This window comes from Argentina anserina, chromosome 3 (genome assembly GCF_933775445.1).
Source record: "Argentina anserina chromosome 3, drPotAnse1.1, whole genome shotgun sequence".
Lineage (NCBI taxonomy): Eukaryota > Viridiplantae > Streptophyta > Magnoliopsida > Rosales > Rosaceae > Argentina > Argentina anserina.
In genome coordinates, this window is record NC_065874.1 from 7,809,590 (window position 1) to 7,880,767 (window position 71,178).

The 71,178-nt window shown below is 38.7% G+C and overlaps 9 protein-coding genes and 1 pseudogene across 9 annotated transcripts; 5 read left to right on the plus strand and 5 right to left on the minus strand.

Annotated features, from left to right (window-relative positions):
- Positions 1-878: 878 nt before the first annotated feature.
- On the minus strand, positions 879-3,386 carry LOC126788638 (uncharacterized). Its single transcript, XM_050514647.1, has 4 exons — positions 2,637-3,386; positions 2,468-2,525; positions 2,141-2,360; positions 879-1,784 (listed from the first exon to the last, which is right to left on the minus strand). The coding sequence occupies exons 1-4, from the start codon at positions 3,298-3,300 to the stop codon at positions 1,446-1,448; spliced, it is 1,281 nt and encodes a 426-aa protein (XP_050370604.1). The 5' UTR covers positions 3,301-3,386; the 3' UTR covers positions 879-1,445.
- Positions 3,387-12,459: 9,073 nt separating this feature from the next.
- Positions 12,460-13,173, plus strand: LOC126788644 (18.1 kDa class I heat shock protein-like). Its single transcript, XM_050514652.1, has 2 exons — positions 12,460-12,948; positions 13,051-13,173. Exon 1 carries the CDS (start codon positions 12,460-12,462, stop codon positions 12,913-12,915), a length of 456 nt encoding a protein of 151 aa, XP_050370609.1. The 3' UTR covers positions 12,916-12,948; positions 13,051-13,173.
- Positions 13,174-16,399: 3,226 nt separating this feature from the next.
- On the plus strand, positions 16,400-17,704 carry LOC126788642 (peroxidase 7-like). The gene is made up of 2 exons (XM_050514651.1): positions 16,400-16,651; positions 16,952-17,704. The coding sequence occupies exons 1-2, from the start codon at positions 16,400-16,402 to the stop codon at positions 17,702-17,704; spliced, it is 1,005 nt and encodes a 334-aa protein (XP_050370608.1).
- Positions 17,705-19,322: 1,618 nt separating this feature from the next.
- LOC126786949 (metacaspase-4-like) lies at positions 19,323-20,476 on the plus strand (annotated as a pseudogene).
- Positions 20,477-24,214: 3,738 nt separating this feature from the next.
- On the plus strand, positions 24,215-26,024 carry LOC126788639 (metacaspase-4). Its single transcript, XM_050514648.1, has 2 exons — positions 24,215-24,607; positions 24,992-26,024. Exons 1-2 carry the CDS (start codon positions 24,262-24,264, stop codon positions 25,885-25,887), a joined length of 1,242 nt encoding a protein of 413 aa, XP_050370605.1. The 5' UTR covers positions 24,215-24,261; the 3' UTR covers positions 25,888-26,024.
- An 11-nt stretch (positions 26,025-26,035) lies between these two features.
- On the minus strand, positions 26,036-38,184 carry LOC126788636 (protein FORGETTER 1). Its single transcript, XM_050514644.1, has 32 exons — positions 37,660-38,184; positions 36,977-37,042; positions 36,689-36,862; positions 36,476-36,606; positions 36,288-36,364; positions 35,841-36,022; positions 35,612-35,689; positions 34,788-34,920; positions 34,003-34,063; positions 33,655-33,736; positions 32,725-32,853; positions 32,470-32,613; positions 32,263-32,362; positions 32,051-32,182; positions 31,626-31,696; positions 31,376-31,548; positions 31,186-31,279; positions 30,786-30,883; positions 30,574-30,709; positions 30,385-30,491; positions 30,170-30,265; positions 29,999-30,086; positions 29,782-29,893; positions 29,132-29,237; positions 28,920-29,043; positions 28,634-28,711; positions 28,425-28,543; positions 27,600-27,653; positions 27,415-27,517; positions 26,940-27,068; positions 26,633-26,744; positions 26,036-26,438 (listed from the first exon to the last, which is right to left on the minus strand). Exons 1-32 carry the CDS (start codon positions 38,092-38,094, stop codon positions 26,401-26,403), a joined length of 3,762 nt encoding a protein of 1,253 aa, XP_050370601.1. The 5' UTR covers positions 38,095-38,184; the 3' UTR covers positions 26,036-26,400.
- Positions 38,185-40,837: 2,653 nt separating this feature from the next.
- LOC126786950 (pentatricopeptide repeat-containing protein At3g46790, chloroplastic-like) lies at positions 40,838-42,693 on the minus strand. The gene has a single exon (XM_050512902.1). The coding sequence runs from the start codon at positions 42,401-42,403 to the stop codon at positions 40,838-40,840; it is 1,566 nt and encodes a 521-aa protein (XP_050368859.1). The 5' UTR covers positions 42,404-42,693.
- A 438-nt stretch (positions 42,694-43,131) lies between these two features.
- On the minus strand, positions 43,132-44,589 carry LOC126788645 (uncharacterized). Its single transcript, XM_050514653.1, has 2 exons — positions 44,358-44,589; positions 43,132-43,613 (listed from the first exon to the last, which is right to left on the minus strand). Exons 1-2 carry the CDS (start codon positions 44,553-44,555, stop codon positions 43,431-43,433), a joined length of 381 nt encoding a protein of 126 aa, XP_050370610.1. The 5' UTR covers positions 44,556-44,589; the 3' UTR covers positions 43,132-43,430.
- A 17,332-nt stretch (positions 44,590-61,921) lies between these two features.
- LOC126788640 (NAC domain-containing protein 54) lies at positions 61,922-64,818 on the plus strand. The gene is made up of 4 exons (XM_050514649.1): positions 61,922-62,078; positions 62,174-62,454; positions 63,076-63,441; positions 64,466-64,818. Exons 1-4 carry the CDS (start codon positions 61,922-61,924, stop codon positions 64,706-64,708), a joined length of 1,047 nt encoding a protein of 348 aa, XP_050370606.1. The 3' UTR covers positions 64,709-64,818.
- A 691-nt stretch (positions 64,819-65,509) lies between these two features.
- Positions 65,510-67,094, minus strand: LOC126788641 (transcription factor MYB86-like). The gene is made up of 3 exons (XM_050514650.1): positions 66,965-67,094; positions 66,746-66,875; positions 65,510-66,398 (listed from the first exon to the last, which is right to left on the minus strand). Exons 1-3 carry the CDS (start codon positions 67,092-67,094, stop codon positions 65,642-65,644), a joined length of 1,017 nt encoding a protein of 338 aa, XP_050370607.1. The 3' UTR covers positions 65,510-65,641.
- Between the last annotated feature and the right edge of the window lie 4,084 nt (positions 67,095-71,178).

The window sequence follows — 71,178 nt, forward strand, 5'->3', positions numbered from 1 at the left end:
ACTAGGCTTTGATCAAATATTGTGATGGCGGATTTGGGTTTGATCGAATCATGCAGTGGCGAAATTAAGCTCTAAAAAGGAGAAAATTATTATATATGCCTGTTACATATCCTATGTGGCATACTCACTTAAAGTTGTTGGTTCATTTTTTACTGTAATTGTTTATGATTGATTTTTATATGTAAATAAACTTTTTCTATTTTCACTGCGTGCATGTTAATTATATCATGATGTATGATAATTAGTTGAGTACATCACATGACAGTGTCATGTAGTGTGACGGGTACACAAAATAATTACTCATTGCATTGTGGTCAAATCAGATCACGATTAGATTAGATAATGATGAAAGTAAGGAGAAGAAATCAAAAACTTATGAACCGCCTATAGATTACCTTCCTTCTTGATACATTGCTTCCATTCACCTGTCATCGACTTCCAGACTTCCCCATCATATTGCAAAGTTAAGTACCATTATAGAGGGACTCACCATTATGGAGAGACTGTGGTAAAACTTATGAACATTAAGCATATTTTAAACAATTTCTTATGGTCTTAAAGTTTTGTCGGACATAACTAATACTCATGACCTCATCCCATTACTCTTCTCAGTTTTGTAACAACAATTTCATGTGAGGCCCTATGCTCTGTTTAGGCATATGTATGTTCTATCCTCCTCTCAATTATTGTCCTTTATCATCAAATTAAATCCCTTGAAGCACTCCTTTATGGAGTTGACATGTATGAGATGCAGAAAAAGAAAGTATACAAGTGATCACATGGAGAAGATGCCCAATCTTAATTTGGTCAAGCATTTCAAAAGTAAGTATTATTAGTAGTTAGCCAAAGTGCCAAACAGCAGGGAAGCACATGCCAAGTGATCCAAACAGCACTCAATTAATCCCACATCCAAATCCAAGATACAATGGGGTATAAATATTCCCCCAAAGCAAATTAATTAACAAAGAAACAATTAAAGAGAGAAACTAAGATGGCCTCAAGGCCAAGGGAAGAAGAAGAATGATGATGAAGGTTTTGGTCCTACAATCCCCCTCTTTCCACAATTTCCTACACAGCTTGCTAAAGGGTCTTCATATAATGCAAAACTTGATGATGGGTCACATGCAATACAACGCAAACTGACACATCCACACATGCCCTGCCACCCAAATTCATATGCCACATGATGTCTGTCTTCTTTGAGCTCCACTCCACCCCAAACCTTTTGCTTTCTTCATCTCCAATTATCAAATCCCAACTATCTATTTCAAACCAATTAAAAATCTCACAGCACATCACTAATTTAGTCACAATCCTTCTTCTCTAATCTAATATTATACACACAGACAGCAAAACTAGGGGATCAAAACTAGTTAGCAAACTATGCACTCTCTACCATATTAAAATCATGCTTTGAAGAGTTTTTTTTTCTTTTTCTTGAGTGATTAGCTTTGTCCATGAATTTTCTCTTCTGGGGTGGTCAATGATTCTATAGAGCTTGTTCCAAGGACCAATGTGATAGGATGGGCTGCCAATAAGGTGCACTGAAGGTGCCTGTGGCAGGTGGTCAAATGGTCATTTGTGAGGCCTGAGGCTTGCATGAAGGAATGAACAACTGTTGGACCAACAAACCTAAACCCCCTCCTAACCATGTCTTTGCTTATGCTCTCTGATTTTGATGTCTTCACTGGGATTTTGTAGCCTTGCTTGTATTGAGGGCAGATTGGCTTGTGATTCACAAACCCCCATATGTATCGGTGAAAGGACCCAAATTCTCTCTTTACCTGCAATTTAATTAGTAGAAACAGGCAAGCATTAGTATAATATACAATTCAATTAGAAAATTATGCAGAACAGGTGGAGTTCATCATGTGGAAAAGCTTTTCACCAAATAAGAAGGAAGGAATCATAGTAGATTAACAATAGATTAAGGTGTTAATGATGGTCAATTCAAAACAGTCTAGTCTGTCTTAATCTTGCATTATTTTAGTAGACTTCTTAAACTAAAGTGGTTTTTTTTAGTAACAAGTCTATAATCAGAGAAAAGATGGTTCCTTAAAAACAGGGGACAGAAGAGATGGAAAAGATTGGTAGTGTTAGAGGAAAACAAAAGATTGCAGAATTTGATGCTTGGTATTACCTCAAGAATTCTGTTAGAGTTGTCTACTACTCCTCTGACTCTGCTTATATCGATGCCATATTCTGAACAAATTGAAATCATTTGCTTGTCAGTGAGCTTGGCCACAGCTTCAGCATCAAACCCAGAAAATGCATCCCTAAAATCTTGGCGTTTCTTTAAAATAGAAGTCCAATCTGATCCAACTTGAGCTCCACTTAGAACAAGCAGTTCAAATAGCATGCTGAATAAGATGTTAAAAAAAGAGAGTAAAACTTCTGAATAAGATGTACTGTAATGTACGAGCTTCATTTACAAATTTTACATCATGGAGAGGCTAATTGAACTTACTTGTCATCATGAACAGGAACTCCCCATTCTTGATCATGGTAAGCAACATAAATGGGATCTGACGACAAGAAAATAAAAATGAAACAATTAGTAACCATTCATCATTTCACGTCCAAAAAAGTTTTACTTAATGCTAACAGAAGCATTTTGTAGCTATATATTTCCATACCTGAATTAGCTGTGATGAAGCTGCATCTTTTGTGATCTTCTTCACTAGCTTTGGCTTCCAATATGTCAACCCTTTCAAAATTTGCAGACTTTGATCTTCCATAATGAGCAATCTTCATTTTTCTCTGTGCATGTTGAAGAGCCATCTGTTCCCTCCTCCCAGCAGCAATGCTTCCTGGTGCCTCGGTGATGAGAGAAGATGAATAGCTCAACGAAGCTTCAATCGAAGCAGAAGAAAGTCTACCATGGTCATGAGCATTATCAGCACCAACACCAAGCTTGAAACTCTTTGATTTCTTCCTCTCCAAAACCTTAGCTCTTATGGTACCTCCTGGTGTTACAACTTTCTCGGAACTGGAGTTCAAGCCATTAGGGTCATTACCTGATCTCTTTACGGCAGGTGGCCTCGGAGATTTTGACTTGGGAGAAACTGGTGGTGTTGTCAATGAAGCCTTGGTACTATTTCTAGGACTAGTGCTGGTAGAAGAAGAAGTTGATAATGGTAGAGGTGGTGGTGGAGGAGTTGATAGCTTCTTAAGGGAATTACGTCGGTCTAGGCTAGGAACTCGGTTACATGTAGGCTGAAGGACTGGTCTGCCATTGATTCTAGAAAGAAGGGGGGTGATCTCAATCCCCATGGTCACCTTGGCTTTAGAGCTGCACATAATGTCTATTGTGTATGTGTTTCTGTTGAGTCAAAGTATCAAGGGAAGAAGACTTGGCAAAAGGAAGCAATATGGCTCAAAGATGGAATGAAGAAGATGATATGGGAGTGAAGGAGAGGGAAAGAGAGGGAATGGGGTTTTTATAAAAGGAGGGAAAGTGAGGACAGGTAAAGGGGAAGTTGTGGAACATGGGGAGGTTGGGGCCTGCCTCACTTACTTGGCCATTTGGGTTTGTTTCCTATTAATTATTGTTAGTATTATAATTGTCAATTAGAGCTGTTATTGAATGGAGCGAGAGGGAAAATCAACGGGAGATTAAAATGGTGATTTGTTGGGTGGGATTATATGGGATTTTGTGTTCCAAGCCACCATGTTTTTCACTTGGGACTTCCCCTTCTTCACACTTTACAGAAGATATTTGGATGTATGCTTCTGATATTACACACTTAAAGCTAGAGTGGTGGATAAGGAAGGTTACAAGGCAAGTAAAAGACCAATTATTGATACTCTCTTTTTAGCTGGAGGGAATCTCTCAAGTACTCTCTCAAATTTTTTTTGGTAATGCAGGCGCTCTGGTTTGTTTTATAATCATAAACCTAATGGCCCTTTTTGAGGTTAAGCACAAACTATAAGGCTTTTGAGGTTGAACTTTGGTTAGGATTCAGTTGTTGATCAACTGACCAATAAAAGATATTAGAAGGCCATACAAGACCTTTCTGAAATCAAATACTTATTACTTCTTAATTAATTGACATCTTTATGTCACTAAGCTTCTGATCACACTGACTTTCCAGATAAACTGGGCTGCATTTGTTCTCCACAAGATGGGTTACAGCTTCCATTTTTGTTTCTTTTACCTTTTTCTTTTCCTCCTATCTGTAATTACATCTTACAACCTGGAATATGGGCTTCTGAACATCATGCATATGCATGGCATGTCAAAATTTACACCATATTAGTGATTAGGGAATTCTATAAATCAGAAGGGTGGGATGAAAGAAAGGAATTATTATTGTTCTTATAGGCCGGCAGGTGCTATGTAAACATCAAAGAGTACTTGATGAAATGCATAGCTTATAGTTATATACCAACTGTACCCAATTTACTGAGAAATCAATTTTTCAATTCAGCCATGATATCTTTCAACCATTTTAGGTATACTATTTATTTCCTGAATGTGATGCCAGTGCAAACAGTTATTGAAGCTATTCTATACACATCCAAGCTAGCCTTTAAGATTCAGATATGGTGATGTCATTGGTAGCAGTTGTTATCAATTGCTTGTTTAAGGTGCAGATGAACTGTCCCCAGTCCCCTTGGCCTCTATAAATTTGATACCTTGTATTTGAGACTTGGGAGGATGACTCTTGTAGCTTCTAGTACATTTATTACTGTTGCATGAAGACATCTGAAAACGAGTCATAGGGCCTCAGACTTGGAGATTAATGGAGATTCATGCATTGCTAGTGAACCCTTTACAAAACTCTGCTTCTCATACTTTCAGAAAGTCACATAGGGCCTCAGAGAATTAGAAACCTTGCTTCCAAGTTAGAGTAGCTAGAAATTGGCCAGAGCAAAAACAAAAACAAAACAAATCATAGAGAAAGAAAAAAGAGAAAAATAATAATAAAGCTGATAATAAATCCCAATCAGAATTCATGAGTTGAAACTCACACTTGCTGGCTTGCTGCAGAGTGCAGAAGCAGTGAAGCACTTATACTGTTATTGGTTTATTGGAACACTAATCCTTTACATATCGAATATAACTTAAAATATTCATGCATGCTTAATACGATATCAAATTCTTGATTGTCAAAGATTTTTATTGTAAAGTTCAAGCTGTTTAATTTATCAATTTTATCTCGTCTCCACATAAATATAGTGATCAATACGAGCGATAAAAAAATTGGTCTAATTTACTTTCTACGCACGATTAATTCATCAAAATCACATCAAACAATTTAGCAATTTAGTTTAGGGGTACACAAAAGCATGTCACATGGAGAAAGATAACACCAACCTACATGGGATGCTATACAACCCCCGATTCCCTGTCCTTAACATAGCAACAACCTAACTTTGTCAATCCTATCAATTTACATTCTAATTTGTGTCTGGGTTGGTGTGGACCAATCCTTTCTCTAATGTTTTTATCTGCTCTTGTATGTATATATATGATTCTTACACAGCATCGCCTACCACACGAATTTTCCACGTAGCTTGATGATGATCATGATTGAGTTGATGAACTTCAACAGGGAATATTACTAATAAGTTTTAACCAAAACCCTGAAAGATATGTGATATTCTGATTACAGAGATGAGAATAATAGAGAAGAGAGACATCCCATGTGAAAGAAAACCGACATCTTAGCAATAATTAGTTTTCTTCTTGAGACAAAGCGAAGCAAAATCATGCAACTGACTAATTCCCCATTAATTGACCAAAAAAAAAAGACTAATTCCCCATTATATATATACACAATTACAGACTACTTGGTGTTCTAGTTCATCTTTGTTTTCTTCCTTCTTCTGAGTCATTTCTTAGAGCCTTCGCTTCTGAATCAGAATCATTCAGTTTGATTGATTTGTACGTTTCTATCATTGGTTTTGAGTTTTGTACTCTAAAATTTTGATCTTTCTTGGTCATTCTTTTTCACGTGTTTTGTTCTAGTGGATATATACAATTGGCTTTCATGACTTAAGTAAACGATTGAGGGAGCAGAGAAATTTGCACATTACTTGACGAGTGTATGTATATATTTTATACGTACTTACGAGTATATCCTTGAATATTTTTTTTCCTATTTATAATCGTTGATGGCTTGATGCATGTGTCTGGAATCCATAGCTGTTAGACCGTTGCAAAAGGCAGGGGCTCGTGAATGCCTTCAGCAATTTTTGATTCATGTAGAATTCTTTTTGTCCAGAAAGCCAAAAATGAAAATAAAACAGCTCACAGTGCAAAAACTGTCGTATCTCACCCTGATAATAAACTAATTTGAGACATGCAAGACTAATTATTTTGATAAAAGAATAATGGGTTGATTATTACTCTCTTATTTGTGTCTTGAATAAATCTGATACCATATATGTCAAACTGGGCAACTCCCTGAAGGAACTTTTATACTACAAATTATTAGTACCAATCTGATAATAGAGATGAAGCCGGAGCAAAAACAAAAGTGCCTAACAGGCCAGGCACTTTCTGACACACATGACTCACAGGAACATGATTCCATGAATCAAGTACTTCCATGGTGCAGATCGATATAAGTCATATAACAATCGATTAAGAAAAGAGAGCACTCGTTTACAGCCTAATTGAACCTGCAGAGAAGCCAGTATTATTGTACGGACAAAAAATGGTGGGGAATATATATTATTGAGTTTGCAGTGAAGCATGCTCATGGGAACCGGGGTATATGCTTATATATGCTGGATCATGAGCGGACCGTCCATAAGGGGTACGTCGGCGATTTCAGCAACTGGCGACGTAGAATGTGTCAGTTGTGCTCTCCCTTTTCAGCACTTTTATCTGTGTCAGCCGGAGCTCCATCTCCGGCCCACGAATGCTAGAATTTACAAATTTCCCATAAACTTAAAATTTATGGAAATTTGCAGATTTCGACTGTCGTGGACCGGCGATGAAGCTTCGACCGGCACATACAAGAGTGCTGGGAGGGGGAGCATGCCGACACCATCCACGCCGTTGTTGCGCGTTGCCGGAATTGCTAACGTCCGCACTTGCGGACATTTGCTCTCGGTTCTCCCCGTATATATATAGATATCTGCTCCTTCCACTAAGTGATCTCTTTTTTAGGTCTTTTAAAGGGATAAGTCACTTGACTAATTTTTCGATCACATTTCAATATCTCCAACATTCAACATTTAGAGTCTAATGTGTAGATCATCTCTGTAAATTTTTAGCAAAAATGGAGGTGTTTAAGACATTCAAAACTGAGATTTAAACTTATAAGCATGAACGGTTCAGGTTTGACAGATTTAGTACTTCCATTTCTTTTACAGAGTTCGTGATACCTTAACGATAACTATTTTGACTGAAATTTTACATAAGTGATCTACACATTAGACTCTAATAGTTGAACAGTGGAGACGTGAAAATGTAATTAAAAAGTTAGTTAATGAGCTATTCTTTTAATATACCCAAAAATGGATCCCTCATTAGCAAGGCACATCCTTATGCAGTGTTGATCACCTGATTAACAGTTGAGCACTAAGTGACGCTCAACTGCTGTTCGATGTGACTGTTTAATCAAATCGGACGGCACTTGAGCGTCACCGGGTGTTCAACTACTGATCAGGTGATCAACACTCCATCCTTCTATTGTATGTTTGCTACTGCATGATAATTATCTACCATGAATTCATGATCCAAGCAAGGAGACAATAGAAATGAAGGAGAAGTACAATTCCATTATCATGAACCAATTGTACGTAAATTCTCCACGTGTTTTCTTGCTAGCTTTTGCTGAAGCTATACACCACCATTCAATCATGGTGATGATGATGTACCAGTACAGATTATTAGGTAACTTGTCTCTCATGTCAGTCATGTACTATGTTGTATTGTTGTGGTTGTTTGTTTAATGTCACTACAAATAAATTGGGCAAAGGTCACACATGTTTTGTGGGATTTGTGTCCTTTGTCCTCAGTTTTTGTGTTTTTTTTGTTGTTGAGAAAATTAGTGATAGACTCAAATTTCAAGCATTCTTTTGAGTTAAACTCATACTCAATTTCTTTTTTAATTCACACCCAATACTTTATTGCAACTTTCTTAATAGAGTTTTCTAAAATAATTAACATATTTCAATTTTTTTTCTAGTTCACATTTTTGCCATTCTAGTTGAAAAGGCAAATAAATGCATAAATATAGCTATCATAATTTCTGAAATGCAATAATCTAATTTTATATCAAACATTAATGTATGCACAAATTTTGTGTTGTTTTACTAAATTAATAGAGAAAAATTGATGTAATGGAATAGTCAAACAAATGAAAAATGCAACTTTTATTTGTCTTAATTAATGCAATTGAAAGTCTTATTTTTCTCCACCTATAAGGCTATTAAATCATGTTATTCAGTATATTCTTACTAGAGAAAATCATATATAACTTTCTTCTTCCTTAGGTATGTTAGATTTTGTTTTTTTATTATCAAATGTTGACCAATAATCTTCATAAGGTATATATGAAATTATTTTTTTGGTTTATATTCTAAGATATAGGTGTATAATTCGTCCAAATATATCCATCTTCTATAATAGAAAATGTCTGTTTTTGGCAGGTGAGTTAAATAATATCCTAAAGTTTTCATAAAACCTTGTTAGTTCTCAACCATCACTGATAATGTTCATGTAATTACTACATTTGAGAAGTGTAATAAATACTTACCACAAGAATAAACATGATATGCACACTCCTTAACAACATGTATAAACAATAGATATATTTCCTACCTTACAGGTATATCCTTCATATAGAGCCAACATGTATTAACATTAGACACATTTCACCTCACATGTATATCCTTCTTATAGAGCAGGACGAAAACCACACACACCCACCTATATGAGAGGAACACTACACTCATTCTAATAACAACCTGATACATATACATTACCTATTCCGCATAAAAAAACACTACAAGTGCATAAATTACCTATCAGATAAACCTAGCATCCTATCATAAAGGTAAAAGATTCGAATTCATAGGTAATACCAACCTGATAAATATGATTCAATCTAAAGCACATCATACATACCTATTCAGCAGAATATAAATAGGAGGCATACTTATGGCTCATAAGACACACCACAAATCCAGACCACAATACGAATAATTTTTTTTATACCTAATGATCAAGTCCAAAGTAATACATACTGAAATAAGAAGAAGTAGAAGTTGTGTAGACGATGCAATGCAAATCACTCTCTAATAAACAGATCAATTTGCATCAGTAAAAAAATGACAAATATATATATCATGATAAAAGTTGATGATTTCGAAATTGAAAATCTCCAAATCTCCTCGTATCGATTTCCATTGTTTTGATCATGGATGAGATTTGCATCAATATTGGATACTACAATCAAGGACCCAATTTTATATCAATTAATTAATGAATGAGTTTCCAAACACATAAGCTTCAATCATGGATCTGGATTTTGTATTGGTTGGGTGGCATGTTTAGTAAATATCTACAACATAAGGTTCTATTATTTAAGTATGATATATGTTATTTTAATAAATAATTAACCTCATAAATAGATTTGGGTGTAAATCTAAGAGGTGGGTGTAATCTTAAACGGGTATACATTTTTGGGTTTATATCTAAAACTCTCTTCTTTTTTTGGCTTCTTATAAAAAAGCCATTTATGATACATGAATTTATAAAAAGTCAACAAAGATTTAAAAATTAGAAAAAAGTCGCATAATAAAAAACCTTATAGTGTTGCCACATAACTTGATGATATTTACAATGTGTCACTGCTGCCTTTTTCTCCTTCTTTACATCATCGTCGGTCTCCTCTTCCTTAGACGCCGAATCCCTTCACCCCTCCTTGCCGTTAACTCCGCTCACCTCAAGGTCATCGAGCCAACGCTCAAATGCGCCTTCAAGCTCATCTCCGGCGTCCTATTCCCCGACGAGATCCACGTTGCTAGCTCAAATTTGTCTTCTTCACAATCTGAAGGCAGTGGACGATGTTGTTGCTACTGTTGATGCAACGGCGATTTGGATGTGGCGGAAATGATGGCTGGTGGACATCAACGAGAATTTGGAGGCGATGACGATGTTTCTGCTACTGCTGATGCTCGCTGACGACGGCCTGAAGGCGATGCAGATGCAAATTTGAAGACAGTACCCCCGTCGTGCTCCGCCGATGCAAATGTGAAGCCAAGGTCGTCGATATGAAGGCGTGGGATAGGGCGACGTCAGAGACGCATCACTTTTCCTCGTCGAAGAAGATCTGAGGATCTGATCGAGCATGGAAGATATTTAGGTGCCCAGAGTAATTTTTTGGGTGTCGAGGGTAATTTTGGGATTTTGTTTTATAGAAAGTTGATGTCACACTAGCTATCATACTAACTTTCTGTTATGACATGTAGTGTGATTGTTAGTGTGACAGGCAATGTGATAGACAATGTGATAGATAGTGTGATATATATTATGGCTGGGGTGTGGCATCATATTAATGTCAATATTTGGATTGTATCAGTTGATTTAATAGGTTCAAGATCACATAATAGTAAAAAAAGGTACGTTAATTCTAGTCATTCTTCTTCTTCTTGTCACAAGATAGTTACATAAAACAACGTGATAACGGGTGTGATAGTGGGTGTGATAGCAGGTGTGACAAGTAGTGTGAAAGGTTGTGTGATAGCGGGTGTGACAACAAGTGTGATAGAAAGCGTGACAGCGAATGTGACAACATGTGTGATAGAAGGTGTGACATCGGGTGTTATAGAAGGTGTGACATCGGGTGTGATAGCAGATGTGACAACATGTGTGATAAGTAGTGTGACAATGTGTGTGACCAATAGTGTGACAATGTGTGTGACCAATAGTGTGAAAGGTTGTGTGACAGCGGGTGTGATAGAATGTGTGATATCGGGTGTGAAAATAAGTGTGATAGAAGGTGTGACAGCAAATGTGACAACGGGTGTGATAGGTAGTGTGACAGCATGTGTGAGATGTGACAAAATGTGTGACAGCGTGTGTGACATGCCGTGAGAAAATGTCTAAATATACGAAATTATGTTCAAATTCAAAGGAGATTGGTATGAATATGCTCATAATGAAGAAAATAACTAGAATTAGGGAACTTTGAGCTTCGATTTCGCCGGAATTACTTGGAGTACCGCCATCAACGGCGGAAACCTGTTGCAAGGATTGATGCACCTTGTACGGTGGTCGGTTCGGAGTGGGTAGGGTATCAAATGAAAGATGTGAGAGAGATCTTTCCACCGGTACCAACCACTCTCAAATCTATCGTCGGACGACAAAGTTATGGCCCGAATTAGAAGATGAATGAAAAAGAAGATGAAAAAGAATGAAAAACGGTAAAACAGTCTAAAAAAATATTTAAAAAGTGATTTTTTTTCTAATTTTATTTCATGCTTGTTGACTATTTTATAATTTCAAGTTAATTGAGATGACTTTTTTTTTATAATTGAGAAATAAGTGGTGATTTTTTCTAATTTAAGATGAGAGATAGTATTTCTTTTTATAATTTGTCTTTTTTTTTGTAGTGCGTAAGAACTAGGAACTTAAGGTATGTCGACATATTAACAGTTGAGTTCATTTACCCTTCCAACGCCCTGTTTATGTTTTCAATTCCTTTCGGTTCTACATATACATGTGGCTGATCGAACTGGGTCGACTATCTCACTACATAAGGCTCCTGCCGGCCATGCTCTTGCGGTTTTTCATTTCCATATTTGTTACACTTGCACTGTTACTGACTTACTGTCATGACGAAACAGACTAATTACCACAAAATGAAACACTCTAATAACTAATAAACTTAATATATCAACGAAAAACAGAAGTGTGATTTTTGGATCAGTTTATACTTTAAATTTGTCCTTTTATTTTGGCCATATTGAAGGGATGCAAAGGCTGATATCATAACTGCGGGGGACTGGTGAGTGGTAATGGACTAATGGCCAACCTTCTTCCTAAACGTTAAGCCCCAGTCCACGAATAAATAGAGAGATTATTGGGCCTTTAAAATGGAGATGGAGGCAGACCGCAGACCCGAAGTCCGCAGTAGACAAAGTCCATATCGAACGTAACAGTGTAGTACGCTACAGTGACTAGACCAGTGGACCTTCAACTCTTTAAGCATCCACCAGAAAGTTCTCCAACATCGTCTTCTTATTTCTAATCTCAAAAGTCATAGCTAGCTATAAGCCATTACTGAAATGGACCCAACAGATCGAAACTCTATCCAAATCCAGAAATTTCAAGAAATCACTAGTTCTTTTCCCCTCTAATATAAATATACCATTCACCATCAGTTTTGTAGTACCAAAACAATTCCACTCAAACAACACCTAAGACGAAGCTCGATCAGATTCTCAAACCCTATACCAAATAAACAAAACCAACTAAGTCCCAGGTAATTAACAATGTCCCTCTTGCAATCACTCTTGGATTCTTTCACAATTTTCGACTCAGAATCCGGCAACACTCGCATGGATTGGAAGGAGACCTCGAGCTCCCACGTCTTCCAAATTGATCTTCCTGGCGTTACGAAAGAGGACGTGAAGCTTGAAGTGCATGAAGGCAGAGTGCTTCACGTTAGTGCAGAGAGAATGGAAGAAGAGCCTCCTGCCGGGGATCAGAAGATTAAGGAGACGTGGCACTGCAGGGAGAGGACAAGAGGCAGATTTTCGAGGCATTTCCGGTTGCCTGAGAATGCCAAGATTGATGAGATTAAGGCTGCAATGCGTGATGGGGTATTAGTCATTACAGTGCCAAAGGAGGACTTGAAGAAAAAGCCTAAACACAAAGAAGTTGAAATCTCCGGGGATGAGGAGCACGTCTCTAAAGGAATTGGTCGTTTTGTTTGCTGCAAAGCTTAGAAAGCATAACACCGTGTGACCATTTGAATCAGTGTACGTAAATGAATTAAAATCTGTCTTCTTTTTGGGTTTTTGGTGTGAGTGTGCGACTTGGGTAGAATGTGACTTTCATTTGTAATTGGTTGTCTGTTCCAGGTGTGCTGCATGTATAAGATTCCATGTCGGAGCACATCACCTGTGCCCATTTTTCATGTGCCAATTATGTGCCCCCATTCATGTTATGCCACATATTTCTTCATTTGATGCAAAATTAACGCCGTTTACAACTCTATTTTAACAAAAAACACAATCAAATAAATAAATAAATTGATTTTGTTCCCTATTCTCTCTTATAAACTGGTCATCGAAATCCATATCCCTGATTCCAACCTTCTCTGCCTGTAAAATTGAGAGAAAATTAGAGTTAAACTCAATAATTGAGCACATTTTTAAATCTAAGCCCACATCCATTTTTTCTTTCATTCTACACCAAAAATTACTTATTATTATTAATTTTTATTTTTGTATAAGTTTAATCTACCCTTCTAACATATAAAAGGTTATATTAAATAATTTTCCTAATCTTAGGTTTTAAAATCAATTTTGAATGTGAAGCTCGTCAATTATATCCATAATTATTTTTTGTATTTAATTCATATTGCTAACATCAATGTGTATATATTCATCACAAAATTCAGTTTTGCAACTTCTTGTCTTCTTCTATCAATTTCATTTTGCAAAATTTTACACCAATTATTATTTTTCAAGCAATAGGAGCTAGTCATATGAAGATTATATGAGAATGTCATATGAAGGTATATACGTTACCAAACGATCTTGATTCAGTAAGTGTTTCTTATCGTGAGGTACATATTGTTCTTGTTGAATTATCTTTTTTTCCTTCTTGTTAGGTATATTGTCACATTAATCCATTGTAAAAGGTATTAAACAATATCTTGGACAAGAATCATAGGCATATACATACACTATAACACCTAATAAAGAGGCATATTAAACTTCTCTTATATATTGTCTTCCTCAATAAAAGGTAGATTTCTATAGATGAGACATATATATCTATGAACTAGGAATTCTACATGAACCTTTTAAATAGATATGCTTCTCATTCTTATGTTGTAATTAAAGAGATACCTACTATTAGGTTAAACACTTAAAGTCCCACATACATTTAATTTAGGTTATTTAATAGGTGAATGAAACTTAAAAAATCAGAAATAAAAACTATGATATAACAAAGTTCTCCAAGTTAACAACCTGATCGAAATCTTCAATCACAAAAATATAAGTTTTACATTCATTATCTTAAGGTATTTAAATATAATCTATTGGTAATAATGATGAGTTAAAAAGAAAACTTGTGAAATCATAATCAATCTATAATTAAGGTAAAAAAAATTAATACTAAAATTAACTAATTAGAATTAAATAGTGGCAATATGTAATTTTTGTTAAAACAAAAGACAACTTAGTATCTTATTTGACAATATTTGAGTATAAATTATAATTAAATAATATGTGAGTTTATTTTAAAAATATGCACCAGGTAAAGTGGGTATGAAATGAAATACCCCAAGCTCCACCATCATATCCACCATCATAATAGCATGAGAATGAAACAAGATGGCAGAATGGATTTTGAAAAAGAATCAAAATTTAGGAATAATAGAAGTTATACTCATCCATGTGTTCTATTTTTATAGGATTAATGGTGTGATGCACTCATCCTATTCGTATCTTGAAGATTTTAAAATATGAATGATGAATGGCATGTAGATATGAAATGGGTAATACGCAGAAGAAATTGTCGTTGAGGAATGGGATCAATGAGATGTATTTTCCTCTATTCCACAAACCCAGTATAAAAAAAAAAACAACTATGGCTCTTCCATTGTTGAAGACGAACAACGACCCATCAACACAGTTCTTGCTGGATTTGAGATCTACCTCTCCTCTCTCCCACCCCGATTCTGGAGCTGCAGAGTCGAATCCTTCAAGATGATCTCTGTTTCCAAGTCTGCTTCGGCATGATCGTGTTTAACTTGCGTGACGGGTTATATTGATCCGAGTAAGAGTACTTGTTCCAGTGAAACTAGACATTTTGATAACTCAAGTTCTATAGAATTCTGAGTTCTTCACAGATGAAGAAGAAGAGGCAGAGTTCTTATTTTAGAAAAGAAGAAGACATAATTAAATTGACTTTTAAATTCTGCACCACAGACAAATCCATAATTAAACAACCATTAACAGAGTGTAGTAGTGTCAAAAGTAATGCCACATGTCAAATTTCTGTTTGTGGCACATAATTGACACAGGGGAAATGGGCACAGGTGATGTGCTCCCTTTCCATATCAATGAGTTGTTGTCTATGGTGTTTTAAACTTATAATTAGTGATCAATTAGTGACTAATTAATTGCGGGTAAAGCGATGATATGTTGCATTTCCCATACATCGATCAACTCTCTTTACCACTTCGAGAAGTCACTTCTTCACTTAAGAGACTCAGTTTAATGATTTATCGTTCGAGAATTTATATGGTAAAATCATTTTAAGGACTCATATGTTACTAATTAAGTTAGAGTAACAGTATGCATGTTATATATTATATCACACATCGTTGCCTCATTTTGCAATGGGATAAAAAGAAGAAACTTCAAATATATTTTTTAGATACTGGTGTACAAAGATAATGTAAACAGTATTTGATGACTCTGATATATATATATATATATATATATACGGGACTTTTCAGGTAAGGAGGCTCTTATCTTATCTTAATGTACGGATTTTCATTTTTGACCAACCTTTTGATTGAGTTTTCACATCTCCACCGTCCAATATCTAGGCTATAACGTATAGATCATCTCCACAAAATTTCACCCGATTCCATCACCGTTAAGGTACTCATAACTTCGATTTTCTACTCAAAATATGAACGGTTCAAGTTCGGAAAATTCAATACGTCCATTGGTTTTGATTAGTTTAATACCTTAACAATCATGAAATCGGCTGAAATTTTGTGGAGATGATCTAAACATTATAACCTATATAGGACGGTGGAAATGTGAAAACTTGATCGAAAAGTTGATAAAAAATGAAAATCCGTACCTTAGCTTAAGGTACGGAACTCCGCAACTGAAAAGCTCCGTATCTTAATTTCTACTAATATATATATATATATACTCTTTTGTTATTTGATTTGGTAGCTTCTATTTGTGCTGGAGATCTTTGGGTTGGACTCGATCTGTCAGATGGGCGGCACCACCTCACCAGGAATTAAGATTAGTATGACCGCTGGCCTCTGGAAAGAGACTAGCAGAGACAAGCAAAGCAACATGTTGGCATGTTTACTATCAGCGTTGAGAGTGCTTCTCACGTATTGTGTCACCCCACATACAACAGATCATCTCATTTATGGAGCTATATATAGAAACACAAAGGTTATTTAAGAAAATTAATCATTTACTCAGAAAATTAAACATGAAGATGGGTATTTCTTCATTATTTGCTCTCCTTGTTCTCACATTGGAGTTCATGAGCATCAATGCATCATCGGCTAAACCAGTCAAAGCAACTTCGCAGGTGCCTGCTGAGGCTCTTTTGTCTTTCCGTCATTACATGAAAACTTGCCCACAAGCAGAGGGTATCATTCAGCAAAAAGTCGTAGACTGGCTTGAGAAGGATTTCACTTTGGCTGCTGCCATAATCCGCTTGCACTTCCATGACTGTGTTGTGAGGGTAAGCAAGCATTGAACATTCATCATTACCTATTAAATTACTAAGTTCCATGCAGTTTACTGTTTTGTTCGTATTGTATGGACGCTAATTTTCAATCAGAACTATATATATTGATCATGCATGTATATTCTTGTTTGAATGTGTGATCTAGTAAAGGAGACTAAAACACTACATTATACGCCAATTTGAACTTCTTTTTTTGACCCACGTTTGAACTATATTTATATGGCGGACGAATGCATGTACTGTTAGTTTGTTAGAGTGTCGATCATCATTTTAAAAATACGTTAATTAATGTAGGGTTGTGATGCATCAATTTTGCTTAACCATCGGGGGAGCGAGAGGAGAGCTTTCGCAAGCTATACACTCAGAGGTTTCCAAGTAATGGATGATATCAAGGCGGAGCTAGAGAGACAGTGCCCTAAAACTGTTTCCTGCGCGGACATTCTAACTGCTGCAGCGAGAGACGCGACCATCATCGCGGGAGGTCCATTTTGGGAAGTCCCATTTGGACGTAGAGATGGAAAGATTTCGATTGCCAGAGAAGCAAATGAGAAGGTTCCTCAGGGCCATGAGAATGTCACAGCATTGATCCAACTATTTCACGAAAAAGGCTTGAATATGCTAGATTTGGTTACTTTATCAGGAGCACATACAATTGGTAGAAGTACATGCTTTGCCTTCAAGCAAAGGCTTGCAAGCTTCAATGGAACCAGGAAGCCTGACCCTTTACTGAATTCTATGTACTTGAACAACTTCTTAAAGAAGAAATGTCAAAAAGACTCAGACTTGGTTTTTCTTGATGCCATAACTCCAAAGACATTTGACACGCAATACTACACGAATCTTCACAAGAAGTTGGGGTTGTTATCCACGGATCAGTTGCTCAAGTCAGATGTGAGAACGGGGCCGTTTGTTGATGCATTAGGATCTCAACCTTCCCTTTTCGAGAGCCAATTTGCAGCATCCATGGTGAAGCTTGGCAATGTTCAAGTTCTTACAAGACCAAATGAAGGCGAAATCCGAGTGAACTGCAATTTTGTCAATGCTTGAAAATTTGTTCAGCATATGGTGTTTGCAAGTCCATTTCCTTTATAGGTTTGGAAGAAAATTTGATTTTAATAAGTTGTAACTTGGACTTGTATATTTACACTGAATCCTTCTTCTTGTTTAGATATTTATGTTTTGGCTGAGATATGTTCTATTAGTCTATTACCATATATATTTAAATAATTTAGAACCAATGGTGATTTAAATTTTTATTTGCAGTAAATTGCAACCAGAGACATAATGATCTAATAAACAGAAACACGGTACACACGGTATACGTACGTATACAAGCAATAGTAGCTAAGTCTTGTAGTAGTTGTTAATCATTGATCAATTTCAAATTTTAGAAGTAACAACATTCAACTCACTACAAAAAAATATCAACAAAAGACACACATCATATGTGGCACATTTGTGGCCTTTGATCATGTAGGCCCCTTCTACAAATGTGGCTTTTTACAAATGAGCCACATATGATGTGTGTGTTTTGTTGATAGTTTTTGCATGACTTGACAGAGACAAAATAATAAGTTGGATGAATCAATATTTATGTACTCATATATAAAACAATGATCCAAGTAACTACATCCATTAACCATTACGGATTTACAATTATACACTGTAATGTAATTAATAACTTTTCACACATACACCTGTGTAATATTCCCTCATTTAATTTCATACTGATTTTGATTAGTGTGAAATGTGTTTTTGCTAGTACTGAGAAAAGTATAGCTTGTGGCATGTCTTGGAAGTCCTCTGAAGTTTCAATGGAGCTTAGATGTATACGTTGATTTTTATTTAGGACAACAATATAACGGTTTTCTATTATGATTATCCTAGATTTACCCTACATAAAAAAAAAGTAAGCTTTCAGTTTCCTCAAACATTTTAGTTTTTAATCTTTACTGGTGAGCTACCAGTTTATATGAAGATCGATGTTGCTTCACTAATGCATACTACATAGTAATGCACTAACACAGATATATATTTCTCTTTATGCACACATCACATGAAATATTTCATTGTAATTGTTGGAGACTTGGAGAATCAATGAATGTGATTGTCAGATTGGACTATATTTCATGTCGATATAATGCATGATTAATTGCATGCATGCGTCGTCACAATAAACGTTACTCTTCAACTCGATCATTTCCCACGGATGGGAGAATGCTTCAATGCCCAGATAACAAAAAACAAACTTGTGAGCAATGCGTAATTCATGATTTTGGACGGGATGAACTAGTTTTGGAGTTTGATGATGATTGCAGACGTTAATGTTTAAAACTCATGAATTAGATTTAAGTGAAAGTGTGAAACAAAGTGAAACTAACTCTTCACACTACAACAAAATGGAGCAATAACAACGTTTGTGCCCACATATCATGTGTGATGTGTTGCCAATAGAGATGTAGCAATCTAAAAAAAATGTCACAAATCTCCATGTGGTTTTTTTTCACTATTATATTGGGATAAGCCACATTCGTTGACATATGTGATATTTTTTTTGGATTGCTACATTTCTATTGACAACACATGATATCTGACCATAGTGTACCTAATTACCTATTGCCCCATTTTGTTGCTGTGTCATTGTGAAATAGCTTGCCAAACCCGGATGATATCTTACCGCATGTACGCGTGCCTCACCGAGTGCATGGGCTTCGAAGAAGACAACATCAACGTTCTTATCGACGCCAACGCCGACGACTCGACCGGAGCAGCCATCCGTGATGGCGGTGATGCTATTACCGACCTCATCCAAAATGCCGAGCCCGACGTCGTGCTTTTTATTCGATCATTATAGTGGACATGGGACTCCCCTTCCCGCCGGCGGGGCGGCGACGATGCTGACACAGATATGACGAGTGCATCGTCGTCCCTACTGACATGAACCTATTACTGGTCGATCATTTCTTAATTTGGATTTAGCTTTCCCGTTTTTGTTTTTGTGTGTTGAACACTTGAACTATTGATTGTAATTAATATTTGTTCACGTACAGATGATGACTTCAGGGATCTTGTCGACGAGTTACCGGAAGGTTGCAAGCTGACTATTGTGTCGGATTCGTGCCACAGCGGAGGCCTCAATATTGATGAATCTATAGAGCAGATTGGCGAGAGCCACGTCGAGAACCAGATCGAAGGAGGGGAACAAGAGGACCAGCAAAATAATGAGGACACAGACATAAGAACAGAGACCCAGTCGAAGTTCTGATAGAGATGCTCAAGCAGAAAACCGGAAGAGGCCAACACTTTTTGACGTTTTCGGAGATGAAGTTCATTAAGGGATGATAACCAGACTCCACAACATATAAGAATGAAGAGGATGAAGAGGATGAGGAGATGGAGATGTGCATGGCTTTAGGGATTGTTAAACAAAAGATCGAAGAGGACGAAGAGTGGGCAAGGATAGCTATGGAACTATGGAAGTAGAATATGAGGACGAGCAAGAGATTTATGCCGGACAATTCCGTGGTGTCATTCCTGACGGGGGGATTCTCATCAGTACGTGGCTGCCAGACACACCAAACTTCGGCCGATGCAAATCCTACAGGAGATCCCAGCGAAGCTTTTGGAGCGCTTACTAATACAATTCTAACCATTTTTGAGGAAACAGATGGTGATATCTCATACCAAGACCTAGTATATACACAGCGACCTGGGCTATATTGCAGCAACGACTACGTCGATGCTCCCTTTTGGGCCGATGATAGCTCTTATATATCATTTTCAACTATGTTGAGTGCGCTTAGTTTGGAAAATGGATGAACAACTTCTATATAAGCTTTTGTGTTTCAGCCTAGCTACATGTATTTTTATGATATATTCGATCGTGTATTAATAGTATAAAATGATTCTTTTTTAAAGGAGTAATATTTTATCAAGATATAGTTTTAACTTGTGCCAAATACCAGTTAGTTTATGCCTAATTCCATTTAGTTTAATCTCTCTCTTACGAGTGGTCTCACATTTTCCTAGTCGGTTGGAATTTTCTCTTAGAGAGTTGAGACCATGGCTCGTACGCCCATGCTCTAATCCAATGTTCTATTGGCACCACCCCAATTAAGTTATCACAGAGACCTTCAATACGAGTATATATACGACTGATTTCAGTTGGATTTGCCGGAACATACGCGCTGAGCCACCAATGGTTTCATATCTAGGAATTCTCGTTAGCACACTCAAAAATAGAAAACAATTCTCGTTAACATTGTGAGACAGATTTTTCCATTTTTCAGTATAAATCATATGATTACAGTTTTTTTTTTAAATAAAAAGGTCAAATCAAGATAACACACTCATATGGACTGACAGAAAAAATTATCTATTGACCCTAGATAAAACTAGCTAATATGACCACGACTCACATGCGTTTTCAACACCATTTATAAGACTTAAATAATAAGCCTATACCAATATAGAAAAAAGATTAAAAGTATCAACCAGTTGTCCTCAGAATCAAAAGACCTACTCGGCATGAGGACAGATATGAGTACATATATCATGCACCTCCTCCATAGAATCACCTAACCATTGGGACTCCCACTAGCAGCAGCAACCTGTCCCACATGCTCTGATTTCGGCTTAGATGTTGGGGTCATAGTCTTCTTTTTTGCAACGTTCTTTCGAGTATAAATTTTCTTCTCGGCATCTTCGGGAGCCCCCAATTCCAACTCCCATGCAACCTTGGGTTTGTTTGTACTGCCCTTAGGACGACCAGATTTAAGTTTTGCCTTAGGAGACACCCACAACTTGCCATCCTTATGCTGCACAACAATGGTCATATTCTCTTCAACCAAAATAACACTAGATTGAATATATTTCTTCCTTGGGTGACGAAGTTCACGTGGTGAACCTCTTCAAATGATTCACTAAGGCAGGAGTTGAAGCCACCAATTTGAAAGCAGTAGGACCAATAGAATCCAAACGAAATTGAGATTCACCAAAGGGGTTTGTTTCCACCTTCTTATCACTTGACTCCGATGATGGCTTAGCACAGTACACCTCCAAAGCCAAAAACGTGCTCGGCACAGTAACAACAACAATCGCCGGTCTCGCATCCATGGCAACTGGAAGTGGCCTCATCTCCAGCCCTTCCTCCGAAGCCCTAGACCCATCCTCCTCTGATCTTAACCGAGCTGGAGAAGAACCAGAAGCAAGGGAGAGTCCAACCAGATCCATAGAAAAACCTTGAAGCAGATCTGTATGTTCATGCACAAGGAATTCATCACAACCCGATGCATCATGTTGAAAAAGCCCACAAGCTCTGCAAAAACCCTTGATCTTCTCAAACACAAGCGACAATTCAATCTTCAGAGACTCCAAAACTTCGAACAACATCCATGTACAAGTATGATCTCGCACATCAAAACAGATCTTAACACATTGATCCACCGTCCGACAATTCAAAGCAGAAAAATTCAGCTGCACCACCATCCCTAGAGATTCACCGATGCAGTACGACACCTCCTTGTAACAGAGGTTGGCCGAAAGACCATGAATTGCTACCTAGGTAACCAGTTCAAACAATGAAACTTCCTCCAACGAGGTAATACCACCATACTTATTCAGAACAAGCATGGTGTTTCTGTAGCACCGATACCGACACCAACACTACGACACCGACACGGCGCGACACCGCGATACGGCAAATCTAAAAAACATAGATTCCGACACGGCGTCGACACGGCAATTTATATAAAATTTAATATATTTATTAATGCATAAAAGAAATATATAACACATGAAATAATGTCATATTAAAGTTTCAAGTTCATTCCATTGCATAACAATTCAAAACAAATAAATATAAGGAAAGAAGAAAGGGAAAATAATGAGACTGAAATAAAATTTGGGTTTTTTTGTCTGTTTAGTTTTCATTTTCTGTTTTTATAATCTAAAATAATGACGTGACATATCGGAATTATGATGTAGCGTGTCGGTCAAAGTGTCGGGGAAGTGTCAAAAAAGTCAATATTGATGACACGCCACGTGGAGTGTCGGACACGGTGTCGGGAAGTGTCGGACACTTCGACACTCCAACCTTAGGAGTGTCGGTGCTACATAGTGTTTCGATAATACCACAGACCCCTATTGAAAACTCTATCATGATCCGCCATATTATCAAACTAGAACAGAAACTGATCTCCCTCGTTGTGAACTATAAGGCCCCGATGGAGACCCTAAATCGTCGACATCGTTCCCTTGACACCGGCCAGTTTCGGACCAAGCATTCATCCGACCATATAAGAGTACTTGTTAGTTGCCGCAGCATGACCGCGCTGCCCAAGAACTGCCCGAGCCGAACCTAATGAACGAATGGAGGAGCCACTCCCACAGACAGACGCACTACCACGAGAAAGAGATTGGATCTGTCTTGCCATTGTAGAGGAGATCTGAGATTTGGTCATGCTTCTAAAAAAAACCCTAGCGGCTAGAGCTTGTGTGAGAGAGAAGACGATCAGTATTCGTTAGTTTTATGGGCTTGGATATGTCATGCGATTGCAGACTGCTTCATTACTTTCATCATTTTGGTAGCATGCATGTGCTCTAGCAACTTACCTCATTAACAAAATGCCCTCTCCAACAAATGATATGCAATCTCCTTATGCAAAACTGTATGTGGAAGAACCAGAGCTAAACAATTTAAGGATATTTGGATGTGCTTGTTTTCCTTTGGTGTCTCCTTACAAGCATAATAAGCTTCAAGCCAAGGCAGCTAAGTGCATTTGCTTGGAATTTGCTGCAGGATATAAGGGCTATATATGTTATCATATAGAATCCAAAAAGTACATTATTTCTAGACATGTACTATTTGATGAATCTCAGTTTCCTTACAATAAGTTACAACAGATGATGAGTTGGGCCATTATTTCTCTATCAGCAGGTCCAAATGCTCAGGGAAACTATGGAATTGGGCCATTTATTCTTCATACTCAGTCCTCCGCACCAACTCATTCCATGTACCAGTCCTGCACAACTCATCTCCTGCTAATCAATCAGGTACTTCTGCCTCATCTTCTCATGCACAAGGTTCGAAAAAACGCTAGGGGTAGCCGGACGGATAGTCACCACCTAGCGCTTAGGCGGTTTTAAATTATTAAATATTTATTATATATATATATGTATTTAATCAGTCTCTATCCAGAGTGAAGCTTCACTCTGAAATTACAGAGTGAAGTTCCAATTTTGACATACTTTTCGGTCAATTTTTTTCACCATAAGCGATTCAATATTTAGATATGTTATTCAAGATCATCTGTACAAAATTTCATCCACCCAAAATGAAGTAGAATAAGATAATGATGATAATTTTAATAAATAACAATTTTAAAAGTCATGGAATGTAATTAGGGATTTGCAAGAACACCCCCCCCCCCCCCCCAATGAAAATGACCTCACAACCAGCCAGTCACCCAGTCAGACCACCAGCCAGTCACCCAGTCAGACCATATAAATACCCCACACCCTCTTCACACCACTACTTTACACAACACGAACCAGAGACTGATCAAGAAACAAAGAGATAGAGTTTAGAGCTGTAACTAATCACAATGACGAAGAAGGCAGTTCTGATTGGCTGCAACTACCAGGGCACCAAGGCCGAGCTCAAGGGCTGCATTAACGACGTCAACCGCATGTACGCCTGCCTCGTCGATCGCTACGGCTTTTCCGAGAGGAACATCAAAGTCCTCATCGACACCGACGACTCCTACACCCAGCCCACCGGCAGAAACATCCGCAAGGCTATCACCGATCTCATCCGATCTGCCGAATCCGGCGATGTCTTGTTTGTTCACTACAGTGGTCATGGCACCCGCCTTCCCGCCGAGACCGGCGATGCCGACGACACGGGCTACGACGAGTGCATCGTCCCCACTGACATGAACCTCATCACTGGTGATCATTTCTCTCTAGTTTCTCTGTTTGTTTTGCATATGATCACTTTGGTTCTGTGTTTATGTGATGATTGGTTGGTCATAGATACTGTAATATATATGATCCAAAATCTTTGGAACTAAGCAACTGAGTCTAGAATTGTTCTTCATAATTTTGGTTCTTTGCTTTGTTGATCCTATCACTTTATCTTGTTTTTGGATCTGATGCTGTGATTTTGTCGGTTTAATCCTTGAGAACCTTTGAAATTGCCTGAAGAGATAAGCTAGTGATCATGTTTGGCATTAGTCAACTGCTCTACTTTTTATCATGTCTGTAATATTGTTCAGTTGGGTATTGTGATCAACAGTTATGAGTTCAATAGTGATGCATTGTGTTTGTAAACAGATGATGACTTCAGGGAGTTTGTTGATCAGCTAAAGAAAGGTTGCCGGCTGACTATTGTGTCGGATTCGTGCCACAGTGGGGGCCTAATTGATGAGTCTACAGAGCAGATTGGCGAGAGCCACAAGGGGAAACAGAAGGAATCTAGCTCCGGTCATGGGTTCACGAGCTTTCTGAAGAAGCAGGCAGGAAATGCACTAGAGTCTCGTGGAATCCACGTCCCTTCTGGATTTGGCCGCCATGGACGCGACGAAGAGGAGACCGATGACAGAGAGATCGACATGGGAGGTGGCGAGCGGGGATATACCAGAAGCAGGGAACTGCCGCTTTCGACTCTCATAGAGGTGCTCAAGCAGAAAACAGGAAAGACTGACATTGATGTTGGGAAGCTGAGGCCAACACTGTTTGATGTATTCGGTGATGATGCTAGTCCGAAGGTGAAGAAGTTTATGAAGGTCATCTTGAACAAACTCCAGAGCCACGAGGGTGAAGGTAGTGGTGGCTTCATGGGGAAGATTGGAGGCCTGGCTCAAGAGTTTCTCAAACAAAAGCTTGAAGAGGATGATCAGTATGCAAAGCCGGCTTTAAAGACAGAAATGGGCGGCAAGCAAGAGGTGTATGCAGGAGCATCCCATCGTGCCATGCCCGACGGCGGAATTCTCATCAGTGGCTGTCAGACCGACCAGACTTCTGCTGATGCCACTCCTTCAGGAGATGCGTCCAAAGCTTATGGAGCTCTCAGTAATGCAATTCAAACCATACTCGCCGAAACAGATGGTGAGATTTCGAACCAAGAACTTGTTTTGAGGGCAAGGGAGATTCTGAAGAAACAGGGTTACACTCAGCGACCTGGGCTTTATTGCAGCGACCATTTCACCGACGCGCCTTTTGTGTGCTGATCTCAAGTCTCATGCATCATGTTATTTGAATAATGTTTGAGTGGTGTGTGCTTCTGCTGCTTTTAGTTTGGAAGTTCGATGAAAACTTGAATATGTTCGAGCGTTCTTGGATAAAGGATTTTCTTATTGATCTGGAATTTGAATGAGAAACTCGAAAAAAATACGGTTTTTCATTTCATCTACTGGTTGATTAACAATTGTACTATGATAGCATTACAAATCAGTTCTATAACACTGGGAGCCTAGTAAACCTAATCTAGAGTACTAGATCATTGCCTTCAATTACAATGTTGTTGATTTACAAATTACAAGGCAAAAAATGAGACAAAGGAAGTTGATAATGACAAAAAATGAAAAAAGAATAACGTGCACCGTTCCCTAAAAGGTGCAGAAAATCCCTCTGTTCTTCTATTTCAAAGGTATATGGCTTTTGCCATCCTTCTGGAAGTGTATTCTTGAGCTGCCGAGATCATCACAGCATATATAACCGACTCAGCAAAAATTACAACCAGGCTACTGCGAATCTTCAATTTCTTGAACCCATGCGAAATCTGCAACATTATCAGAGCAGACTGTCAGGGCAACCTCTACAATGAACAAAACTAGGAATGAATTCGCATCAGGACGCATCAATCAGGTTCAGTTTGTTTGACAACTGAAAAATTATCTAGAGAGATGTTCATCATATTAAAACTAGCAGTATAAAAGGAAAAAGAAAAACCAAGGGCAATGGAAAGACAAAGACCTTGAAGTACAGATTCAACAGCTGCATTTGGGACAAAGAGACCAACAATTCTCTGTTTATCTGTTGTGGTTTCTATACGCACCACGCGTAGCCGCTTGTGGCTTTGCCGGGACTGTGGAGATTGTCATAAGGGTTATGAGTACACTATTGGAATTAAGGGTACATCCGTACATGTAAGAGAGCACTTGTAACGGAAAACTAGAAAAACAGTTCAATACAATCAATGTGGAACAAGCACCACACCGAAACTGAATTACTGATCAAGACTCAAGAGTGAAGTCAGTTCCATCGAGTAGCAGATAAATACCTGCTTAGCAAGAGCTTTCTCAATAGTGCCCCATACAGGAAGGATTAGACCACCTAATACATTAACTTCCTGGAGTCTTCTACCAACTGTACAGAAGTTGCCAAGCTTACACTTGGGACCATGCATGCACTGCAAGTAAAGGTGAAAGTAAGAACAACAAGTAATAAAAATGCGACATATGCACTGACGGATACTGTTCTAATATATCCTCATACAGAATTAGCAATTTGTGCTTCCGAACTGAAGCCATAATCAAATATGAGAACTTCAAAAGCGAGGCATTCAGATATGCAATGAACGATATCCCAGGGATGCAAAACTAAAGTTTGAACGTATGATTGGCCAACAACAATCATTATGCATATCTTCTATTTTGTTAAATATGATGGTATGCAACCAGCTGTTTAGAGCACTAAAATTAAGCAAAGTACATCAATCACTTCTGAATCAAGTAATATTCATTTGAAATCTATACCTGTTTAGATGAAACTTCATATTCATCTTTCCAACCACTGTGAGCCTTTTCCAATGATGATGTTTTTCGGTATTTGCTTTTTAGCTCAGATAGAGACATTTCTCTGCATAAGCAAATTATAGATTAGCGAAATTGAAACTCTTAGTAACAAGATTAATGAAGCAAGGCAATTAAAACCTCATTACCTCACTGACTCTCCAACTGCGGGACGGACTATCTTATATGACCCAGAAGTAGAACTGCAACACATAATAGGAAGTAAGCAGGTTTCACCAATTGAAGTAGAACTTTGAACAATTAAATGTTTCTTGTTAGGGGTAACAAAGTACTAGTAGGCCAGCTAATCAATAGCAAGTATTTCAGGACAAGTTTGACAATTAGGAAAAACATTGAGCAGGAGTATCATAGCTCACATCAGATTTTCAGATGACCTTGTTTCAACTGTATCAGAATACGTTTATATTTCATAATATTTCATGGATAACATCGAAGTTCTTAAACTACCTACCATACTCTAGAAACTGGGACCTTAGCAACAAGGATTTAGTGGAATGTCTGACCCATGATTTGCCCCCTTGTATCTGGGATTCTGACCCTCTCAAGATATATATTTTCAATAGCTTCCAAAGAAAGAAAAAACATAAAATCTGGGACATTCTGTCTTAAAATAGATGCATTATTCACATCTTTTCAATTTACAATCAATATACAACCAATTCGGGTCCTGTTCTGAGCATTTCGTAAGAAACAGAAATAGCATGGAGTGGTGATGTAACAATGACGAAAATAACTAAGTAAAATGAAATTCCAGGAACTGATATTTAAGCAAACAAGGTTTTAAGGTAAAATGATTGATCATAATGTTCAAACATAAAAAGTATAACTGTCATGAGCAGTATAGGATACAACTACTGTATTTTCCAGAACATAATACAACTAAAAAGCCAATTGATGCACACTTAAGCGTGTGATTAACCAATCCAGAGTATAAAAGGCTCCAGCTATAATACCTTTCAAAAGCAAGTATCATATGACGTCTCCCCATCCACTCCCGTCTAGATTCATAAAACCCATCATGGGCACAACTAAGCCCCTCCTTTTGTTTACCCTCAAGCATGGCACTTGCAGACTAGAACATATAACATAAATTACATTGTACAATGAATCATTGCAGAAAAGAAAACTTCAGCAGAACTAGTCAGGAAAAATTGAAAGGTACCTCCCAAGTGATGCCACGATCCAGGGTAAAAGTGAAAAGCACAGTTGAAGCTCCAGACATTTCATCAACATGGACAGTCTGCATGAAATTGGATATCAACATTGTATAATATGTAAAAAAAATGAAGTTACTTGATCACCAAGATCTTTTACTTCACTCATTCCAGGAGTTAATATCAAGAGTTTAAGATGAAAAGAATGAACAAGTGGTCTAATCTCATCTCTTGAGTTAAATCCAAGGTTGGGTGACCACAAAATGCCGAGAAGAGAATTGCACAAAGCCTGACCTTTGGAGTTCCTTGTAGCTCTACAAGATTAGCTTTCATATCAACAATTCCCGAGTCAAGATTCCCTTCAATGCGTGCATTATGGACAAGAAGATCTAAAATACTAACAAATAACTCGAACAGCCTGTGGTTCGACAGTGTCAGACACTCAGAATTTTATTGAGCCCAACTAACTGCAACATGGAAAGCACTTCTTAATTTATGTTACTGACCTATTTTGTACAAGAGGAGGCAATCCTAAAATCCGATTGAGGAAACGTCCAACATCATGCATGTCCGAATCAGCTACACGGCCAGATAATTTGCCAGAATCTTTAGCTACATCACACAGAAAGTAGAAATTATCATCAACAGAAGAACAGTATAGTTGATAAGAACAGCATATCAAAAAACCGAATCTAACTATTATGACAGTCAAAATACCCCCATTGCACTAGTGACCTGGCAATTTCACTGATTATTTAACCAATCTACTCATCGCAATATGACCCACACTCGTCAATTTATCAAAGTTTCCATCCATCATTCTGTACAAGGTACCATATTGGAGGGTATTTTTGTAACTTCATTTTCCACAAATAAACAAATAACATCAGGAATTTATATAATTTTTTTTATCTTACAAAGCGTAATGCGGGAACAAAGTATCTCTTTTGACTGAATGATGGATGTAACTTCAGACAAGTAGGTCATTCAAAGAGTTAAAAGCGCAAATTGGGGGAGAGGGGAGGGGATTGACAATTTTATTCTTCCAAAGGGGTATTTTAGGCTATTAAACTTATATTCACAATGTATTAGGGAAGAACAAACACAGGTTTTGCGCTAATTTATAATAACACATAATTGATCTTAGAAAGATTACCATCCCTAATTATTCCTACAAACACAAGAGCAGCTCTTGCCTCCTCGATAAAATCTTGGATTGTGTCCGGGTCTTCAGATGAACATCCGGGTGGTACAACAGGCAGAGCATCCTGGACATTGAATTCTAGTTATTTTGCTATTTGATTGAAGGTTTATTTGTAGAAATTTATTCTGGAAGTAACTATACTATTTGCTGGGAGAAAGCTCGTAAAAACCTGCTCCAATATTCCTCTATACATCAATATCAATGCTTTCTTTCCATAAGCACTATCATAATTATAGGCACTCAATGATGGGCCTGCCCTGCAATCCATCACACAATACAATAAATCAGAGGGTGAAGTTAACTTATTTGTTATAAAATTACTGAATTAAACTCTGCTAACCTCCGATCACCCTGAGTTAGGGCTCCAAGAGACTCTAATCTCTTTGCAACAATGGACGCAAACCGACGTTCTCCACCAAGGTTAGTAAAGAGTAGCCTGCAAACAGATCAAAAATAGAACTGATTGACCCGCATTAAAATCCACTAAAAATATATCGGTTCCAGCTTATGCCATTTAGAGTTTATAAATATAGTGACAGTATCTATTCAGTTGACCTGTATTCGGGGGCAGAAGCTTGATTTGATCGGTGAGTTCTTCCAAATTGTTGAATTGCTCGATCGGCACTCCAAGGAAGTTCAAGGGTCAGATGTACTCTTCTTTTCTGTCATTAAGTTGTAGAAGCATGTAAATAGAACTAGCAAGAGAGACAACTAATGATGCACAAAAAGATAAGATAGACATACCTGATTTATAGCTCTCCTATCTGCCTGCAAAGAAACACCAGCTGACCCAGCCTCAGAAATTATAGCAACAAACTTTTTGCCATCCATGAAAAGCTGCTTTTCATGCATGTTGACCATCTCCATGGAAACTTCCTTCCTAAAGAAAAGTTTAGATTAACCAACATAAAGAGTTGAAATTGAGAAAGTAAGGGATAACAGGAGCCAAAACTCACGTGTTTCGAGCCTGATAGGTAACACCTTTTCCGTTAGATGCCCTCACAAGCATACCTCGCCTTCCTGTCATTTCTGCTACTTTATCGGGGCCTCCAAGCTGGCCCCACCCCATAGAAATAAACACCGAAAAAAGTTAGAAAATAAATTTTTTTGAGTAAGAAAAAATGTTTAGTACACGGTGATCAGGAGATTGAATATATAGCTATGCAGAAACTACATAGTAGCAGTATTATGTAACCACTGTTAGATGAAAGTGCTTGTACTTGACAAGATGACTTCCAGTGCATACTCTTCCATATCTAATGTAACCCTAAATATATGTAAAGAAAAGGAGAAGAGAGAGAGAGAGAGAGAGAGAGAGAGAGAGAGAGAGAGGAGGAGGGAGATTGTGGCTTCTACCTGATCAATGATATCATCCAAAGGATTGTTTGGAAGATCCAAGGAACGAATTATCGCGAGAATTTTTGACTTGCGCTCCAAAGCTGATTCATACCTAAATAAAGAGATTATGAAAACACATTTTGATGATTACATGACAAAGAAGTTCAGGAAGATGATGCTCTAATGGGCAAAGAAAATTTTTAGTAACCTCTTCTTCATTTCAGCTAAATACATCTCTCTCTTTTGAAGATATTCATCTGTCTTTTCCTTGCACGAATGACATGACCAATCTGCTGATACCTCATCTATCACAGGTGGGATAAGGCATTCAGCATGGACAAATTGGCCACAACAGGAACAGTGGAGCAATTTCTTCCTTTCCTGAAGCAAGTAATTAATGGATCAGTAACATAATAAAAGAGATCAAAAGCCATCTTATTCATATCAAATAGAAGTACCGTTTCAGCATTGCAAATTTCACAAATTTGAAACTCGTCATCTGATTCCCCAGATTCGACAGCAGAATCAGCTGCATTCATCAAAAGAAACATGAAAATCAAACAGTCAGGCATAATAGCCTATAGCAATCATATCACTGTGGACCAAACATAGAATAAATTGATTCATGACGGATGCAGTGAAGAACGTAAAAGAAACTACATTCTCAAAAAAAAAAACGTAAAAGATACAAACAATTACACTAAATATTCTAGAAGATGCATTTCACAAAGAAGAAAAAAAACTACATAAAAATGTCTTACAGCTACGGAGAGATATACCAAAACATGACTTTGCGAATCTAACCAAATTTTATGAGAAAAACATCAAGATAAGATAAAGTAATGCACTCTGTGTGTCAGGTCAGGTAGTTTCTAAATCTCACATTCAGAATCTTCGTCACTTTCGTTCTTAATTGGGGTTTGCATTTTTGCAACTTTCCTCACTCTCCCTTTCATCGAAACACCAGGAGTTGCTGAGTGCCTCTTCCGCTGAAGCTCCTTCACACTTTCTTCTCCTATTACAAGTCAAAATATTTAACAGATTGCACAATTGAACTAAAAAATTTGCAAACACAGGTAATAGAAATCTGTATACCTGTGACAGGATCAGGCTTTTCAGGCAAAGGATAATTTTCTTCCACAAATTTGAGCAACAGTTCTCGAGGTCCCGAGATAAAATCATCAAGTTCAAGACCCTAAATAAATAGTATACTAAATAAATATAGTAATGAAAAAACAAATAACCAAGTACAAATGAACCAATATACTACACAAGCACATCAGGAAAAACCATTAAACCCACATATTTGGTCACAGCTTCTTCAGTTCGTGCCTCTCCAGTACTCTGAAGCCCAATTACAACACATTTTCCATCCATCAATGCTTTCTTGGCTAGTCTTACAGCAGCAGGAACCTTAGCCGACATACACATATGTCTAAAGAAACGCTGCAACATATGGACAAGACAAATAGCATTAAGAGAATGATAAATATATATATATTTTTAGAATATCTAAAAGCAACACTGCAGTAATCTGAACAGTTGTGAAATTAGTACCTGATGACTAGCCCAATATAATCGCCAGACTTGACTAGAAGCGGGCTTATCATTAGTCATAAAGGCAGTAGCTGTTAATATTTCCACTCGCAGCTCTGTCCAAAATTCTGCTGCTTTTTTGTACATTTCCTAAACACCGAAAAATATAATATTATTCCATACGCAAATTGGAAACATTCAAATAACCGATAATATGATCAAATCAAAACTATGCCTTGCTAGAATCAGTGCAGGATGCAGAGCTGGACGAATGGAAAGAAAAAGAACTCTTATGAAGAAAGGTCTTCAATTAAGCAGATCACGAATTAATTACACCTTTATATGTTTCTGGTCAAAGCTAAAAAATTGTGAGCAGTCAAGGTAGTATAATTCAGATTGACTAGTACATTCAGATCTTGCCCCTACTTAAAGCAGCACATGAATTAAATATGCCTTAGATGTTTCGGATTAATATTAGAATTGTTAAATTATCAAGGAATTAATTCAAAAAAAAAATCATCAAGGAGTACACATTTGAATAAAAAAAATGTCAGAAGATCATCAGGGTCTATTGAAACATTTATCTTTTCTTCCTACTGAATCTTTTCATTGCCCACTTCTATCTCTCAGATATCTAGCCATATATGTAAGGTTCCTTTCTTTCTCCTCTTTCATCAGACGTCAATGATCCAGTTTTTAGCAATTCTTTTTGTAGTCCACTACTTCGGAACATCAATTTAAAGATACTCTAAATATTCTAAGCAGACCATTTGTTCTTCCCAGTCTTTTTCTCCATTTATGAGATGATACTTATAACCAGCTGTCAATATAAAGCAATTTGTTGAACATCTTGCCTCATAAAGCCACTTTTTACTTTTTTTTTTGCATTTGTTGCTACTAAATATTAAATCTGAGATTTTTGCCTCAGATTTTAGCATAAGTGTTTTATACCATCATTTCATCTTCTAGTGGTGCCTCAACAACTTCAAATTCTGCTCCTTTGTAGCTAAGGGTACGACACACATACATCCCCCTGAAACATCAAAGAACATAATTTAAAACACTTGTCTCAAAACAATTCTTGCATTTAAGGACCTAAGTTGAGGATTTGCATCTCAGTTATTAGAGTTTGTGAACAGATGCAAGGCACACTAGGTGATAGTGAGTGCATGTTATTGATCTATATCTGATTTAGTAGCTGGCATGCAGGTCCTAGAACTCAATTTCCCAACTTAGGTCGTCATTGCAACACCTTTGCTCATAATAGTCTGTAAAATGTAACTTTTCCAGCTATGTTACCTTGCTTTCATGTCCATGGCAACAAGTTCAAGTGCACCAACACCTCCTTTCTCAAGTGCACCTACATAAAATATGAAGAAAACTTACTCTTTTGAGTATATGAAGCTAGGAACCAAACGTAAAAGTCATCAACACCTAGATATTGAAGCTTTTTTTTCAACAAGCAAGCACAAGAAGAATGAACATATATATATATATAACCAAAACCCACTTTGTCAACCAAAGTGGGTGTGAAATCACATAAATAACCTTAGACCATATGGTTGTTTTAAACAGCTTTTGATGTATGAGGGGTAAATAACAAAATAATAAATTGAAAAAAAAACTAGAAAAACTGTCAATAACTTCCATGTCAATAACTTCTTACTGTCCATTTAGAGTTTAAATGAAAAATACATTTGTTTTATTTCTTACACATGCATGCCATGTGTGTAATGGCTAGTATATATAATATAGAAACAGAGGAGACAAACAATAGAAATGGCTCTTGCATGAGAAATTGTGATCTCCTGAGTGACTATAGATGCCAAGCTTCTATGTTTGTTTCACTAGGGGAGTTGTCTTGCTAAATGTCAACATTTCTGGTCCCTTTATCCACATATAACAAAAGGTCCTGTTTCCTATACCAAAAATTGGTATAACAACAACAACAACAACTCAGGATATTGACATTGAAGATGCCAAAACTGAGCAAAACACAGATACACACACACAAAAGGTCATATGCATGATAAAAAATTAAGCAATAATAAGAGAGTTATATGAAGTTGCTATAAGAACCCCACCTAGAAATTCTCGGAACTCAGAAAAAGATGTTCCAAGCCCCCAAAGACCAAGACGAACCATGTAACCCAAGTTGCGTGGTTCTGATGCTCCAGTTGCAGAGCAATAAATAACCCGAGCCTCAGGGAGTCGAGCCTGGGATGTCAGGATAAAAAAAATTAATAATTAATAGATTACTTTCATACAATTTTGTGCTTATCTACTATTGCATATTCTTTTTTCATTGTATGTAATACTTTGGTATTACAATAATGCATAATCATATCATGTGAGATAATTGTTGTGTTCCTACAATCATTTTTTATTTCTGCAACCAGATATTCTGGGATAACATCTATTATTATCCATTACATTTCACATTTACAGCACATACTACAGCAGAATGTACTGGAAACACTTTTTGCATTAGAAAACATTAAAAATTATTTGAAGACATCAAAAGTAATGGAAAGTATAAAATTAAAATTAAAATAATAATTCATATATATGTCCAAAATCACAGGAAAAATAGGGTATTGAATGATATAGAGACGCCATTTGAGTCTCGAATCCCAAACCAGACCAAAACTTTACTAAAGCTACAACTATAATGACTAAGAAATTCATTTAGATTCTTAAATTATTGGCATCAAAATTTTAGCTGGATTAAGTTGAATGCAGCACACCCACTAATGTTATCTGAAATGAGATCTAGTCAGACTTAATAAGAATAGTAGTAATTGGAGACAAAATCCTGAGAAAATACAAGGAGACTGAACACCAATGCAATTGCTCACAACTAAAAAATGAAGGAAACTGATTATTATTTTGCAATATGCAGACAAACCTGAATGTCAAGAACTGCTTCACCAGTTCGTGTTGGCTGACTTCCAGCTTCAGGAATCAAATTTTTGGCTTTGTGGCACTACAATGAAGCCATTCACCTTTAGCAATTGAAAGCAGAATATATTGACGCCATGGAACATATTACTCCATCAATTTAATTGAAAGACAATAGCTTTAATTAAAAAAAGTTTAAGTTCATACAAAATATATGTACGATGAACATATAGTACCTCGTCGAACACGATTAGACCATCATATCCTGATCCACACCACTGCACAAGCTGCTGCATGCGTGATCTACCTTTCTCAGAAGATGCTATAAGGCTGCTGTATGTGAGGAAAATAACTCCCTCCTTGATGCCAACAGACTTAGAATCAAGCTTAGAATATGGCAGCTTATTCAAGGCATGAACTGCAAACAAATTTAAATATACGTAATAATGATCCCTGATGGAGCTAATCACACAGAGAAGAAGAGGATTTTTTTTTTTTGGATAATAGAAACATTTCTATAACAGCCCACCGCCCACCCCCCCCCCCCCCCCCCCCCCCCCCACAAAGCAACCCCCGCCTCTATTGTCATCAGCAAGAAATTAATTGTAATCACATGCAGCATCGTAGCATCTCCTGCAACTACATCATCTATATCTCATAACTATGATATTTCAAATATTTACCTTCTATACCAGTTGCACCTACATCATCTAAGTCTCTTCTTGCATCAAACTTCAAGTCTGAACCAACAGAAATCCACCTGCATGATTACAATTGTGAGAGGAGAAGCTTTATATAACCTTTCTTTGACACAACATCAGCCTGGCAACATCTTAATGTGGGTAATTCCAACTCAAAGAAACAAACTTACACTGCCTTTCTCCTTCCATGGTGCCAATTCTCCCAAATTAACCCTGCAATTGTTCGACCTTTACCCACACCAGCTCCATCTCCAACAAAGAATCCAGCCCTAACACCACTTGGAAGGTGCTGGAGGTGTCTCTGTTGAAAAAACCAACAAAGTTTCTCATTGAAAAAAAAAATTGCTTAGACCAGAAACTAAAAGAGGGGATATAATAGTAACCTGACAGGCATAAACCAATGTCTCAATCTGCAAACATGATAAAGCCTTCAAATTTTCCAAATCATCCTTGATTCTTAGATCATAAGTGGGCTCAGGTGGCTGCACAGCAGACAGGGATGATGTTTCCACAACAGGATCTGGATGAGGAGGTCCAATGGACAGTTTTGGAGGGCGCTGCACAAAAGCAGGCAACATATAATCAAATGTGATGCATGGTGATAAGTCAATATAAAAAATTGAGAAGCTAGCAAAGAATACTGCTGACGTATGAAAAGCAAAAAAACTCACATAATCCGTAAATGTTTCCCCAGCCAACCCACCTTCGTCTTCTTCTCGCTCAACTTCAATGGCAACCTGACACATTCATAAGTAGAAGCAGAATATAATCTTATGTCTTAAACTTGCCAATATGGTTCAGATTATAAACAATTCCATGATGCGCATTTGAAATACAATGCAGGACCAAGGTCACAACATGACAATGTTACATTAGAAACACACAGTACTTGCAGGTCATAACCTTGCTAAACTCTGAAAATAAGTTGAACTTTCTAGAAATGTATTCTACATAGCTATTAAGGTCTGAGTATTTCACTAATGTTCCGAAACTATTCTGTTTTCAAATTAAGTAACACAATTCATCTTGTGACTCCCATTTTCTATTCTTTTCTAGTTTTCATTGCCTGCAGTTACTTTTATCCGAACTCCAAGGATGTGAACACAAATATGGACAGTTATAATTCATTGCGCGTTCATCCATTCAGACACACTTGAGCAACATTATTACATACAACAAAAATCATAAATATTCAAAATTTGAAGAGGCATTTTCCTTGTACAAGGCTTACCAGCTACACTAGTAACCGAAACACGAAAATGCTAGTTAGAAATGTAGTAAAACAACAGTAACGGCTTAGAGAAAATTCTGCATTTCATATACTAAATTGTGAAGCAGAGTGAGGTGAATTTACCTCATTGACCTCCTCGGGAGGCGGCGGAGGAGGCTGCAAGAACTCCTTGAGCTTGGACACGTCGACGGCGAGGTCAACATGGCACTGCGGGCACTGAAACCTGGAGAGTCCATGAGGCACATTGAGAATCGCCTTACAGTTGGCGCAGGGGAGCTGGATCTTCGTAGGATCGACGCCGTGCGCGGCCACGTGCTGCGTCGTCGTCGGCTGCGGGGGAGGAGGAGCCGGCAAGGGAAGCGGGCCCTTGCTATGGGCCTGGGCCCGGGTCATGAGCTCCGGCGGAAGCATCTGAGGCAATTGACAGGTGCCGCAGACGAATTCGACGACGCCGGCGGCGATGGTGAGGATCTTGTGGCAGCCGGCGCAACGGACCTGGACACCTCCGACGGGGCCGGTGGGGCCGGCCGTCGGTAATTGAGGTGGGACCGGCGGCATAGCGGAGAGAGAGAGAGAGAGGATCAGGAATCGGAAACCCTAGGGAGCCAGAATGGAAATGGGATTGGGATTAGGGAAGTTAAGGCGCGAAGAGGAGAAGAGAGGGGTTTCGGGGTTTCCCACTTTCCCTCTGTCTAGAGTTTGTTTTCGGGCTTTTTGGATTTTATTTTGGAAAATGTTACGAATATGAGATCAACATGACGTTTCATCTCACCTGTTCCACTACTACGATACCCGGCACGTGCGGGTCGCACGTGACTGTTCTTCTTGGCTAGCTAGATGAATCAGCTTTTGGAATTTTTCTGGATATGTGAGCCTTGACTGACGCATTGCACCAGTTGGGGAGGACTGATTTGTGTAGCCAAGGTTTGTTTTCTTTCCAAATGTGGCGGTGAAGTGTAAGCCAGCATCGTGATTGTGATGTTACATTTGTGTGATTATCTCTACTCTATCTGGTTTAGGGCTAAGAATGAAGTGTTCATCTATGTATGTTTAACACACACAAGGTTTTTTATTTGTTACAATATATTGGACCCTCGTAGCTACATTATCAGGTAATGGATCTTTATTGAGAATGTCTCTTACTCGCTTTCTTATCCTGCACGTACATGTTTCCCAAGATAACAAGTCATAGATGTAGAAGATGTTTATTCAACATCAATGATTTTAAGGTTTTAAATGAACATATATTTGAGACTTTCAGTACTAAAGAACTTAGTGTACATTTGCTTTAAATCTTTTACGATTTGTGGTAAACCACCTATAGACCATCTCAACATTAAGATAAAATTTATGGGCGACACCAACTCCCACATAAAGTGGCTAGCTTCTATGTAGTTAGTTCACTAAAATGTGGTAGATTCTATGATAACTTTTTTTATTAGTGATTCAAGATAACAAGGAAAATTCTAACATGCATATCAACATAGTATGTAGATCTGTTGTTATGTGTGAGTAAAGAAAAAAACATACCAAAAAATGGAGAAAGAGGTGTAATGAAGGACCACGAGATCTAACTTTATAAAATTTAAATGGTGATGATTTGATTTGCATACCATACAGATCTTCATGATAGACAAATCTTGATCAAGGTTAAACTAAAAATAGTAGATATTCTAAATTTTAGTTTAATCTTATCGTTCTTATGTTAATCTTAGCTTTTATCTTACTTGATTCATCAATTTTTTTGTATTGTTTTTTTGGAATATAAAAGTATCATTTAAGTGTATAACCTCCTACTTAGAGGTGACAAATAGGCCGAAAAGTCCGAATCAGTTATTGTAATGAGTCGGGTTGAGCTTATATATTTTAGCACATAGGCCCGCCCGGCCTGAATACTGCCATAATATATATATATATATATATATATATATATATATATCAACGGTTAGATACTTCATCTCACGAGAAAATTCCCCTCAATGATCACCACTCACATACCAGACGTAGTAGACACCCGACAGTATATGTTCTACTCTCATCTGCAAGCAAACTCTTTAGAAAGTCGTCTTCTCCTTAACCAGTTAAATATGTGATCAGCACACTTTTTCTTCGTCGCTCGTTTGTGAAAACTTCATTCACGAAAGTTGTAGAGCTCTTCGATACGAGTTCGTGGACACGTCACGCGTTTGAATCGGACGTCGGACTTAGAAGTTATTAACGTCGGAAGTTAGTTTCCGATTTTGGAAACGAGTATAAAATGACATTTTTCAGATTAGGATTTCCATTATTGGAAACCGCTCTCTCTCTCCTCTCACCCGCCTCCCTCTCTCTCTTCCTCTCTCTCTCTCTCTTCCTCTCTCTCTCACCGCCGGCCTAGGAAGCGTCGCACCACCCCCCGCAGTCGACGCACCCTCTCACACCGCCGCGAAGCCGCCAACTTCTGTGTTTTTCCTCCGCTGCAGTCAAGGCCATCTCCGGTGGTTTTTGAGCTTGAATTGAGGTGAGGTTGGTTGTTGTGATGTTGTTGAATTTTTGGGTTGATTTGTGGTGTTTTGGTGAGAGATCAGAGGTGGAGGAGGAGGGGAGGTTACCGCCGCCTTAGGCGGCGCGTGTGGGTGTGTGGAGGGGGTAGGAGGCGGCGTGAGGCCGGAGGAAGAGAGGGAAGAAAGGAGGAGAATAGGGGCGGTCTAATCACATCCAACTATACAAGTTATATTCTCGTCATCTATGTTCCATGACAAGTAACACAATTAATCTTAAGAAACTGAAGGAATCTTTTGAATTTAGGAGGTGTTGACGGAAAATATTAGCAGGGTCTGAGTTCCTGAAGCTGTTACACTGGCACAGCTAAGAGATTAGAACCTACCAAAGTTGGTTCTAAGTTTCACAGTACCCACCTACCTATCAACGAACAATGGCCTGTTAAGAATTATCAGCTACCCAGAGAAACAACTAACAGAGCAACTCAACTACAAAAGACAGACCTACATATGGAAAAACTAGCAAGAACTACATTTTAATAAAAGTTCTGTTCAGAACTTCAGATAGATCTATTTGCAAAGATTGAAGAGATTCAAGAGAATAACTTTATTTCAAAAAATTAAAAATAAAATAAGTTTTATCAAGTTGCGCAGGTGGTTCATCTGATCTAACTACAATTTCCTTTTTAATTTGCACAGAGAATAAAGTTCTGTAAAGTTTCAGAGTACATACTTGTCGTACGACATGGCTCTAAACTAAGGTATCCAGCACAATTGCTTTGCCTCTTCTAAGGACACTAATTAATCCGATTAGACCATTACTATAAGTCTATATCTTCTTCCATAATCCCATCCAATCTCTCCAATGTGTCGAATATCTGATTCGTATATGGGTGAGACTCATCATCAGCTCCAAACGTGTGATAAATACATTCCACCTCAATTGAACTATGTCCAGTAGGTTTCTTGATGTTCTTATCTCTGATAAGCCTCCTTACTCTAGCTGCATCTTCCCATCGCCCAGCATCTTCGTACATGCTGGCCAAAAGAATATACCTCCCAGCATTTTCAGGATCCAAAACAAACAATCTTTCCGCAGTTTCTTCGGCAAGTTTTATGTTATTGTGTATCCTACAAGCTCCAAGTAATGCACCATATACATCTTTCCCTGCCCGTATGGGCATGCTTTCAATAAACGTAACCGCCCTGTCAAGTAAACCAGCTCTTCCCAGAAGGTCTACAATGCAAGCATAATGCTTCTCATTTTTCTCTACCCCGTACTTTTCCATTTTCTCGAAGATTTCCAAGCCTTTGGCAACCATCCCTGCGTGACTACAAGTGGACAACAAACACAATAACATAACAGCATCTGGGTCTAAGCCGGACTCCTCAAACTGCGTAAACATTTGGAGCACCTCATCTGTGTGCCCGTGCATTCCATAGCCCCGCATCATGGTACTCCAAAGCACCACAGTCTTGTCACTAACTCGATCAAAGATAACTCTGGAAACTCCCACACGACCACAATTTGCATACATTGTCACGAGAGCACTACCCAAAGCAGAATCAATTTCTATACCCGACTTCACAACGTAAAGATGAATCCAAAACCCCACTTCAATAGCAGATGCATCAACACAAGCCGGGAGCACGGAAACCAGAGTGGCATGTTCAAGTAAGCTTGCATTAGCACCATCCTGCAGCATTGCACGAAATATCTGAATAGCTGCATTCGGACAACCATTCGTGGCATACCCTGAAATCAGGGAATTCCAACTAACAAGATCTTTCTGAGGCAATTCATCGAACACTCTCCTCGATACCTCAACTTCTCCACACTTGGAATACATTGCCACAAGAGCATTCCCCACAAACACTTGCAACTCAAGCCCAGACTTCATCACCTGCCCATGAACAACCCGCCCCTGTTTTCCATCTCTCATTGCTCCACAAGCCTTGAGCACAAAAGGGTACGTGTATTGATTAGGAGGTAAACCACTCAGCCTCATTTGATTACACATTTTGATTGCTTCACTAAAAGGCCCAACATTTGCATAGCCCTGAATGAGCATGTTCCATACAAACACGTCTCTCTCAGTCAATTCATCGAACACCTTCCGTGCTTCTTTCATACATGAGCTGCTGTGCTCCACGTACTTGCCTACTAGCTTTGAAGCGACGAATGGGTTTTGGTGTACGCCTGATAGTATGATCTGGGCGTGGAGTTTCTTGAGTGAGTTGGTGTTTCTGCAGAGTTGAAGCAGGTCTGTGTAGTCGTAAGAGTTTCTGTAATGGGGTTTTGTGTATGTTCTAACACCAGTGAAGAAGCTTAGGAACTTGAACGCTTCGGTTGGTGGAACTAGAGACTGACTTTGTCTAGCTAACATTTTTCTAAGACACTGAACTCAGTAACTGATGGTGAGTTTTGAGCTGAAACTCTGGAGAAGTTTATGATTTGGTGTCATGTTTTTTCTCTTTTTCTATATTAACCTTTGTACTTGGTCATTCTGTTATAAATTATAGGTCTCAACTCAAACAGGGGAAGAAGCACCCTCCTCCATCAATGAAGTAATGGAGGCATTCACCCAGTTCAATCAAAACAAGGATGAAATCACCTTGGTGGAGGAGTTGAGGTCAGTTTTTGTGTTGCTAGAGGCCTAGAGCGGCGGAGGTCCGAGTTCACATTGTTGGGGATGAAGAAAATGATAAAGAACATGTGTAGATGGAGTTCAAGAACAGATTTCTGCGGAAGCCTCTATGCCTATACAGAAGATTGGACCGCAAGACCAATCTGTAGACAACACGAGTATATCCAGTGTATTGTATCAGTTTGAAATGAACGTCAAAATTATCTTGGATTGAAATGTATGCACAATTCTTTTTTCTTATTCTAAAAGGGTGCTATAGGCATCGCATAGTCTGGTAAATCTTATGACACCTGAAGTAGAGCCTCAGTTTATACAAGGAGATAGAGATATACAACAGATGGTGTGCTGTATAATGCTATATGCCTATATAATAGACAAGAAGACATCTTTCAAAACATAGCTCTTCTAACTGGTAAAGGAAACAAATTCCAAATCAAGCCAATGAATATTGAGGAGAACATCTCATCGTGGCTGGAAACATTTATTCATGTTGGCACTTCCTTTTGCTGCAAAATCAATTGAATACAGACACCACTTCCACTAATAGATGGTTGATCTGCACAACTACATCCACTATTACATAGAAACATCTGAAAACAAAGTACTTGTTCTTCATCAAAAAAAGTATTCATCAAACAAACCACAGCCAACCAGCCGTTGCATAGCATCAGAAAACAGTAACATCCATTGCATCATTCTTCTAAAGAGACTTACAGATACCTTCAAGACATAAAACATTCATGTTGGTAGTGGATGAGATTAAAATCTACTTCTTTTCCTTGTCAGCTCCTGTGGTGCTCTCCTTTGGAATTGGTTGAATTCTCACGTATGGATTCCTAGTCAATGTTTCTCCTTTCAGTGCAGCAACATAGCGGTCGTTTGTGTTCTCTTTCCGCTGCAGCTCCCCTAGGAATTCTGCCAATCTTTCTTTATTTGTTTGCCCCATCATCTGATTCACAGTTTGAGCAATAGACTGTCTACATTTCTCTATGAGAAAGAAAGTACCAATACAAAACAACAGAGACGGAAGTCCATTAAATACTGTAGCCTTCGAAACAACTAGGATAATCATAGACCAAAAAAGACATCACGGACACATAAAACTAAGCAATACGTAACTGCAGCATCAAAGTAAAGACATTTAATTGTCACAAGCCCAGATGGGGGAAATCAGAAAGCAAAATATGAGGCCGCAAGCAATAGAGTATGGTGGTGGGCTTCTATAAATGTAAAGGTCAATCATAGTCTTCGCTGAACTAACTCAAACATATATTGAAGAAGTGTTGTTTCTTCAATTGGTTCCATTTTCCTACACCTATGCCAATTCCCAGACATTACGGCAGTTTGCCACATATCCCAGTACGCAAAAATCACCAGACTGATACGATCATATCATCCTTAACAGTCTTAAAAAGGATATCATTCACAATCAAAATAGTTCGACTTTACAAAATCCATCACTAAGAAAACCCATCACACAGGTTAAAATTCACCAACAAGTTTATAATCAAGCCCAACCAGCAACCATCACACAACCCAACAACCATTCCTGGGGTGTGGTATGTTCCTCTCCTCTTTCAACAATCAAAACATATCAAGTGTGCATTATTTTTAGGCTGTAATGAGTAGGAGTAAAACCCATAACTCCAACTATCAACTCCCAAAACTCAAATTGGAACAAAAGGAAGCATACCACAGTGTCAGGCCGGGCTTTTCGGCGAAGTTGAGCCTCAAGCTCTTGGTTTCCGGAGTTGGTGGTCTGCATAACGAAGTAGCCGATAATGCCAGGAATGACACCGCAGATGGTGGCGAAGGTAAAAAAGAAGGGCTTGGAGTCGCGAGTCTTGGTCACTATCCACCTCCATGTCTGGCTCTTCAACAGAATCGACATGTTTGTTTTTCTTCAAATGGTTCCTCAGTCGAGAAGAAAAGCACCTTGATTGGACTTCACTGACCCAAGCTAAATTGGGGTTGACACTTTAACCTCCAGACCAACATTGATAACCTGTCACACGCCAAATTAAAGCAAACCAGAGAACTGCATGAACAGAAAATATAATGCTCCTCTTCAAAAAAAAAAAAAAAACACATAAATTGCTAGCTACTACATCAATCGTCAGGCTGCTCAAGCAGAAGATACTCACTACAAGGAGGTGTCGCATCAAAGATCTACAAACTCTGAAGAGCAACTTAAGATCGATTGAGAGCGCATCAGCAATGAAATTGTTTTTGCACATAGATCTTTACTCGGTAAGTTTTGGTACGTAGGCAATCACACAGAGGTGATAAGTAGCTCCGTAGCTACTACCACTATTTTCTCTTGAGTCTTCAAGTATGTTGAGCTCTTTACATTGCACCTCATTTGTTGAAAATTCTCGCTCATTGATCGACTCATTGTCATGCTAACAAAATTAATGTTATTAAAGGGATCAATAATGTCGTAATTATTTCTATAAAGTGACAAAACCGGAGATTTTTCACAAGTTCTCAACGCTATGTTAATATTTAATCTCAGATCATCACATCTCTCACACTCCACAGTTAACTTTTATGATAATTAGATTTAGTGTGAAGCGGAATTTAATTAATGAACTAACTTAACTTTAGTTAATTAGATGTATTTTGGACTACTGTGTGTCAAACTATCTCATTTATTTGTTTATCAGCACAAGAATGTGGATCCTTTTGTTCATATACAGTTATAACCTGTAATTCGGTCAAAGAATTTATCTGGAAAAGTTTGTAGTTACAATTGGACTGGAACTAGTCTTAAATCGAGTTCCTTATTAGTTGCGGCTGCAAAGTGCAGGGTACGAAGCTCTCAGATTTTGAGTTGGTCCCAACTTTCTTCAAGCTGATATACATAACTAAAGCTGTTCCAGTTACTGATGAGCGAATGACAGGATGTGTCCTCGGAGGGATAGGCTAGGAGGCTTCAATTCGCTCCCAGAACCAGAAGGACCAGAACTCACATGAAAGCTACATCGATCTCATTGGTGCTGGGATAAAAAGAAAGAATCTGCATGTAACGACCCTAAAATTTCGAGCTTAAAAACTCAATATCTTAAAATCGTTAAACACAAAATAACCTCAATGAAATCGAAATCATTTTAATGTCGCAGCGGATCACATCTGAGTTTAAAATATAACTCAGTCAAGCCGATTATTACAAACCCAAATGATAATTCAACATATAACAAATGGAATTGTATAATCCTCACAACAACCTCACAAATAAAATCACATCAAATCACACACACAATCCACGCTGGAACCTCACCACGACTGGATGCAATCGACTTCGAGTCTTCGGAGTCGTCACTCAATCACCACTACTCAGCACCTGCGGAAGTATCCCCTACACCATTGAAATTGGTGCACCGGGATTGCAACACAAACCCGGTAAGCTTTACAGTTCGTATGAGTAAAATATTAAAATAACTCTCGTCTCATAAAAGACACAACTCCACATCAACACAGTATAAAGAAAATCATGAGAAAACGAGCAACCCATCTGGTTACTCTAATACTTCCACAAAATGGTAACTAATGAGCGCTGGTACACATCCGTTACCCCTCACTTAGCATACCGCTGATGTTGGGTAACCACCCGCCACCCAACATCCAAAACAAGCTGAGTACCCATGAGCAGATAACCACCCGTTACCTCCATGCAGTACTATGGCAGACAAACTAGAGCTCTAACTGTATCGTAACTTTCGCCCGGCCAAAGGCTAGGTTCCGACTTGCCTCACATGTACAATAATCTCACATCATATTGTACCACACATCACGTCCGAAGACAAATCACAATAATTCACATTTTCCGTGATAAAATCACGTACAATAATCACACATCATATTGTACGTTTTAAAACTTTCACGATATAACCACAATATAAATCATAACAGTATATTATATAGCAAACTATATATATTCGTATTTATTTACCATTTATACAATATATACATAGTCCACTATATCCTATACATGTCATATTTCATAAACACCTGAAAATTTCGTACAATATTCTCACATACACATGCTCAATTTTCCGTCACCGAAATGACTATTTTTAATGCATTAATAACAGTACGTAATTTAATGAACTATATATATATTATGTACATATTACCATTATACTATATATATGTAGTCCACTAAATTATATACATGTTATAATTCATTTGATAAACACACTTGCAAAATGTTGAATCACCACGAGGGTAGATTCGTAAATTCGGTGAGATTTTACTCACCTTATTGACTTGAGCGTAATTCCACAATTCGCGATGCTAATTCCTTTTCTCGATTTAACGATCACCTTAAAAGAATAAGAAAAGAATTTAGAATCGTTTCGTAAACCTTTAAATGCCAAAACAGTAATATACGGTTACTGTTCAGCAATTTTGGTTTATACGAAGTTACTGTTCACTATTCACGGTTACTGTACAATACTCAATTAATACGTATTTCTGTACGTATAAATAATAATACGTATTTCTGTACGTATAAATATTAATACGTATTTCTGTACGTATAAATACTATATACGTATTTCTGTACGTATAAATATTATATACGTATTTCTGTACGTATAAATATTATATACGTATTTCTGTACGTATAAATAATAATACGTATTTCTGTACGTATACGTACGATTTAAATGTAAATACAACTCAGTAAATAAAATTTACTAAATTACCCTTTTACAATTTACTTTTTACATTTACTGAAAGTAATTTATAATTACATTTACCGAAGGTAAAAATTAATTACATTTACCGTAGTAAATAAAATTTACATTTACATTTACTGTTACACAGTAAATTACCAAAATACCCTTTCAGTCAAAACTAATTACACCGCCTCACACGGCGGCGCGTGTGGCACACGAGCCACCTCCGGCCGGCCGCGCGTGGGGCCCACGCGCCGAGGCTAACCAAGGCGCGTATCGCGTCACCGCTACCTCAAATCCCTCCTATTTTCTCCCCTCTCCTTCCCTCCGGCCTTAGGCCGCCCCTGCACCACCCCACGCTTCCACACGCGCCGCTTTAAGCGGCGGTGTTCAACACCTCCACCACTCCTCCGATCGCCACAAAACAACCCAAAAACAACAACAAATCAATCACATACCCCATCTATACCAATCCTCACCTCGAATCAGACATCTGGATCGTCAAAAACGACGTTGGCGAGCTCGAGATGCCGGCGGCCTTGTAGTGAGCAGCGGCGGCACCTATCGTGGTTTTTGATCGCCGATTTGTCGCCGGTGGCACTAGGGATGTGGAGAGATGATGGTGATGCAGTCCCACGCCTTGGTCTCACCGGTGGAGCGTTTGGGCGACGGAGAATCGCAAGGTTTCGGGTGAGAGGGAGAGGGAGAGAGCGATCGGTGAGAGGGAGAGGGAGAGGGAGAGGGCGATCGGTGAGAGGGAGAGGGAGGGAGCGATCGGTGAGAGAGGAGAGAACCGAGTGAGGGAGAGAGAGAGAGAAAGTCGAGAGAGTGAGAGAATGAAGGAGGGAGGCGGAAGTGAAGAGAGAGATAGGGTTTTCCAATTATAGAAACCCTAATCTCCAAAATGTCCTTATATACTTGTTTCCAAAATCGGAAACAACTTCTATCGTTAATAACTTTTACGTACGTCGTCCGATTAGAACGCGTCACATATCCACGAACTCGTATCGACGAGCTCTACAACTCTCGTGAAGGAAGTTTTCGAAATCGAGCAACGGATTAAAAGTCGATATAAACGTTCGGAAACGTAACGTTTTTCGAATTAAACGTTACGATAACGTATCCGTTACTCGTTTCCTATCGTCGTAACCAATCACATCAATTCTAATTAAATTCCACAATTTTTAAAGAATTCAAATCCACTCAAATGTTGTTTGAAATTTAGGGTTATTACAATCTACCCCCCTTAAAGGAATTTCGTCCCGAAATTCAAGCTCACTCAACAAACAACTGTGGATATCTAGTCATCATGTCTGACTCTAGCTCCCAAGATGCATCACCCTCATCATGGTGACTCCACAACACCTTGACCAGCCCAACTTCCCTCCTCCGTAGCTTCTTTGTGGATCTATCCAGGATACGAACCGGCTCGACAACAAATGTAGCATTTTCCTTCACTTCAATGGTGCTATGATCGATCACATGTGACTCATCTGGTACATACTTCCTCAGCATGGAGATGTGGAAGACGTTGTGAACGCCCGACATGCTAGTAGGCAAGGCTAGTCGATATGCTAGTTCGCCCACCTTTTCATGTATCTCAAAAGGCCCAACATACCTCGGTGCCAATTTTCCCTTCTTGCCGAATCTCACTACACCCCTCATAGGTGAAACCTTCAAGAACACATGATCACCAATCTCAAACTCCACATGTCTCCTCTTCAGGTCTGCATAGCTCTTCTGTCTACTCTGAGCGGTCCGGATTCTATCCCGAATAATCGAGATCTTCTCAGTGGTTTCCTGAACTACCTCTGGGCCCATCAGTGCCTCATCACCAACTTCGGCCCAACAGATCGGAGATCGACATGGTCTACCATAAAGTGCCTCATACGGTGCCATGCCAATGCTAGAATGGTAGCTGTTGTTGTAGGCAAACTCAATTAATCTCAAATGATCTTCCCAGCTACCCTTGAAATCCAACACACATGCTCTCAACATGTCTTCCATCACCTGATTCACCCTTTCTGTCTGTCCATCCGTCTGAGGGTGAAAAGCTGTACTCATATCCAAGGTAGTGCCCATCGCCTTCTGCAAACCACCCCAGAACTTCGAAGTGAAACGCGCATCTCTATCGGAAACAATAGAGACTGGAGCACCATGAAGTCTCACTACTTCATCCACATATAGTTTCCCAAGCACGTCCACGGAGTACTTCATCGACACTGGGAGAAAATGAGCCGACTTTGTCAATCGATCGACAATCACCCATATGGCATCGTGACCCTTCTTCGATCTAGGCAACCCGGTCACAAAATCCATAGATATCTGCTCCCACTTCCAAAGATGAATAGTCAGTGGTTTCAACATGCCAGCTGGTCGTTGATGTTCTGCTTTCACTTGCTGACATGTAAGGCACTTCGATACAAACTCTGCTACGTCTTTCTTCATACCGTTCCACCAGAATTGTCTGCATAGATCCTTGTACATCTTGGTGTTCCCTGGATAGACGGTATAGCGTGAACGATGTGCCGTACGAAGAACCTCCTCCCGAAGATCATCACAATCTGGGACACACAACCTTGCCCCAAACCTCAACCCTCCATCGGGTCCAACTCTCCACTCAGAAGGACACTCATCAAGCGTATCAACTACAAGATCCGCCAACTTAGCTCGTGAGTGTCTATCCTGCGCCTGACCCCGTATGATCCTCGTGATCAATGTGGGTTGCACTGTGACACTACCAAGAAACACCCTTGGTTCTCCTCCCGATGGTACCAAATCAAACTCTGATGCAGCTTCTAGCATGAACCATTCCTGGACCATAAGCGAAGCTACCACGCCTCTCGGTTTTCTGCTCAAGGCATCCGCCACCACATTTGCCTTCCCCGGGTGGTACTCTAATGTGAAGTCATAGTCCTTGAGGAGTTCCATCCACCTCCTCTGCCTCATATTCAGCTCCTTCTGTGAGAACAAGTACTTCAAACTCTTATGATCTGAAAAGAGTTGAAATTTCTCACCATACAAGTAATGTCTCCAAATCTTCAGGGCAAATACAACTGCCGCAAGCTCTAGGTCGTGTGTTGGATAATTCTTCTCATGAATCTTCAACTGTCTCGAGCCATATGCAACGACTCCTCCATGCTGCATCAACACACAACCCAAACCCTGGAGTGAAGCATCACTGTAAATGACATAGCCCCCACCACTAGAGGGAATCGTCAACACTGGAGCTGTGGTCAGTCTAGTCTTTAGTTTGTTGAATGCTTCCTCACATGCATCCGTCCACACAAACGGAGTATCTTTCTTGGTCAACTTGGTCAATGAAGATGCGATACTAGAAAACCCCTCGATAAACCTCCTGTAGTAACCTGCCAACCCAAGGAAACTACGTATCTCTGTAGGGTTCTTTGGACGACTCCAATTCTTCACTGCCTGTACCTTTGCTGGGTCCACTAGTACTCCATCTTTTGAGACAACATGACCAAGGAATTTGACCTCTTCTTTCCAGAACTCACACTTCTCTAGCTTGGCATACAGTCTCGCCTCCTTCAAGGTCTGCAACACTGTTCTCAGATGCACCACATGTTCTTCTTGTGTCTTGGAGTATATCAGAATGTCATCCACAAACACCACAACAAACTCATCCAAGTACGGGCTAAATACTTGGTTCATCAAACTCATGAAGACAGCTGGTGCATTCGTTAGACCAAATGGCATGACGACAAACTCATAATGTCCATACCGGGTCCTGAAGGCTGTCTTTGATATATCTTCTTCCTTCACTCTGAGTTGATGATAACCGGATCTCAAATCAATCTTAGAGAACACTGTAGCACCCTTGAGCTGATCGAACAAGTCATCAATCCTAGGTAACGGATACCTATTCTTGATGGTCACCTTGTTCAGTTCTCTGTAGTCCACACATAACCGCAGAGAACCATCTTTCTTCTTCACGAACAAAACGGGTGCTCCCCAAGGTGAAACGCTAGGTCTAATGAACCCTTGGTCTAATAGCTCATCGATCTGCACCTTCAGCTCCTTAAGTTCATTCTGCCCCATTCTATATGGCGCCTTTGACACAGGTGCTGTACCGGGTACTAAATCAATGCAGAAATCTACCACTCTTCGAGGAGGTAGCCCCGGTATCTCTTGGAACACTTCACCAAACTCAGATACTACCACAATGTCTGTGATAGTCACTTCCTGATCCACTGACTCCACATGTGCCAAAACTCCTGATCTCATGGCATTGTCGGACTTGAGGCAACGATAACGAAACACTGGCTCTCCAGGTCTATGAAAGGACACTACCATGTCAAAACAATCAATCACAGCATGCTGTGGTCTCAACCAATCAATCCCCAAGATCACATCATAAGTGTGGTCCGGAATCACAATCAACGAAGCAGAGAACTCTCTACTTCCAATCAATATAGGACAAGCTTTGCAGATTGTCTCTAACTCAAGTGACACTCCAAGGGGTGAAGTGACACATAAGGCGTCCCCGAGAGGTGTAGGAATCAATCCTAGCATCTCCACTACTGAACTAGCAATGAATGAATGCGATGCTCCCGTATCAAACAACACTCTAGCAAGGTAGTCAAAGAGTGATAATGTACCTTCCACTCCTGTGTCTCGCTGACCCACTGCGAACACTCTAGCTTGGCCTGCTGGTAGCTGTCTCTGCGGCCGTTCCTGTCTACCCGGAAGTGGTCGGGTACAATCTCGAGCTATGTGCCCCACCTGCCCGCACCGGTGGCACCCTCCTCTCTTCGGTTTCGGACATGCTGAGGCGTAATGTCCCATCTCATTGCAGCCATAACACCTCACTGCTGCTAATGGTCTGACTGGTGCTGCCCTGATAGCTAGGGGTGGTGCCCTTGTCGGGGCCTGATAGTGGGGTCTTGGCCTCTTCCATGACCTATCCTTCGGTCCTGAGTGCTCGCTGCCTGTATAGACTGCCTTGCCTTTCCCCTTCGCATCTCTGTTCCCCACATCACCTGCTCGAGTCTTCTCTGCTTGCTCCAAACTCATAGCACTCTCAAATATCTGCTCCCGTGAAGTCAGGCAAAGGACTGATATCATGGTCTTGTACTCTTGTTTCAGCCCACGTAGATACTTCTGAGCTAAAGCAGTCGCACCCATAGGCCTGACATACCGATACAGTTGCGAGAATCGAGCATCATACTCTCTAATGGTCATGTCTCCCTGTACCAATGCCAGAAACTCCAACTCTAAGTCCTCCTGTACTGAGGCTGGAAAATACTTCTCTTGGAATATGGTGGTGAAATCTCCCCATGTGAATGTAGACACATCCACAGTCTGTTTCATGCTCTTCCACCAATCTAGAGCATCACCCTTGAGAAAGAATGTAGCTATCTTTCTCTTCTCAATCTCTGTGCACTCCATCAACTCAAAATAAGTCTCCATACCCTCGATCCAATGGTCAGCTACCATGTGATCTAGTCCCCCATGAAATGTCGGAGCTGACAGTGCACTAATATCCTTGATCAGCTTCAACACTCGACCGTCATCTCTAACCGCAGGAGCTGGCTCATCCTGCTCCTCCTGCGGAGCAGCCTCCTCATAGAGGTTCTCCACGTTGCGGACTCGACCTGTGGCCCTACCTCGACCTCGGCCTACCTGCTCTACCTGTGGAGCAGCCTCCTCATAAAGGTTCTCCACGTTGCGGACTCGGCCTGTGGTCCTACCTCGACCTCGGCCTCTCGCCCGTCCTCGGCCCTGTCCTCGGCCCTTGTCACCGTTCATCACCTTCAAAAACAATATACTTAGTCAATACTCAAGAAATCTCGAACTCAGCCAAAACAGATCCAAAGATTATAACATGACATTCCAAAACAAATGAATCATCGAAGTATCATCACAATACTCCCTAGAGGACCAAACCGTGAGGTATGGCTCCTAACACTCTCGCGTACCCGACGACATATCAATACCGAGGAGCATGTGATGGGTGCCCGCCTGCAGTCGGATCATCGCTCCCGGATGATATTGATAATCGCCAAATACACACTTTGGCTCTGATACCAACTGTAACGACCCTAAAATTTCGAGCTTAAAAACTCAATATCTTAAAATCGTTAAACACAAAATAACCTCAATGAAATCGAAATCATTTTAATGTCGCAGCGGATCACATCTGAGTTTAAAATATAACTCAGTCAAGCCGATTATTACAAACCCAAATGATAATTCAACATATAACAAATGGAATTGTATAATCCTCACAACAACCTCACAAATAAAATCACATCAAATCACACACACAATCCACGCTGGAACCTCACTACGACTGGATGCAATCGACTTCGAGTCTTCGGAGTCGTCACTCAATCACCACTACTCAGCACCTGCGGAAGTATCCCCTACACCATTGAAATTGGTGCACCGGGATTGCAACACAAACCCGGTAAGCTTTACAGCTCGTATGAGTAAAATATTAAAATAACTCTCGTCTCATAAAAGACACAACTCCACATCAACACAGTATAAAGAAAATCATGAGAAAACGAGCAACCCATCTGGTTACTCTAATACTTCCACAAAATGGTAACTAATGAGCGCTGGTACACATCCGTTACCCCTCACTTAGCATACCGCTGATGTTGGGTAACCACCCGTCACCCAACATCCAAAACAAGCTGAGTACCCATGAGCAGATAACCACCCGTTACCTCCATGCAGTACTATGGCAGACAGACTAGAGCTCTAACTGTATCGTAACTTTCGCCCGGCCAAAGGCTAGGTTCCGACTTGCCTCACATGTACAATAATCTCACATCATATTGTACCACACATCACGTCCGAAGACAAATCACAATAATTCACATTTTCCGTGATAAAATCACGTACAATAATCACACATCATATTGTACGTTTTAAAACTTTCACGATATAACCACAATAAAAATCATAACAGTATATTATATAGCAAACTATATATATTCGTATTTATTTACCATTTATACAATATATACATAGTCCACTATATCCTATACATGTCATATTTCATAAACACCTGAAAATTTCGTACAATATTCTCACATACACATGCTCAATTTTCCGTCACCGAAATGACTATTTTTAATGCATTAATAACAGTACGTAATTTAATGAACTATATATATATTATGTACATATTACCATTATACTATATATATGTAGTCCACTAAATTATATACATGTTATAATTCATTTGATAAACACACTTGCAAAATGTTGAATCACCACGAGGGTAGATTCGTAAATTCGGTGAGATTTTACTCACCTTATTGACTTGAGCGTAATTCCACAATTCGCGATGCTAATTCCTTTCCTCGATTTAACGATCACCTTAAAAGAATAAGAAAAGAATTTAGAATCGTTTCGTAAACCTTTAAATGCCAAAACAGTAATATACGGTTACTGTTCAGCAATTTTGGTTTATACGAAGTTACTGTTCACTATTCACGGTTACTGTACAATACTCAATTAATACGTATTTCTGTACGTATAAATAATAATACGTATTTCTGTACGTATAAATATTAATACGTATTTCTGTACGTATAAATACTATATACGTATTTCTGTACGTATAAATATTATATACGTATTTCTGTACGTATAAATAATAATACGTATTTCTGTACGTATACGTACGATTTAAATGTAAATACAACTCAGTAAATAAAATTTACTAAATTACCCTTTTACAATTTACTTTTTACATTTACTGAAAGTAATTTATAATTACATTTACCGAAGGTAAAAATTAATTACATTTACCGTAGTAAATAAAATTTACATTTACATTTACCGTTACACAGTAAATTACCAAAATACCCTTTCAGTCAAAACTAATTACACCGCCTCACACGGCGGCGCGTGTGGCACACGAGCCACCTCCGGCCGGCCGCGCGTGGGGCCCACGCGCCGAGGCTAACCAAGGCGCGTATCGCGCCACCGCTACCTCAAATCCCTCCTATTTTCTCCCCTCTCCTTCCCTCCGGCCTTAGGCCGCCCCTGCACCACCCCACGCTTCCACACGCGCCGCTTTAAGCGGCGGTGTTCAACACCTCCACCACTCCTCCGATCGCCACAAAACAACCCAAAAACAACAACAAATCAATCACATACCCCATCTATACCAATCCTCACCTCGAATCAGACATCTGGATCGTCAAAAACGACGTTGGCGAGCTCGAGATGCCGGCGGCCTTGTAGTGAGCAGCGGCGGCACCTATCGTGGTTTTTGATCGCCGATTTGTCGCCGGTGGCACTAGGGATGTGGAGAGATGATGGTGATGCAGTCCCACGCCTTGGTCTCACCGGTGGAGCGTTTGGGCGACGGAGAATCGCAAGGTTTCGAGTGAGAGGGAGAGGGAGAGAGCGATCGGTGAGAGGGAGAGGGAGAGGGAGAGGGAGAGGGCGATCGGTGAGAGGGAGAGGGAGGGAGCGATCGGTGAGAGAGGAGAGAACCGAGTGAGGGAGAGAGAGAGAGAAAGTCGAGAGAGTGAGAGAATGAAGGAGGGAGGCGGAAGTGAAGAGAGAGATAGGGTTTTCCAATTATGGAAACCCTAATCTCCAAAATGTCCTTATATACTTGTTTCCAAAATCGGAAACAACTTCTATCGTTAATAACTTTTACGTACGTCGTCCGATTAGAACGCGTCACATATCCACGAACTCGTATCGACGAGCTCTACAACTCTCGTGAAGGAAGTTTTCGAAATCGAGCAACGGATTAAAAGTCGATATAAACGTTCGGAAACGTAACGTTTTTCGAATTAAACGTTACGATAACGTATCCGTTACTCGTTTCCTATCGTCGTAACCAATCACATCAATTCTAATTAAATTCCACAATTTTTAAAGAATTCAAATCCACTCAAATGTTGTTTGAAATTTAGGGTTATTAAACTGCAGCTTAAACATTTGTCTTTACTGCACAAACTAAAATGATAGATATTGATAGAGATGGATACACACAGAGCCGACATTACGGGAATCTCTCCTATATTTATTAAAAGCCCTAGTCTCCAACTATTCTTTCTACAGTCTTCCACAAGTGACAAACCCACCATCCCCAATCTCCTCCTTTGCCATTTACCACCTTTGCTTTATCTCTTGCCCTTAACATGATCATCATCATCGTGTGAAAGGTTGCATGGCTTTAGAAACCCTCTCTCGCTCTCTCTCTCTCTCTCTCTCTCTCTCTCTCTCTCTCTCTCTCTCTCTCTCTCTCGTTGCAGAGAGATATTTGACTGAATGAATGATCTAGATCGAATTCATGATAATGGGTGCCTACTTATGGTAAGAGGTTGAATCAAAACATAGTTTATTAGGAAGGGATATGGGATTTGAAAATGGATTGAAGAAATGGAATATCTTTAAGCATAAAATGATCAAAAGCTCCTCCTTCAAGGTTGATATATCAGGCCAATGTTGTTCTACTTTCGTCAAGGGATGAATATTGTTCGCGACGGTTAGTAAAGACCACAAAAGGTTCTTTCGGTAACGATCTCAGAACCCCTGACTGAGTGTAATCATGATCCCCCTTAATGTAATTGGTTATTTACAACTCATTTGATGTCATGCTTGAGGTGTTAAAGCCATAAAGCCATAAAGCCATATAATAAAAATCAAAAGAAAGCATACAAATTAAGGCATGTTCTTCTGTCATCATGCCTTGCCTATATGTTCACTTATAATTTCTCAAACATGGGAAGCTCTTCCACCACCAAGACGACAATTAATTATTTAGCTGCCACTTTAACTGAAATCACAAAATTAAGCTAGCGTAGCCAGACATCGGATCGAACAGTACGCTAGACTACATATATCAAGGAGTTCATTAGCACATAAGAGAATCCAATAGTGTACAAATCAATTTTACGTTTAGGCATAGTTGTACGTACGTACGTAGTATTGACTACTACTGAGTTATCGAGTGGTACAAATTAGTAGGGGTGGGAGTTGGTACCGAAAAAATGGTACTGAAACCGACCGTCCCATACTGAATACCGACGGGTCGGGACGACTCGGTAAAATGCCTTTGTCCCGTACCGAACTTAATAACGAAATTTTATAAACGGTACGGTTCGGTATATATATAATTCGTACCGAATGTATAAAATATATTAAATATATGCATTTTCAATATATTTTTAGTTTTTTAGGTCTACATTATACTTTTAAAGACTTAGAATGTTAATTTACATTAGCTAATAGTTATAAATAGATAGAAATACATGCAAAAGTGTACAATTTTACCGAACCGAACTCATCCCAAATCGATATGTACGAGTTCGGTTCGGTATTACGTTTCAAATTTACAATCCCGAACCGAAACCGAAACCGAATTAATTATCAATATCAGTATCGGTATTGGCCGAATCCCGAACCGAACCGTACCGGTCCCAGCCCTACAAATTTGTACTGAAGCATTTGTTAGTACTCGATCATGATCGTGAAATGTGAAACATGGTTATTCTTAAAGTAACCATTTGAAGAGGGATCCCGGCCCCTGCAATTACGTTTCACAATATAGATCAATTTTATCCAACCATGGATATGATCGAGTACGTACTTCATCAATGAGTTAATGTAACAGTACTGATTTGTACCGCTTAGCTCATTACAACTATTTCTACACGTTAATTACTCCGTAATGTTGTATCAGTTAAATCCTACGGGAGAGATCCATGCAAATGAACCATATGAATCAACTCCCACGGCATATATTATCCTTATACTATATAACGATAATCTGAAAACAAACAAGAATGCAGACACGTGTACAAATAAAATGTGATTTATTGAATATCAAGTGCGGGGTTACAATCTTTGTGAACTCATCTGATTCTATCTCTGTATATGACTTGGTTCAAGGGTGACGTGCACTTGATCTTGAGAATTTAAGTTTGATTTGGATTTGGATTTGATGAAGAATGAGCGATTTGGCCGCTTGATGATTCTTCGTGGACTTGAGTTTGGATTTAGATTTGATGAAGAACGAGCGATTTGGCCGCTTAATGATTCTTCGTGGACTTGAGTTTGGATTTGGATTTGATGAAGAATGAGCGATTTGGCCGCTTGATTATTCTTCGTCGACTTAAGTTTGGATTTGGATTTGGATTTGATGAAGAACGAGCGATTTGGTGGCTTGATGATTCTTCGTGGATTTGATGATCTTCGTGGACTTGAGAAATTTCGGGATTTGTCGAAAGTGATCTTGCTCAAGTGATTTTCTCTCTTCTTCTCAAGTCAAAAAATCTTCTCTCTCTCTTTATGTTGAAAGGGGTATTTATAGTGTTAAAGTTTCTATTTTGTAGAATATTTGAATGACACTAAAAATAATAAATTATTTAATTATATAATTAAATCAATATTATTTTCTTATTAATTTTAAATTAGTTATTCTCATAACTAAATTAATCAGAAAATAATTGATTTAATTATAACCGTTAAGGATTTTATTAATTTAATCAAATGTCAGATTACCATTTCGAATCGTCAATGACATTCAATTTTCGGAATCACGTAGTTTTGATTACAATCATCCGTTTATGTGCTGACACGAGTTTTATTCAGATCCGCACTAACTTTATTGACTTTTGGCTACGTGTGCAATTTTGTCAGGCTCTTGGTCGATTTAATTTTTTAACGAAGATACTTTACTTTATTAAATTGCATGTGTCTACACATACATGTCGAATCACTCAGCGGTACCTATTGCATATTTGCAAAAACAAAAAAAACAAAAAAAAATCATCAAGATTCTCATGTTCTTACGTGCTGCACAAGTGCACAATTTCAACCTACGTCCTCATGCAGGCAGTGTAGAACATTTACGCTATGACTTCATTAAACTTTGACAGAGACATGAAAACAGATCTAGCCATATTGTTATTCATTTTGACAGATTAATCTTGCTTTCCGATTCAAGATTGAACCTTAACTAACTGGCAGATGTAGTATTCCTTTCTCGGCGACTACTGCGTTCTTCCTATTTCCTCTCTCTAACTAATCATGTGTATGTCAGTGTGACACTGTGTTTGCATATGAGAGAGAGAGAGAGAGAGAGAGAGAGAGAGAGAGAGAGAGAGAAACCAGTCAAAGATTTTGTAGCGTAATCATTAAAGAGGTTAAGATGTCTTTAACCAACTGAAAATGATATTTTAAGTAAAGGAAACTAAAGGTTCACTATAGAGAACAAAAATTGCTAAAGAAAAAGAGCATTCGGATGGCAGGAAAAATCATCAAAAAAAAGAAAAAGAAGACCGTGACGGTGAGCCAGCCAGCCAGGTAGATTTGTATTTTGTTCAGATGATGATCATGAGTCCCCAATCAACTCATCAACTGTTGAATGATAAAAGTGTTCTTTTCCCTTTGCGATAAAAAAACTAAAGAGAAGAAGATGATCATCAGAATTTATCTCATGGCCCCAGGTTATACCTGGGTATACCCCATCAGAGTGATTTATATAATCATGTAAAGCGAAAAACCTATGAAAAAAATGAATAAAAATCATCCATATACGTTCTGTGAGGATGTAATATTCTATATCGATCTAGCACTTGTTTATTCATGTCCAACTGTGATCTTGGATAAAACTTGATAAAAAGTATTATCTGATGCCGTTGTTCCTAACATGCATTATTTCTTTTGATTTGTTCAGAATTTTGCATGAAGTACGTATGAATAGAATTGATTCCAGGGTCCATTATATTTGATTTGAGTAGTATTACTTTGGAATGATTATTGGAGCCACAATCACAACAGTTTGAATGTACAGTGTTCATGTTCCCATTGATTTTTCTTCTAAAAGCTAGGTAGATAATAAATTATCGATCGATCGTATATATGGTATAATAGAGTACGTATAAACTAGAAACACATGCATAGCTAGTGTAGTTTAATGAAGCATTTTCTGGGAAGATTGCTAGATATTTCTATTTCAAGGTATGATTAAGAATTAATTTGTCTGCAAAGCCAAAGTGTTGTTCCTATTCGCATATTTTAACTGTATATCAATCAACTTTATCTTACTCGCTATTTCATAATATCTACGGTCGATGAGCTACAATTAGTTATACTAGTTTTCTTCAGTAATATCGATCAGTCCCCTGCGCCACTGTTGGTTCTTTAACAGACAACAAATATGCTTAACTAAATAATTAGGGTTCTTGCTCATTCCCCCTAAATCTAATGTGATTCATGAGATCTTAACAGCTTTCTCTTTTATGCTGTTAGGCGCCCCATTGGGTGGCGAGAAATTAAGTCCCTTAACTAACAGTATTGGAGGGATTAAAAAAAAAGAAGAAGACGAATTAATTAAGATGTAGTCAGAAATGTAATGAAGTGATTGAAAGATCAGGTTATGATCAAATGAAGAGTAGGAACATACAGTATATGGTTTAGTTTAATCCCATAGAGCGCACAATGAGTTCCTCTTCATGACTCGCTCGATACATGTAACATGTAAGTAATTAAGGAGATGGAGATTATGTGACTATGCCAACTCTTTCTGTTTCTGATGCCAGTCGATCTCAAGACCTCATGGTCTCTACAGCACAGCCAATAGACCACTGAGTGACCAGCGGCTTATGCCACCTAAAAAATAAAAAAAAAAAATAAAACCACGCAAATCAGAGGGTTAATATCTTTTGAGAACCATGCGCGGATGCATGCATCCATAACAGTCATTCATTACAATCATATGCATTAATATTCAGTCGTACGTGTATTTTACACGTCGTACACCGTATGTTTTCTGACTTCATACTGATACGATTTTTAGTCTGCGACAATTAAGATCTCTTAAGATACCGAGAAATAAAACACGTAAGTTAATTCCATTATGAACAACAGTCCGTGGAGGCCTATTACGATACTAGTGTACTAGGTTAATATCAAAATTTGCTCAGACAAGTAAACACTTCATCTCGTAGAGAAATTAAGGTAAGGTCACCTTTCATAGTACGACAAGGGAATTAGGGTAAACATCGAAATGGCTCAGAAATGTAGGCTGTGTTTTTTAAATTTGTATGATTCTGAATGCAATTATATTATGATCGATCAAGGGTCGAGGGAGCTAAGCTAGGGCCGGGCATAGTATTGCGTGTTGTAGGGTATGGACGGTTGAGTGGTCCATAGAGCCTTTCTTAAGGCCCCATTGATTTTTGTTAGTTTGTGAGCAGACAAAAGCAGCGAAGCTTCTTCTCCCCTCCCTCTGGGTTTTCACACAAACCCCCTTACACATAGAATCTCTTCAAAAGCTTTAGATCCAAACATCACCATCTTGTATTCCCCTCTCTTTTACAGACCTCCATCCCCATCTCAATTACGACATAAACTAATACCAGTCGATCTTGTGTGTGTAATACCTTGCAAATCAAAGGCCGAGTATCTTATATATAGCTTTGTGGACCAACAGTGGCCCTATATAGTCCATTATCATACAAGCCTGTTCAGTTCATCACCTTCCATTCTTCTTCTCTCTCTTCCTCTTATTCCTCTTCTTCCCTCTCCATTTATCTGTAGAGCTCCTTCGTCTAACTGTAGTACTGCAATGGCGCCCATGAGTCTTCCTCCTGGATTCAGATTTCATCCAACTGATGAAGAGCTCGTTGCTTACTATCTGGACAGCAAAATCAATGGCCGCACCATTGAGCTTGAAATTATTCCAGAGGTCGACCTCTACAAATGTGAACCATGGGATTTGCCTGGTAAGTGATCGATTCCTTTTCGTCGTATGTAGATGATTACAGTACTAACAATCGTGTTTGACGTCATATATAATTACTTAATTTGTTCACTGCAGATAAGTCATTTCTGCCGAGTAAGGACATGGAGTGGTATTTCTACAGTCCGAGGGATAGAAAGTATCCAAATGGGTCAAGAACAAATCGCGCTACTCGGGCTGGGTACTGGAAAGCCACCGGAAAAGACCGGGCGGTGAACAGTAACAGGCGTGCGGTTGGGATGAAGAAGACACTGGTGTATTATAGAGGGAGGGCTCCTCATGGCATTAGAACCAACTGGGTTATGCACGAGTACCGGCTCACCGACTCGGTGTGTGGCAGTCCATCCTCATCTCTAAAGGTAAGTTATCTACGGGGCGTTCTAATTCCAGCCCATCTGTGGTTCTTCTTGATCTGATTACTTGGAGAGGGATCTCCAGTGTTTCAATTTACATTTTTGTAGCAAGGCTTTAGGGTTTGTTGAGATACTCGAGAAAACGAACTTAGGGTTTGCAAGGATATAAGTCAATTATTGCCGGAGTTCTCGATCCCCCGCTGATGATCGATACTAAAAACTTGAACAATTAGTTTTGTACAGGTGTAAGCAGTAAGCAAACTAGGAACAGTAGTACTGGAAGATGCAACTGTTTGATCTCATGCATCGTCTTTTTTGTCTTGATTCGGCTCAAAATAAAGTAGATTAATTTGATCATCGTCTTTGTTCTTTTTTGTTCCTTTGATTTCTTTTATTGTTCTTTTAAAGGAATAGCTTATCAGCATGATAATTAAAGACTACTCGGTCTATACTTTAGCTGTACTTGCACCATCTTTTTTATGATCACTTTAAAATCATACACAAATCTGTGCAATGGTTATTTTCCCTCGTCTTTCTCGACTTGCTTTCTAATCTTTGGCTTCCTTATGTTTCTTACATGAATTGCCTCATATTAACATTACAGTTTTTGATCATCTTAAACCACAGGATTCATATGCATTGTGCCGTATTTTCAAAAAGACAATCCAGCTACCCAAGAATAACAAAGAAGAAACGACAGTTGAGAACTGTACTCTCTTGAACGAAAAATATTTAGGGAATGACAATACTACAGGCATGGAAGAGGGAGAAGCTTCAGGAGCGATAGAAGCTGATCAAGATTATGAGAATTATTCTAATCCTGATTATCCCAAATTTATCTCCGATACCTCTTCTTCTGATCTCACTCAAGGGACACCTACTGAAACGGGCATAGCAGATGATTTACAAGCTCCATTTGCTTCTGATGAAGCTAACAGTTCAGCTAATCTTTACTCTCTTGGTGCCCACGGCTCCTCAGATAATCTATTTCAGGTTCGTATACAAGTGCAATGGCTAACTTATGTTTTCATAATTCATTAAAAAACAAATTATGTTTTCATAATTAACTCGGTCTGAATATATAGCACAATGAGGCATATATAGATATATGTGGTCTCTTGTTAGACACATATTTTCAAGTCTTCATCAAGTTTCTACTTTGATATATACTATTAATGCTTGAAGTTCACACTTCACATATATAATTCTGAAGATCAAGCTAATAATTAGGGTTACATAAAATCATCATGGCCAAGGACACATTCAAACACGCGCAAAACCCTACTATGACTGGTTGTGAGTGGCCCACAAAATAAGCCCGGCCTGTGTATCTTTCTTTTGATCTTAAAGTAACAAAAGACTCCCTAAATAAACCCTCTTTTGCTAAAGCTAATTAAGCTTCCATCTAAAAATTTCATACTAGCCTGACTCCAAGTCTCGAATGAAGCTTTCTTCACCAACTCCTATAACTTCTTTTGACTGACTTTGACACACATCTTTCTTCCCCGTTTTCCTCACGGTGTTCCTCTCAGCCGTACTTCTCTATCCCCAATGACTTTTAATCATGTTCCTGATAATTTGAACGCTCAAATTCAGCCCCCATTCTCTTTTATAATCAATAAAACTGGTTGGTACGTGTACATCCAGAAATGAGTATTAGATATGTCTGAATCCTTGTTTTCTTTTTTCCTACACTGAACTTCTAGTTGGATCTGTAGCTTAAAGTTCTTCCTATGATCAACAATTTTGTTGCAGTGACTATATTACCATTCAAATTCTGAAAGCACCATATAAAATTGGTTACAGTAACATTAGAGGACTTAATTAATTGTCTCTGTCCCACATGCCAACCTATAATTCTTTATAAAATCTTCTTTGTGTAATCTTATTATGTTCATCATGATCTTTTCTACTCTACTCGATCACAAATCTATACACTTTTCATCTTTATTTTTTATTACGCCTGATGTTATCCTGCTGGAAGTTCACTGCTGTATGCATTGCCAAATTATTGCAGGATACGTATATGCCGAACGACACAAGCTTCCAGGATTACCAGTTTCCTTACCCGCCTTTAGAACTTGAAGATTTCCCCATGATTAACTTAGCTACAGAGATGCATACATCGAAGCCGCAAATCATCGACGACTTTATGTCATGCAACAAATTGAAGGGCTACATGAATGGAACATTGGAAGAGATCTTCTCGTTGTGCTCCTCTCAAGACAACAACCATGTTCTCCTCCCCGTGCAAGACTAAGTACGTGCTTCAGTAGCTAATTAACACCCATATATCTTCAAATATATTACGTACAATTCACTGACACAAAAAACTTAGGAGCTGAAATTGGTTTCGGCTAAATAACCAGAAGTGATGTGGATTACATATGCCAGAAAAGAGATCGATCTTCATGACCATGAGGCTATATATAATATTGGACTACATGATATAGAATGACGATGAGTCAAAGCATACAATTTTTTTTTTTGTAATTTTTCTTTTGATTTCCCCTCTATTATCATAATATTTTTGGTGTTGAATCTCTTCTCTATCAAGTCAATTTTGGGAACAGAATATTACAACAGAAAAACAAGAGCGTACTATAGAATGGTAAGAGTGTTCAATTTAGTGTTATTTCTTATTAGCAATTGGGTAATTCCAAATAGAGTACCTAGTACAGTACGTAGAGCAAGACAGGCCACTCCAGGTCTACCATGACTGCATGCATGAGTTTAGTACAATGCAAAACCAAATTAGCCCACACGCAGCGGATCCAAATATGTTGACCCTATAACTTGCAAACATACCTTTAGTTTTTCTCATTCCCTCATTACTATTGATCGATTAGATATGAATCATATACTCATATATGTAACACGTACAGTTTTCTGTAGACTGTAGGATCTTGAATTCTCGAAAGCACACCTCATGGAGAAGTAAAATGACTAACCATATTCAACTGAATCAACAAATTCGAATTTTTAACTTCTAAAAATGTTGTCTAATTTAAGCAGCCACCTCACTAAGTACACCTCAAGTCTGGCCATTCACGCATGCATGTTCATTGCCTTTAATTTAGAGTACAGCGTTTATGAAAAAAATTCCCAAAAACATCATCATAATTTCAAACCGGCGACCTAAAATAGGAAAGCCTTAGTTATATATATACATGCACATATAGCGAGTCTAAAACTAAAAGTTCCATGTAAAATCTGCGACAGAGTAGTTGACATAATCATGTGGCACGACTCCAGACATGAGTGCTGAGTAGTACTCAACAAGGCTAACATCAAAGCCTGAACTCGGATCAAACGAAGCAGCAATATCCACGTCCTGCATAGCCTTCATTTCCATCTCCAAGAGCTTTTCCTTTTCTTGCTGTACTCGTGCTACTTGTCCCTGTAACTGCTCTCCATGCAGCTCCATTGCTCCTGGTGCTGGTTCATAGGGCTCAGTACCAGTGGCCCATATACAGCTACTATCATCCAAGTGCCCAAATACTGAGGTAGACGATGCCGAGCAGATGTTGAATGTGCTATCGGGAAAGGTAGGAATATCGGAAACACTACTCCAACCGGAATTACAGTTTTGAACATTATAATGGTTATCAGCGAGTGTGGCCATTATGGGTTGAACATTGGGAAGTTGATCATTGGACAGGTGTACAATGGGTGGTGAAACTGAATAGCAAATTTCCGCTGAAGAATCTATCATTTTTGACATATTGTTCACAGTGAAAGCTGGTCTCTTTTGATCCATATGAGATTGTGATTTTTCGTTGCTGCCCGCAAACTTATTAAAAGCTACTGACCTTTTATGAGAAGACATCAGGTTATGAGTCTGGGGATCCAAACCTTGTGACATGAGCTTCTTCTTAATGCAAGAGTTCCAGAAGTTCTTCACTTCATTGTCTGTCCTTCCTGGTAGATGCTTCGCTATCTGTGCCCATCTGCTCGTACACGATATATAACAGCATGATGTGTTAAGTAACAGTTAATGAATGAAATTGCTAGGATATTTTAGAAATGCTGAAGAATGATGGAGGAAGTTAAAGAAGAAGATGAACAAGGAAAAATAAGAGCGGAATACTAGTGAATGTAAACTCCTTCAAAAATGTTTTCTACTTTATATTTCTACGTATTCAAGTAGTCAGATGTACTGATTTTACTTGGGTACCAGAAAATGGATATATAACGTTCACAGAAATTAACCCGTGTAAACAGCTTATTGTATGTACATAAGTCGATGTAGAAATAAAGCAACGTACTTCATGCTTCTAGCTATCTGATTGCATACCTGTTGCCTAAGATTCTATGGACATCAATAATAATCTGTTCCTCTTCAGAAGTAAAGGAGCCTCTCTTTAGTTCTGGTCTCAAGTAGTTTATCCATCTCAACCTGCAACTCTTTCCACACCTCTCCAATCCTGCAGGCCAGTACGTACCCAATAGCCATCAGTGATCATAAGGTGAATAAGATCTGTAAGGCCTTAAAGAGATTATTAGGTATGTATACCTGCATGCTTAGGAACAGAACTCCAACTGCCATGGCCATGGGTGGTGACATGTTTGATGAGCTTGTCGTCTTCTTCCGGCGACCAAAGACCTCTCTTTACCTTGTGTTTCCCACAGCACCGGTGGCCCATCTCAGCAACCAACGTACTGATCCTCAGGAGTTCTTCAGCTCCACATTTGTCATATATATGTATATATAAGCGGCCATATCACTCCAACGAAAAGCTTCTCTACTTTTGATTTGTAAAAACCACACGTTAATTAAGAAGTAAGAAGCCTTAGCAATTGTTGATTAGTAAATTAGTGTGAACGAGAGAACGTTGATAGTTGATACCGTGTCTGACATATGCATGACAAAATCACAAAGGGCAAATAAGTAGCTCACATATTAATATTTGCATGTGATTTAAGCGCTACAGTAATAAATTATAGAGAGTGATTAGTGAGAGAGAGGTTCATAATATTTGAGTGAGGTTATTAACACGTACTCACGTAAAGGTCGATCACTTGTCTAGTTGAGTAATTATTATGTGTAAACTTGTAACATCAAGTGACACTGTGATGTAATGTATTTAATCAATTATATTATTGAATGATGTAATAAGCACGTAGTAAAATGAGAAAATATTATTTAAATATGAGTAATTAATTATAAACAAATATAGTAAAAATGTACTAATTACATTAAAAAGATATGTCACATATACTATATACCAGGTACATATAATAATATTAATATTTATGCATAGTCTATATACGAGTATTTTAACTTTGTGAAGTGAGCTCAATAAATATCATCATTGAGGTGTGTGTAACGACCCTAAAATTTCGAGCTTAAAAACTCAAAATTCTAAAGTCGTTAAACACCAAATAATCTCAAATAAATCGAAATCATTAAAGTGTAACAGCGGATCAATTCTGAGTTCTCAATACAACTCAGTCAACCAATTATTACAACCCAAATTTATAATCCATAAATAAAATGGAAATGTAATAATCCTCACAAATCACTCACAAATCTCACAAATGAAATTACACAACTTCTCACACACAAACCCACGCTAAAACCTCACCACAAGTAGGATAAGAACGACTTCGAGCCTCTGTAGTCGTCACTCAACCCCCACTAATCAGCACCTGCAGAATTATCCCCTACACCATCGAATTGGTGCACCGGGATTGTAAACACAAACCCGGTAAGCTTATAGCTCGTATGAGTAAAATCAAAATATAATTCGCATATCAAAATATACGAAAGATCACAAAACAACAAATATAAATGCCCTCATGAGTCAATGGTCAGCCCATCTGGTTGACCCAAAGAAATATGAAAGAAAACGCTCATGAGGAAATTAAGTAACCCTTCTGGTTACCCAATGCATTTATAATACGGGTACCAAGAACGCTGGTACACATCTGTTACCCCTCTCGTAATACGCCGTTGATATTGGATAGCCACCCGCTACCCAACATCCAAAATAAACTGAGTACCCATGAGCAGATAACCACCCGTTACCTCACATGCAGTACTAAGGCAGACAGACTAGAGCTCTAACTGTATCGTAACTTTCGCCCGGCCAAAGGCTAGGTTCCGATTTGCCAAACACGTACAATAATCTCACATCATATTGTACCAAAAAATCAGGTCCGAAGACAATTCACATTTTAACAATCTCAATGTTAAAAATTCACGTACAATAATCACACATCATATTGTACCACACATCACGTCCGAAGACAAATCACAATTTTTAACATTCTCCGTGATAAAATCATGTACAATAATCACTCCTCATATTGTACGTTTTAAAACTTTCACGATATCACCACAATAAAAATCATAACAGTATATTATATAGCAAACTATATATATTCGTATTTATTACCATTTATACAATATATACATAGTCCACTATATCCTATACATGTCATATTTCATAAACACCTGCAGAGTTACGTACAATATTCTCCCATCATATTGTACCATTTAAATCACATACTCATGCACAATTTTCCGTCATCGAAATGACTATTGTTAATGAATTAATAACAGTACGTAATTTAATGAACTATATATATATGTACTTATTACCATTATACTGTATATATGTAGTCCACTAAATTATATACATGTTGTAATTCATTGATAAACACACTTGCAAAAATGTTGAATCACCACGAGGGTAGATTCGTAATTCAGTGAGATTTTACTCACCTTAATGACTCGAGCGTAATTCCACAATTCCCGATGATAATTCCTTTCCTCGGTTTAACAATCACCTTGAAAAGATAAGAAAAGAATTTAGAATCGTTTCGTAACCTTTTAATGCCGAAACAGTAATAATCGGTTACTGTTCAGCAATTTTCGGTTTTACGAAGTTACTGTTCAGTGCTACTATTCACTGTTACTATTCCCGGATACTGTACAAATATGCAATTAATACGTATTTCTGTACGTATAAATATTATATACGTATTTCTGTACGTATAAATACTGTATACATGTTTCTGTACGTATAAATATTATATACGTATTTCTGTACGTATATAATATTACTACGTATTTCTGTACGTATAAATATTAATACGTATTTCTGTATGTATAAATATTAATACGTATTTCTGTACGTATAAATATTAATACGTATTTCTGTACGTATACGTACGATTTAAATGTAAATACAAATTCAGTAAATAAAATTTACTAAATTACCCTTTCACAAAATTACTTTTTACATTTACTGAAAATAATTTATATTTACATTTACCGAAGGTAAAATTTAATTACATTTACCGTGGTAAATAAAAATTACATTTACATTTACCGTACACAGTAAATTACCAAAATGCCCTTCTGTCAAAACTGTTCCCACCGCCTCACACGGCGGCGCGTGTGGCACACGCGCCACCTCCGGCGGGCCACGCATGGGGCCCACGCGCCGAGGCTAACCACGGCGCGTATCACGCCACCGCCGCCTCCAAAACCACCCTCTTCCTTCCCTCTACTTCCCCACGGCTTCACGCCGCCCCTAACCTACTTCACACCCCCACACGCGCCACTCATCGCGACGGTGTCTCCCTCCCCCTCTATCTTCGCTCCTTCCCCTTCCGATCCACAACAACGCCTCACAAATCAACATAACAACCACACAGATCGATCAACCATGCAAAACCCTTACCTCGACGAGCTGGAGCACCACCGGAGGTCGCTGGAGGCGGAGATCGACTGTGGCGACAGGGTGCGGCCTCGGGTTGAAGCGCGAAGGCTCGCGACGGCGCGAGGAGGTGCGTCGACCCAGGGGTCGACTGCGGAGGGCCGTGCGGTGCTTTCTGGGCAGGCGGTGCAGGCCACAGAGAGGTGGAGGCCGGAGATCGGGGAGAGAGAGTGAAGGTCGGGGAGAGAGAGAGAGAGAGCGAAAAGAGGGAGGCGGGCCGAATGAGGGGTTTCCAATTATGGAAACCCTAATCTCATAAATGCTCTATTTATACTAGTTTCCAAATCGGAAACTAACTTCCGACGTTAATAACTTTTACGTACGATGTCCGTTTCGAACGTGTCACATACTCATGAACTCGTATCGACGAGCACTACAACTCTCGTGAAGAAAGTTTTCGCAACCGAGCGACGAAATAAAAGTCGATAAATTTGATCGGAAACGTAACGTTTTCTTATTAAACGTTCTCGGAACGTTTCCGTTTCCGTCTCATAACGTTTGCAAACAATCGAAATCATTTAAACTGAAAATCATGTCTTTATAGAACTCAAATTGATTCAATTAATGTATTTGCAATTTAGGGTTATTACAGTGTGGTTTAATTGTTGATCAACTATAGGTTGGTTCAGAGATTATTAAAAAAGAATATGAGCTCAACAAGATATATCAAAAATGGGGCTCAAACAAGTTCATGATACTATAGAATTTGAATTGTTTTGGGGCAATATTTTTTCCTACTCGGTATAATGCAATTAAAGGTTAAATATTTACATGTGATATCAAGCTATCAACATTCATTTTTCCCTCAAACTAGTCTTGTAAACATGATTCTTAGGTTTGTATAAATGCATAGAATCTCATAACCTATGAAGAGTGGATTTCACAATTTTGTAAAAGAATATCACTTCATCAATCTAAGTGGATCATTTAAATAAATAAAGCTATTGAGTGTAGCCTTGTTCAAAAATGGTTTTGGTGTCCCTGCAAGGTTATAGAACAT

Bases quoted from the DNA above. Each gene is read 5' to 3' on its own strand.
- LOC126788638 (XM_050514647.1), bottom strand. From the start codon at position 3,300: ATGTGCAGCTCTAAAGCCAAGGTGACCATGGGGATTGAGATCACCCCC. The intron at 2,361-2,467 runs GTAAGTTCAATT...CATCTTATTCAG, and splicing joins GTTCCTGTTCATGATGACAA to CATGCTATTTGAACTGCTTG. The intron at 1,785-2,140 runs GTAATACCAAGC...ATTAAATTGCAG, and splicing joins ACTCTAACAGAATTCTTGAG to GTAAAGAGAGAATTTGGGTC.
- LOC126788644 (XM_050514652.1), top strand. From the start codon at position 12,460: ATGTCCCTCTTGCAATCACTCTTGGATTCTTTCACAATTTTCGACTCA.
- LOC126788642 (XM_050514651.1), top strand. From the start codon at position 16,400: ATGGGTATTTCTTCATTATTTGCTCTCCTTGTTCTCACATTGGAGTTC. The intron at 16,652-16,951 runs GTAAGCAAGCAT...TAATTAATGTAG, and splicing joins TCCATGACTGTGTTGTGAGG to GGTTGTGATGCATCAATTTT.
- LOC126788639 (XM_050514648.1), top strand. From the start codon at position 24,262: ATGACGAAGAAGGCAGTTCTGATTGGCTGCAACTACCAGGGCACCAAG. The intron at 24,608-24,991 runs GTGATCATTTCT...GTTTGTAAACAG, and splicing joins TGACATGAACCTCATCACTG to ATGATGACTTCAGGGAGTTT.
- LOC126788636 (XM_050514644.1), bottom strand. From the start codon at position 38,094: ATGCCGCCGGTCCCACCTCAATTACCGACGGCCGGCCCCACCGGCCCC. The intron at 32,183-32,262 runs GTATACAGATTT...GACTTGTAATAG, and splicing joins AAAGCCTGATCCTGTCACAG to GAGAAGAAAGTGTGAAGGAG. The intron at 30,087-30,169 runs GTTAGCAGAGTT...GATGGATTGCAG, and splicing joins CTAACTCAGGGTGATCGGAG to GGCAGGCCCATCATTGAGTG.
- LOC126786950 (XM_050512902.1), bottom strand. From the start codon at position 42,403: ATGTTAGCTAGACAAAGTCAGTCTCTAGTTCCACCAACCGAAGCGTTC.
- LOC126788645 (XM_050514653.1), bottom strand. From the start codon at position 44,555: ATGTCGATTCTGTTGAAGAGCCAGACATGGAGGTGGATAGTGACCAAG. The intron at 43,614-44,357 runs GTATGCTTCCTT...ACTGTGAATCAG, and splicing joins AAGCCCGGCCTGACACTGTG to ATGATGGGGCAAACAAATAA.
- LOC126788640 (XM_050514649.1), top strand. From the start codon at position 61,922: ATGGCGCCCATGAGTCTTCCTCCTGGATTCAGATTTCATCCAACTGAT. The intron at 62,079-62,173 runs GTAAGTGATCGA...TGTTCACTGCAG, and splicing joins TGAACCATGGGATTTGCCTG to ATAAGTCATTTCTGCCGAGT. The intron at 62,455-63,075 runs GTAAGTTATCTA...CTTAAACCACAG, and splicing joins GTCCATCCTCATCTCTAAAG to GATTCATATGCATTGTGCCG.
- LOC126788641 (XM_050514650.1), bottom strand. From the start codon at position 67,094: ATGGGCCACCGGTGCTGTGGGAAACACAAGGTAAAGAGAGGTCTTTGG. The intron at 66,876-66,964 runs GTATACATACCT...ACTGGCCTGCAG, and splicing joins TTCTGTTCCTAAGCATGCAG to GATTGGAGAGGTGTGGAAAG. The intron at 66,399-66,745 runs GTATGCAATCAG...GTGTACGAGCAG, and splicing joins CATAGAATCTTAGGCAACAG to ATGGGCACAGATAGCGAAGC.